General features: G+C 38.4%; 1 protein-coding gene and 1 non-coding gene across 2 annotated transcripts; both read right to left on the reverse strand.

Moving 5' to 3' along the window:
- Nucleotides 1-5,437: 5,437 nt before the first annotated feature.
- On the reverse strand, nucleotides 5,438-5,511 carry TRNAV-AAC (transfer RNA valine (anticodon AAC)). Its single transcript has one exon. It is a non-coding gene; the product is annotated as a tRNA-Val (tRNA).
- Nucleotides 5,512-29,760: 24,249 nt separating this feature from the next.
- On the reverse strand, nucleotides 29,761-32,403 carry LOC147609713 (elongation factor 1-alpha). Its single transcript, XM_086787118.1, has 4 exons — nucleotides 32,337-32,403; nucleotides 31,159-31,484; nucleotides 30,928-31,065; nucleotides 29,761-30,758 (listed from the first exon to the last, which is right to left on the reverse strand). Exons 2-4 carry the CDS (start codon nucleotides 31,480-31,482, stop codon nucleotides 29,877-29,879), a joined length of 1,344 nt encoding a protein of 447 aa, XP_086643244.1. The 5' UTR covers nucleotides 31,483-31,484; nucleotides 32,337-32,403; the 3' UTR covers nucleotides 29,761-29,876.
- Between the last annotated feature and the right edge of the window lie 39,686 nt (nucleotides 32,404-72,089).

Below are 72,089 nucleotides of genomic sequence, written 5' to 3' on the forward strand. Positions count from 1 at the left end.
AAAGACACAAAACAAGGTAAGTTTGGTGGTTTTGCTTGACATAATTGGAGTTTCTTTATTTTTTTTACCATACATTCTTAATTGCATGTTTTGTGGATATAGGTGCTATATTGTCAGCCCTACAATCCTCAAGCAAAGGAAGACAAGGACAAACCATTCATTCTTATTATTCAAGATACGTGGATGTTATAAATGGCACTTCGATTCTCCTTACATAGCTCATGGGCTATTGATAGTACTTTCAAGACAAATAAATTTGGCCTACCATTATATGCAGCTGTATTACCAAACCAACTTGGAGCTGGCATTCCAGTGTGGTGTATGATGTGCACTAATGACCGAGGCTCTCATCAAGAGACCATTGCCTTGGAGATTACCATGAAAATGGTTTTTCAACAATGGGAGATATTTGTCCTACAGCTCTAGTCATTGACAAGTGTCCACAAGAATTAGAGCCATTGCTTAAGGTGGTTGATGAAGATCCCCATTGTTGGGTTCAACAAGAGCAAGCAACTCCCCAACAAGTTGCATGGCATGTCATCCTGTGTTGGTTCCATGCTAAGAAAGCTTGGGTTGAGAATTTGCTACCACAAGTAAGAGATTGCAATATTTCATGGCATGATCCATATGTATTAAACTTTCATAAGGGGTACACTACAACAAGGCCTTAGCAAAACAATAAGATGTCTTAGACTATGAGGTAATCTAGGTTCTTGAAGTCTAATTGGTTCATTGCCTAGGACTATGTAATAGATTATGGGTATTCAGTAAAGTAGGACTGGATAGTAAACTAGGACTGTGTAGTAAACTAGCACTGTGTAGTAAAGTAGGATTGGATAGTAAACTAGGACATATGTAGTAAACTAGGACTAGATAGTAAACTAGGAATCTATCTATGTATGTAATTAACCAAGAATTTGTGGTGTTAACTAGGGTTATGTGACTAACTTTGTGTATGCAATTAACAAGGCATGTGCAATAAACTAGGGTTATGTGTCATTAACTAGAAATTTGTATTAAACTAGGACTTTGTAGTAAAATAGGACTACGTAATTGGGAGTAGCTTAGGATATTTGATTTAATCTGAGTTTTTTTATTATAATTTAGCCTCTAGCAAAAATGTGAAAAATGTAGGTTCCCAAACAAATACAAGATGAGATCTACACATCAATGTCAAATCTCATGTAGAAATGGAATTTGAATAGAAGTATCAACATTTCTTACAATGTGACAATGCATATGACAAAATCATTTGATATGTAAAAAATGGTTGGTGTTGGTCTACTTAAAGTGTATGGCGAAGGCGATGGCCGAAATTTGGCTAATTGTTTAATTATGGGAATGTTGATACTACTAACTTGGTGGAGCGCCTATGGTAGTACATAAAATACACTCTCTTGGATGCACAAATCATCACCCAGTTCACTCACTTGTTTACTATCATTAGTTGCATACAAAACCAGCTTTTATAATGATCCAGGATGAGCAACTAGTTTCCCTTTCGTGCTTCATCTCTATCATTGTAATCAGGTAGGTGTGACCAAAATTTTACAGCTAAATCACATTGGTTAGGTCAGCTATGCAGAGGTTTATTTGGAAGTTCATAAATCCATAATGCCTGGGTAAATGCTAACTAACATTTTACATCCATATATTATTAGAGTTCTTAAGTCACTTTCTTCAAGTTGCACACATGGACCGTTATTAAGAGTTCTTAAGTCACTTTCTTCAAGTTGCACACATGGACCATTATAAGAGTTTCTTGCATGCCCATCTAGTGGGTTTGAGTTGAAGTGTATAGAGGTGTGTGAAAAGTAATTTTGGCTTTCAATATTGTGTTCTTTTTATAGCATGATATATGGCATTTTTTAGATTGGATCGATTGAGACATATGTCGATCGATAAACATTGTAGGTGTCAAAATAACCAAATGCAACTGATTGTGGATTTTATGTAATGGCATTTATCAAGAAACTAATTGATGGGAGACTTATAGATACACCTCCCAAAGCATTGGGTATAGTCATGTTTAATTAAAAAGCTTCCATATGCAATCTCTTGCTATGTATGTACGTAATGTGATTTTGGTGTTCTAAACTCTAACATTGTTTTTTTTCTTGTGTAGCTATCAAAGAAGTGGTTCAACCATGGATATCGACCATAAATATGTCATGAAGTTGAAGGATGAATTCAGTTCTTGGCTCAACCATGTATTGGACGAGCATCTACCCTTAGCATCGTGACCTTCTTAGTTTGCTATGTTAGTTTTCTGGGCACTAGATTTGCAGACTTAGTCGATGGAAGGCTTATGCCATTTTATGATATATGACATTGTAAGTCTCCACAATAGTGAAGATAAGTCTTATTTTGGGATTTCATAGTTGGTACAAATTACGTTTCGAGATAAGTTGTACACTTCTTGAAAGGCTACACTTCCACGGAATGCCAAGACTTTTGCTTGTAAAGATTTTGTATTGAACGAGTTCAACACATGTGTCAATGTAGTTGTTATTTTTGGTATACTCCTTGGTTATTACTTTATGCAAAACTATGTTTTTTATTGATGCGAAGCTACGGCATCTAGAAGAAATAGGAGGAGAACATGAGAATATGAGTAGAACATGGGCTTAGAGATCTTAGAATTACGGATGGCCTGAAAAGAAATTATCAAGTTCCTCTTCAAATGGCCCCACCCACTGGCATCCATTAGAAATAGGAGGAGAATATGAGAATCTGAACAAGCTCATGGATATACCAATAGAGGAAGACATATGGGCCTATAACCCAATAGAGGAAGACATATTGGGTCTACAACCTACTAGAGGAAGACATATGGGTATACAACCTTGCTAAAGGAAGCCATACCTCTATAGCCACAAGAATTGGGCTACCTATTGTAATACACCTTGCTGATTCATTCATCCTCAATACATACTTGTACCACATCCAATGGTATAGGCAAGTGTATGCTTCTTCAAGCATACATGCATCTTTCTGAGGTATGTACCAAATAACTTCTCTAAGAATCCACCAAATAATTACATGGTCTTTGACCTGAACAAGGGCCCAAACATGACACAGGTGTAGGAATACAAGCTCTATTTTTTTCTTGCCTCATTACATTCTAAGATATGTTTAAGGTGCATTTTTGACCACCCATCCACTACTTCAAGCGAGAGAGCCTTATAGCCTTACATCTTTCTATGCCAGTGTTCTCTCTACTATAACTACTTCAACAAGGGGTTACTAGTCGATTTCAAGGATGTAATTCAAATCAAGAAGGGGGATAAAACTTGCTATGCCATTGTATTCTCTAGTACAACTATTTAAACAAGGGGATACTAGTCAATTTCAAGGATGGAATTCAAATCAAGAAGGGGGGTAAAACTTGCTATGCCATTGTATTCTCTAGTACAACTATTTAAACAAGGGGTTACTAGTCAATTTCAAGGACGGAATTCAAATCAGGAAGGGGAGCATGTTAACCACTATGGTTACCATAATCAGGAAGGGGAGCATGTTAACCACTATGGTTACCATAACCAACACTTTTGCATTCCATTTGGTGTTATGCCATATTTTTGTAGGTGTAATAGTAGGTAATTTTTGTAATTCTCTGCATCCAGTGCTTAATGTCGAGATAATGGAGATCTTGGCTATAATGCATAGATGTGTAAAGTAGCATTGTAATAGTAGTGTACATAGATCTATAAGTAGCTTTGGATAGTATAATAGTAATGTCAAGATAATGGAGATCTTGGCTATAATGCATAGATCTATAAACTAGCATTGTAATAGTAGTGTACATAGATCTATAAAGTAGCTTTAGACCACATGCATCCTCCTAGACACATTGGCTTGGGTAGTCACATGTAAAAAGGTGGCCATGTATATAAGATACATTTGCTAATGAGAAAGGACATGATCCCATTATTCAAACTAGAGTGCACTCTCTTGCTATGGTGGATGACACTCACATTCTAAGTTGGATGCCACCTAGTGTTGCCCATAAATAAAAAATCAACATCCTACATTGGGAGGAGCATGCATTGGGAGATGTGGGACGTGTGTGTCTATGGTGGTTGTGGTTAGCTCTTGTAGCATGAACAAATAAGTCTGGACTACATCAGGGCTTTGGCATCAACATCTACTTCAACATCATTATCTTTATTGACATGATTGGTCAATGGTGATGGTTGTGTGTGTCCTAGTTCGACACTAACTTAAGGAACATCACTTTAATCCAACATTTTGAATGTTAAGGATTTCTGGGGATACATATCCAGGGTGCTTTGCATATATTTTACTCAATTCTCATTTAAAATTGAGTGTCATCATCAGTGTGCATATGGGAAACATCGTTCATGTCTCCAAAGTGTTTGAGTTGAATAGATGCCCTACCTTGGTTGTGAGCTGCCTTAAAGGTTTGTAGTCAATTTCTTAAGTGTTCTTACTCCATCTTGAGGTGTGTCTTTTAGCTATGAGTGATAGTCATGGTTCAAGGGGTTGACATAAGGTCCTTGCTTGGTCTACTCATAACTATAAGGGGCTAAGTATAGGAGGAGGGAGATCTTATTCTCATATCTTAAGCATATGCCTTTTTCGCATAGGTTTCTAAAAGTGATGCTTGGCATGCTCATTGAACTACGTTAAACATTATATACTACAACTTGCACCAAAGCATGTGTAGAAGGGCTAATACCTAATCAACATTCCTTGCTTTAATGTGCAACATGACCTTAATCTAACACAAAATAGTTTTGGGCCAAATCTGTGTGATGTTGTGACACAAAGTTGGGGGGTTTCTACTTTGATCACTTGATAACATGAACTTGAGCTCAAGACAAATGATTTTGGGCCAAAGTTGCCTAGCATTATGACAGGTTTCTACTTTGGTTACTTGATTTCAAAATACTCCACGATAAAAGCACAAAGTTGGGGCTTTGTACTTTGGTCACTTGATTTCAAAACACACCATGATAAAAGCAAAAAGACATTTTGTACCCCCTCTCCTCCCTCCTTGTCTCTGAAGCTCGAATAAAGAATGGGAGTATGTGAATAAGCATATTCCCTAGCTTAACTCTAAAAGTTACATGCGTTACTACATGCAAGTAAGCAAGCATTGGGAAAAACAACCTAGTGGTAGAGTGTGAGCTCCAAATGTTGAGATCATGAGTTCAAAATTCACCCTTCCTGCCATTGGGTGGGTAAAAAGGGTACGTGAGTGAAAAATCATCGCATTTAAAAAAAATGATGCCAAAATGTGATATTCATTGAACATTTGAGTCTTAAATCTTTAGTATGAGGCCTCTTGAAGTCTCTTAGGTTGATTTGTATCATGTAGAGTTTAATACATTTTTCTATACATTGTGTTCTACGAATCCAGAGTATTTACTTAGTGATAAATATAAATTTACCGAAAATAACAAAAAGGTAATGGCTTCGCCCGGGTTCGAACCGGAGACCTTCAGTGTGTTAGACTGACGTGATAACCAACTACACCACGAAACCACTCGTTGTTATTACAGCCCCAAACTTAAAATTTGAAGTATTATGCTGTAGCTTCTATATGACCGGCACGAGTCCCGACGCTCTTCAGACACATGCTTTGGCACGTCTACTTTAATGGATTGTTTGGAAAAGTATGTTGCTTTCTCTTTGGCTTCTTCACCTCCCTCCCTCCCTCTCTCTAGGATCCACTTTGGCTGGCTGGCTGGCTGGCTGGCTGGCTGGCTCTACTCGATGAGACAAGGGTAGAGGAGGCAATAAACTCCACCTCGCTGACCCAATTTTTTTCACCCGCGGGGGCAAGACTCCCGTCCATGACTTTCGAGGCCTGTCCCATTACTTCCAAGCGGGGCATAATGCTTAAACTCCAAAATAAAAGGAAGGAGAATTAGATGACAAAGAAATGATGAGAAATTCTCTCATCATTGTCAAGCATCTTAAAGAAGAAGAAGAAGAAGCAGCTTTTGGAAATGGGAAGATGCTTTGGCAAATTTCTCATCATTTGTCAATCTTCTTCCTCCAAGTAATTTGCCAAACCCTATCATCATTACCAAGAATTTCCAAAAGTGCACAAGGCATGATGATGCTCTTAAATTCTTTTAGCATTTTGGATAACATGCACAGTGGTGTTAGATGACAATTTTCACAACATCCCTCTACATAGATGCTAAAAAAAAGGACTTCAAGTGTAGCATGTGTCTTGCAAGCGTGGATGGGGATTGATATAAAGATTTTTCAATCACAAATTGAGCATGGGATCACCTTCTGTTTTGCATGAAACCTTCATCATGTAGTGCTAGCTCTAGCCAAGTTTTCGGACCAACCTATCTTTCAATTGCAAGTAAATCAAAATAACGATAAGGTCAAGGATTTCATTGCCAATGTTTCTAGTATCATTGCTTAGTGCCAAGACACCATTGAGAAGCCATGAGATAGTAGTGGTCTAAAAAAGTTATTTCTTGTTAGACTAAAAGGGAAGGTCACAAAGGAAGTACAAGAATGAAAGAAGTAGAAGCAACTACAACCTTGGATGAGTGCTTCAAAATGGTCATGAACATACAAGGCATCTTGTGCTACTATGACAAGGATACACATTATTAGTATGCCTTCTTATCATCCAAGTCTACTAGTGGCAAGAACCACACCCAATAAAGGGATAAAAGCACATAAGATGTAGTGGAAAAGGTTGCAAAGAAGCTAGTAACATTAATGCACAAAAGTGGATAAACATAGGTGATGATCAATAACAAAGGTCCAATTCATCAAGATCATAATCACAAAATGTTTATGTGTTGTGTTCCATTGCAATGTTATAACCACAGTACCAATTGGTTTCCCCCCGAAGGATAATGAATACTATTTCTAGATCAACAATAGGGTAGGGAACCATGATACACATAATAACATCTACAATGTATATATAAAACACCGAGGAGGCAAATGGTAGTTCCAAACCAAAGGACCAACATTAGCCAATGGTATAAATCTAACATTCTTCACTTCAAGCCAATGAGAAATTTCCATGAGATATGTATCCAAATCCTCTAAGAGTTGAGATTCTTTCTCCTATTTTTCCTTCTCGAAAGAATATAGCACCATGAGTTAAGGTCCAAGGAGAGGACGATAAGGGCAAGTGTGAAGGGCACAATAAGGCTAGCAACAATGATAGAAGATGAAAGAAGTGATTCCATCCTTGCGTTTGCAACTACCTAGTATGTTATTGTTGTGGAGAAAACTACAAGGTGGCTAAGTGACCAAAGAAGGTGACCTATGCATAATTCTCAGCACCATGCATGGAATTTAGAGTAGACGCTTATTTATGAGGGCACCATGCATGGAATTATTGTATGAGAGCAACCATTTTTTATATCACTTCACAACAATCACGTGCACCCAAGATCATCTAGTATTATCAATTTGATAGTATACTTAATACAAAGACAGATGAGAACTGGGGGTTTGGTGTAATGACTTAAAGAAAAGAGAGGCATCTGCCTGGAAAGTGGTGGTGATGAGACGATAAAGCATTTAACAGTGTAGAGATGAAGAACCAACCCAAATGGTATCTCCACTACCTTCATAATCTAGATTGTTGGGCAACATACTATGCCACAACATGCCCATCAATCCAATGCATCAATACAATGTACATGCTATTTCACATGAGGTGGAAGGAGTTCAAGGCAAAGAAGAAGATCAACACTGTCCTCCTCAAATTTTGGAGAGTTTAAATCTCTGCCATTCAGCATAATCCAAACAAAAGAATGGATGTGTGGGTTGACGTACACTTTATTACTTTATATGAAGATGCCCCCAATGTCACAGTATCAAGTTCTTGGATACCATTCGGATCTACTTATAGGACTTCAAGGAAGAGAAGGGCTCCATGCAATGGCACAAATACGATGAATCACATGTGCAAACCTTGCCTTTGACATCAACCTCAGGCCCACTTTGGTAAATTTATGGGTTGTTTGCATGCATCTAGTTTTTGGAAACTTTCTGGATGGGAGCTTAACTAAAGACCTTTCATTGATAAATCCCGTCACTCATAACTTTCAAGGATAGAAGTAGGTCTAGGTGGGGGTTGTTAATTCTTTTCATACATCTAAAATCCCCACCTCTAGCCTAGGATTAGTTTATGTTATGTATGGTCGTGGACCCAATGATGTATCAAAATCCTACCATAAGCCTTATATATATCGGTAGAGATGAGTTGGGTAGCCGAGCAAAGCCCATTTATATATATACAACTATTGTTAATGTGAATGAAGGAATTCAATAATTTCTCAAGTGAAAAAAATTCTTCTTCTCTTGAGATCTTATCTTCTTGTTTGTTTGATTCTAGGATGCATGCTTATGTATGTGGATGAATGTGTTGAGTGTGCATGCTTGCTAGCTTGAGTGAGAGTGTGATTGAGAAAGAGTACAGAAGAGGGTAGTTCAAGTTTTCTAGCTTGACCATTTTCTTTTAGAAGGTTTACTTAGTAGATTGAGTGTAGAGAAAAAGCTTAAACAGGAGGGATCAACACACCTCTTGGCCTCTTTAGCCTCTCCAATAAGGACTTCCATGATCCAAGACAAGTGGTCTAACCACTAAAACTATGGTTCCTTGCTAGAGAGTAAGAAGGTTCATGAGATGAACACTCACACTAGCATATAATAGGTGTCTACTATCAGTCATGGGATCATCCCATGACCTATGGAATCTTTAAACCTCTTTGCCTTTTCTCACTGACACTAGTATATAGCAAGTGTATACTCACCATGGGATCATCCACGACCTATGGAATCTTTACACCTCTTTACCTTTTCTCACCCATGTAACTTTAACAAGAAAACCTTTAACCAAACCCATTTTGGCCTTTCATACTTGTGCAACCAAAGACAAGGACTATCACCACAATTTTAACATTTTTCCTTGATGCCTCTTTGTGTAGAAGAATCTTATGAGTTGCTACCAATATTGGACCTTTCTTAGACCTTGATCACCCTTAAGGACAATGGGACACCCCTATACTCAATGCAAGAAGAGACACTTTGACACACAGGTTAGAGCTATGCCTTTTGTAACTCACTCAATCATAACAAACCCAAAAGTACACACTTACTTTTCACACACAATATTACACATAATTTTTACTTCTAATTATGACCTATAGTCAAGATAGGGGCCTTGTGACATGTCTTTTATAACTCATCGAGTCATGACAAACCCGAAAGCACACACTTGCCTTTTCCCTTGACACACAATATGCTTTTTACTTCTAATTTTGACATATAGTCAAGACAAGGGCCTCATGAGTGAAAGATGCAACTTCCTATCAATAAGGAAGCTTGGTTGATTCATGATGTTCACATTTGTAAAAAAAAAATTGGTGAAAACAACTAGAGTTGGTGATACCCATGTTGATGTAGAATCTCATTATCGTCGAAGCCCATGTGTTAAGAGGAGCAAAGGGCTAGGGCAAATAGACAAAAGACAAAAGACAAAAGCCCATGTGTTAAGAGGAGCAAAGGGCTAGGGAAAATAGACAAAAATGGGGAGATAGACGAAAGAGAAAAAATGGGGGAGATAGACAAAAGAGTACAAAATGAGGGAGATAGACAAAAGAGTACAAAATGAGGGAGATAGAAAAAAGAAAAAAAATGGTTAACCTGTAGTTTTATCCTTAGTCATTTAATACTTACCCGCCGAATAGCTATGAGGATCTAACCGACATACTGAATGTATATGATGCTTTGTATCACACCTGTTAGCATTTTATCACACAAAGTGCACCGCTTACATATTCACTCATTCATTCATTCACAGAAGCAACAATATATACGCAGTCTCACTGATGGTTTACTGATTACCTATCTTTTCTTTATCTGTTTGTATTGTTATCTTTTGATGTTCTGTATGAGTAACTGTGTACGTTGGCTTTCCGCCAACACTTTAGTGATCCTGTTGTGTTTGATTTCCTTTTGATTCTCTTGGTTTTGACTAGTCGTTTTTAGCATGCTACTTTCTATGCATGGATCTAGCACTGGTTGAGGCATTACCTCTCCCAGCAAAGTGCATGATTGTTTCTAGCCTTTTGGAGACCAAAAATGTTGAAATCATCCATCGCAATGTGGTGTCGTCGAGTTCTATCCGTGTTTATGTCTGGATTATGGTTGTCGACGCCTACGCACTACGCACTATCATACGTTGATCAATGTCCCGCTGAATTCAATGCAATCCAATTAGCTAGTCATTGGGGTATTGTTGATCGCATTGAATTCAAAACCATTCATTTTTCCAATGGGTAGGGTTATTATTGCCATCAATTTTTACACTACATTTCTTGTGCCATGTGGTTTGATGATTTTTGTCAGTTTTTTCCTTTACTATTAAGTGGCATGCCTGTGCTCTTTGATCCGGATACTAAGTAGGAACTGGATGATCTGGAAACTCTCTTGAACAAGTAGTGGTATGATTCCTGATCACCACATGACCGACCATGAGCAACGTTATGCTACTTGCCAGGAGAGACTTTGCCTCACCATGGTGGGGCTGACGACAATCCCCTAGATGACACCAATCAATATAATTCGGATCCCAGAGATGCATGGGAGGAGAACTCCACTGACAAAGAATTTGGAAGTGAGCTTGAATGACCGGATGGCCTTGTTCATGCACAGAACTTATTAGTCTTTGGTCTCCTCCTCACAGGTCTTGGCATTGCCGCTTCTGCTTTGGTTCCGTTGGGCATTGGTACTGTCGCTCTTGTTTTGGTTCCGTTGGGCATTGGTACTGCCGCTTTTCCACCTGCCACAATGGCTTCGATTCTGTTGGGCCTTAGTACTGCTGCTTTGCCACTTGTCAAAATGGCTTATCGGGTCTATTGGGCCTTGGTACTGTCACTTTGCCACTTGTTAGAATGGCTCATCGGGTTTCCTTAAAGTATCTGAAGTTCAATGGCAAGAAAAAAGAAGATCCGATACCCATGTCACCAATTTTGAGAATATTTAGTGTGCTAATGGTATGCCACCCAGTGTTCCCACAGTTACGAAGCAGAATGCTTTCAGCAACACTTTTGATGGTGAAGCCACCAATTGGCATGCTCAATATGGTCCCAATCGTTTTCTTACCTTTGAGGCCCTTTGGGATGCTTTCCTTCATCCGTTTTTGAAAATACAAGACCTCTTCTCACGTACTGGATAAGCTCCATCAGTTGGAACAAAAGCGGTTGTCCATGGAGGATTATGCAACCTATTTTCGTACTCTTCGGATTTGGGTGGATCTTGCAGATTGGCTTACTGAAGCTTTGATGAGGGAATGGTTTGTTCATGGATTGCATGTAAGAAGCTGAAGCCTGCTATCGCTTTGATAAATCTTACGGTTGGGGGCTTTGATGCATTGGTGGAAACTGCCCGATGTGCCAAGTTTAGTTTGACAAGTTGCACTTCTAAGAAGGGAAAGCATAAGCACAACTCAGATGATTTGGGTGATGACCAGGAATTGGAGGAAAATTTGGATGTGGACTAAGATTCGGATTTAGATGTAGATTCCAAGCAACAGAAGCGGAAGCAGTGGAGCCAGAAGCCGAATAAGGAAGTCAATGAGAACGACTGTTGGCAGTATCGAAAAAGTTCATTAGAGGAAGTGCGGGAGGGGCTGGAACCAAATCTTATCCGGATTTTGGTGTGCCAAGTGCTCCAATGAAGGTCATACCAAGGAGGAGTGTAAGCTGACTCCATATTCTTCAATCTGCGTGACCAACACACATAGCACAGAAGCCTACCAATACAACAGTTGTGTTTATCATCCACCACACGAGCCACAAGGCTAGGGAAACCAAGTGTTTCCATCCAGCAAGTGGCGCTGGTCAATTCAGTAAATAATAATGCACCACCGTATCATCCCTATGGGCGTGGCAGATCTGGAGGAGTACTCGGAGGTAATTTTCACTATTACTATTGTAAAGCCCCAGGTCACCGTAAGTCTTAATATCCAGTCTAGAAGCGTCATCAAGGGGAGTTACAACAAAACCAGGCAAATGGGGTCTACTTCTCAAGCTCTGGTAATTAATATAGTCTAGATTGAGCCTATTCCGGTGGAAGACAATCCACCAATGGTGGTTGTACTGGTAGTGACAAGTTCATAAGAGTCAGTGAGACGAAAGAAAAGAATGCTTTGTTAAAAGCACACAAAAAACCCACAGATTGGGTGGACCAAAAGTGTGTCCATAGGACCAAGTTGCTAAGTTAGTGTAAGAAGCATAAGCAACGGTCCAGAATGATCAGAAGGTTCCTTCCCAGATTCCAGTGGCAAGTCCGGCTTTTCAGTCCAATGAAGCATAGTAAGGCAAGTACACTTGTCATTCCTTCTTCTAAAAAGCCTGACGAAGTCCAAATTAAGAAGCAATGGTGGATGGCATGGGAAGAATCCGACCTCCGAGAGGAACTGACAAAGGATGAAGAAGGTCAGAAAGTACCAGTATGGATGCATGAAAAAGTCCAGTTGGAGACGAAGGATGCCGGAAAGTGCAAGTTTGCACCACAGGATGTCGGAAAGTTGTCCAGTTCGACGATACTCCGCCGAAGAGGCGTGAATATAAGTCAAAAGAAGTGGAAAGATTCACCTAGATGGGGGAGCAAACCTCAATGAGACAATAAGTCAGTCAAAGCAAAATGATACCATCCAGCAATTTGGAAAGAAGAAACAATCCAGATGTGGAAAGATGGCAGCTTTAGAGTATGACCTCTGGGGAGATCTGAAGAATATGAAGCTGGATCAATTGTTGTCTCTCTAGTATCCAATTATCGGACACGTTAATCCGGAAGCTTATGGGAGAAGATTGTCTTGTTGAGGTTCCACCAACCACAGTTGTCCGTACTCTGTAAGACAAAGAGGATCAGTCTGCTTTCAAAGTCTAGACAGCTTAGATTGGGACGAGGTAGTTCTAGAAGAAGTGACAGTTCAGATATACAGGGGAAGACCATCAAGGTGTGGTTCTTGATGGCGGGTCTAGGGTAAATATTATCACGGATAAAACCCACCAGGAACTGGCCATCCTAGAGCAAGAATTAGAACCAGCTCCATTTCTCATTTGAATGGCAGATCAACGAAGAGTGAAGCCGCTTGGGTTAATCTGAAACTTCTAAATCTAAATAGTAGGATGTGACTTCCCAGTAGCTTTCATTGTGTTGAAGATGGAAGGAGTTTCCAAATCTTACCCCATGCTATTGGGAAGGCTAAGGTAAGAAACGATTAAACATAATTGGGAAACTGATCAGATTACAATATGGAACCGGAAGAAGAAAGTTCGTGTACAAGTGGCATCCCGTGAGATAAACAACAATCTATGCGCCCAATTTGTGCTGAAGCATTGAACTGGCTACTACTATGAATGAAGAAGAAGAAATCCTTAACCAGAATCCAGATTTAGTATCACTATTTGAAGTGGATGTGGATAAAATTATTTCCTATATAGGTCGACTCTGGCTATGGTCCATTCTCTAGTGTCCCAAAGCACTATCTTGGAGGATGCGGGTGTATCGAAGGAAGTTCAAGCAGAAGAAAATCATGAGAAAGCAATGATGCATAGCCAAAGGGTCATAGTAGTTGAGCTAGAAGACACAAATTTGAGTGATGTGGAGGATCCAAAGATGGTTTGAGTCAGTAGTAGTAAGCTTGATGCAAAATTTAAACAAAAACTCTAGAAATTATTAACACCATATGTGGATGTATTTGCTTGGAGTTATAAAGATATGAAGGGAGTTGATCCTTAGAAATTATTAACACCATATGTGGATGTATTTGCTTGGAGTTATAAAGATATGAAGGGAGTTGATCCTTAGTTTTATTAACATCATATCAATCTTAAGGAGGATGTCATCCCCTTCAAGCAACAATGGTACCAGATGAGCCTGAATTATGCAACGAAAGTTGAGGAGGAAATTGATAAAATCTTGAAAGTAGGGTTCATATATCAAGTGGATAAGGTGACCTGGCTATCGTGCCGCGATAATGATTGTACCAAAAAATAACAAAAAGCTTCACATATGTGTGGATTATTGGAAGCTCAATGCTGCAACACAAACTGATCCTTTTCCGCTTCCGTTTATAGATTCAGTGTTAGATGATGTCCGTTCGGCCATGAAATGTATTCTTTCTTGGATGGTTTTAGTGGATATAATCAAGTTCTGATGGCTCCAAATGATCGAGAAAAGATAACTTTTGTTACAAAATGGGGAGAATAATTTGCTTCCAATGTGATGACATTGGGTCTAAAGAACGCTCCAACAACATTTCAATGAATGGTTTAAGAATTTTCTATGATTACTTGGTCACATTTATGAAAGTATTCTTGGATGATTTTAGTGTCTTCAGCAAAATGCCAGAGCATCTTTTGTTTTTGGCACTCTGTCTAGAGAGGTGCCGGATAGCCCGTTTGAGTCTCAATTCGACTAAGTATGCATTCACGCAGTCACCAATGGAATCCTGTTAGGGCATGTAGTGTCAGCAGCAGAGCAGTAGGTAGCCGGAATTGCAGTAGATTACAAGAAGGTGGAAGTAATTAAAGCTTTATTGGCACCCCACAATATCAAGGAATTACAAAGATTTCTAGGTCAGATTAAATGGCATAATAGACTCTTGCGGTATTTGGCAAATATAGCTTATTCGATGTATCTTACGAAGAAAGATTTTTCGTATGTATGGTCAGAGGCCTGTTAGCAAGCTTTTTGGTATTTACAATTGATGTTGGCAGTTGAACCGATTATTCAACCACCAAATTGCTCTAGACCATTCCACGTCTTTGTTGATGCCTGTGATGTAGCAATTGGAAGTGTACTCATGCAATAATCTAAGGATGGATGGTTCTGACTAGTTTATTATGCTAGTTGGATGTTGTCCAGAGATGAAAAGAATTATTCTACTAATAACGGAGCGAGAAGCACTTAGAATGATTTATTAAGTGAAGAAGTTCCGGCATTATCTTTTGGGCAATAAGTTTACTTTTCATGTGGATTATCAAGCTTTGGTGTTTTTGTGTTGCCATATATATAGGCAGTGATGTGTGTGAACACACTTAGGACCGCCGGGGCACTTTTTCCCTCTTTAGGAGGTTTTTTCCCCGGCTTGTATATACGCCCATCATTCTAGGGCTAACTTATCTTTTGTACATTGACACAATCTAATACACTGTGTGTTGTGTGCATTCTTGCTTCTTCTTCTCCAAGCTTTGTGTGCTTTCCTGCAACCCTAATTCCAACAATTGGTATTAGAGCAGGCACCGGCTCCCAGGGCTACACCGCTAGCCTCCGACTCACGTTCTCCGATTGAGGTGAGCTTTCACAAGTGCTTGCAGGTCCCTATACTCTCCATCTTGAGGTCGTTTTGGGCTCCGTTTTTGCATTACAAGTTCTACACAAGTGTTTTCGTCATTTTGTGCAGAAATTTTGACAGTGCAGTTTTTTGCAAAATAGGCATACGTATTCTATTGTGGACCGTGCTACATAGCACGAGTTGTTATCTGTTCAGTCTTTGCTTCATTACAGGTAGCTTTTGTATCAGTTTAAGTCAGCGGCCACCATGGCTGATAACAGCAATGATATATTTCGCATGTTGTCTGTGTTGATGATGACAAATTGGATGGAGACAGCAACTACCCACTTTGGGCATACATGATACAGCATATTTTGGTTGAAAAAGGAGTGTGGAACATTGTGCAGGGTATGGATGTACGTCCAGGTTCTGTGGATATAGGATTTGTTGAGGATGTTGCAGGTTCTAGCAGCTCTACTATTGCTGCTGTTTTACCCACTGCTGAACAAGCTCGTTGGGATGGTAAAGATGCGCAGGTTCATGCCTTGATTGCACTTTCTATCAAACGTAACATCACCCCACATATTCATTCAGCTAAAACAGCAAAACAAGCTTAGGATATTCTAGCTGGTTTGTATGCAGGTCGTAACAGATTAAAGATCTCAAGGTTGATTTTTTAGCACATGTAGTACCGCTAAATGATGTGTCAAAATGCTTGGCATTCTACCTCAACCTTCCTGGTCAAGGTCTAACAATGGCCCCACTCCTAGAGGACTACTAAGCACCTGTGATTTTCTGCTTTCCATTCACTATAGCCACATTATTGTTTACATCAGCCTCTATGGAATCCTTCACTGGAGTATACCAGCTAATCATCTCATAAAAATAGCATCCCTGATCACTCATATCTCATGAGAGTAGTGGGATTATAGTATCTATACCTTTTGTGCTCAAGGGAGTATCTAATAAAGATACATTTTTTTGCCATGGGATCCAATTTTCTTCTCACTTCATCTGTCACATGTACATAGGCACATGTACATAGGCAATGTCGCCAAACACTCTCAAGTGTGCCAAACCTAGTTTTCTACTACTACATTGGGGGTTCTATTTATAATTTAAACTAAAGCAATTACTAGTGCTTTAGCCCAAAAATAATGAGGCATTCCTTTCTCATTCATCAATACATGGGCAACTTCTACAATACGCATAATCTTTCTTTCTTTCTATAACCCCATTTTGCTTGTTGAGTGTACCTGCATGTGAATCGTCCTTTTATCCCATGCTCTCTTTGATAATCATTGAATTAATTGGAGAGATATTCTTCCCCACCATCCGATCTTATACATTTTATGTGCATGCCTTTGTCTTTCTCAACTATAGACTTGAAGCCCTAAAAGTGCATAAACACTTCACCTTTCTCTTTCATGAAGTATACCCACACTTTCATAGTAAGATCATCAATAAAAGATACATAATAGTGGTATCCTTTAATTGATGCCATCTTTGTTGTCCCCAATCATGAGAATGCACCGCATCCATTAACATTTCTATCATGTGAAAATATATGCTTAGATTGTTTTCCCAATTGGCATGCTTCACATACTTTGTGCATTTGGTCTGCTTTGAACTTCAACAAAACTATAATAATGTTTTCGGCTTGCATATTTTTTAACCATTGAATATGTATACAACCAATACGCTTATGCCAAATGTTAATACAAAAATCACACCATACCATGTAAAAACATTATAACCTTCATCCCCAATTAAATTACTTCACATCGCACTAGACTTTACATTCCTCTCATTGTCTTTTTGTTGCACAACATCAACTAGCACACACTTTTGTTTCTACACTCTTGGTTTAGGTAAGAGTGAAAACATCATCTCTCTATATTCTTAGGCCTTGTCTATTGCATATGTGATAATTTGTTACAAGAGATAAGGGTTAGCCATAGATTTCTTGGGTTCCCCATAGTATGCTAGAAGGTCCTTGAAAATTTGATGTGCCTCACATCCTTCCATGCCCTGCGGCGCAACCATGTACTTGTAATGGTTTAGGATTAACTCTCTAATGCTTATCCACATACTTTAACTACATCAACATGCACTATAGTGGTCTAGGAGTAACTCTCTTATGCCTATCCACATACTTTACCTGCATTAGCATGCACTACACTTGACTAGCTCCCTTGTATCTATGATGTTTTTAAAGGGCACCCCCACATTGGACTTTTTCCAATTCTTCATAGATTTTCCCATGTCCATGATGTCCATAGTCATTTTGGCATAAGTTTGTGAGGTCTACAACTTGAATAACTCTGTTATTAGCTCCTTTGATAAGGCTACCTCCACCAAGGTTTCTCCTATCATCACCTTTCTAGATCTTCTATCTATGTCATAGGAATCAATGAATCTGACAATTTGGATGGGATCATAAAATCTATAACCGCATCTTGCTATAAGTTATGGCAAATTAACATAGAATGTAATAATGCAATATAAGCTCTATTATATTCTACATCTCTACATCATTGTTTGATGTTTTATGTTTGTGTTTTTATTTCATTTAATACGTAATGAATTTATCTGACATTTTCATCTTTAATTAGTTTTATGAAGCTCCATTTAGTTTCATGTTCATCTCTATGTAGTTTTATGTTCATCTCAGTTTGTGCACTGATGTATGTCGCATGCATAATGAGAGAACCCTCAGAATATTATCGAGAATGGAACACCCACAACACTAAGAAGTAATGTGCTTGCTAGCACCGCCATCAAAATACTAGACATGCTGATCTGTCTCACTAACATGCATACATCATGGATAGAAGGGTTATAACTATAGCGCATAATGAATTCCCAATCATCATGTGAATAGTTTGATGACTCCTTCTTTTCAGCAATTGGTGCTGATGCATTAACCACAACCATGATTGACTCTTTTTTCTTCTCCTTCACTAGCCTTTTTCTATATTCATTGGTATAATGGCTTGGCTTCTGATAATATTTGCATTTGGCATTCTTCTTAGGCTTCTCACCCTTCTTCTCAACATCCTTTCTAGAAGATTAGAATAATCCTACCTTTGGCTTTAAGCCACCTTGAGAGAAGGCTTTGCCTTTACCTTTTTGGAGTGCCTGCTTAGTGATAATGCACCTCAACGTGCTTTGTGCGAGCATGAAAAACTGGGTTTCTCGCAACTGCCAATGCGCTTTGACAGTCAGTGTGTAGATAGGGGTGGCAGACTCCTGTCCAACACCCAAGTCAGCCATAAGCCGTCTGAGCTACACACACTCAACCGTAGCTGTGAAAGCTGCCCTGTACTCAGCTTCACAACTAGAAGTGGCCACAGTAGGTTGCTTCTTGCTCAACCACGATATGCATGAGCTACCGAGCATGAACTGTACTCAGCTTCACAACTAAAAGTGGCCACAGTAGGTTGCTTCTTGCTCAACCAAGATATGTATGAGCTACCGAGCATGAAACAAAAACTTGTAGACACTCTTGTGTCATATCAACCAGCCCAATCTGAGTCCGAAAAAGCATGTAAATCTGGCGGCCAACTATCCCCCCCTTGGGATAAAACAACCCAAGGTGTATGGTGCCACTCTCAAGTAGCGAAAGATGCGTTTAACTGCCTTCCAATGCTGAGACCCTGGGCTATGCATAAACCTGCTCACCTGTGAGACTGCAAACTGAATGTGTGGCCTCATAATGCATACATAAATGAGGTAACCAACAGCTATCTGATAGAGTGTGACATCAAAGTGATCTCCAACATCATGAAGACTCAACTTCAAACCTGTCTCCATTGGAGTAGCAATAGGCTTGTAGTCTTCAAGGCCAAATCTCCGCAACAATGTCTCAATATACTTTGTCTGACACAAAGCAATACCTCCATCACACTGCTTAAATTGTATCCCCAAATAATGATGCAATGCCCCAAATCTGACATCTCAAAAGAGGCATTCAAATCAGTCTTAAAATCAGCAATATGACTCTCATTTGGTCCTGTGAGCAGCATGTCATCGACATAGAGAGCAATGATTAGATGTACATCATCCACACATTTAACATACAAGGTGCTTTCTGTTAGACTATTCTGAAAACCATGTGCAGTCAAATATGCATGTATCTTTTCATACCAAGCTCGTGGAGCTTACTTTAAACCATATAAAGCCTTTTTCAACTTGCACACTTTGTTTTCCTACCCTCTTTGAACAAAACCACGAGGCTGCGATACATACACCTCCTCATGCAAATCTCCATTCAAGAACGCAGTCTTTATGTCCAACTGATGTACATTCCAACCATTATGAGCTGCCAATACACAACTGCTATGAATGGTAGTCATACGACAAGTGGGAGCAAAGGTCTCATCAAAATCAATGCCCTTTTCTTGAGCATAACCCTTTGCAACAAGTCTAGCCTAATAGTGATCAACACTGCCATCTGGCTTTCGTTTCAACTTAAAAACCCACTTACATCCAATGGCCTTTTTACCAATAGGCAAACCACACAAAGACCATGTACCATTATTCATTATAGCATCATATTCACTTTGAATTGTAGCCAACCAATTTTTTGATTTTTGTGCCTCATCAAATGAAAGAGGTTCTTCCTCTTCACACATACTAGACACAGCCAAAGCATAACAATCTGATGCATAAGAGGCATGCTGAAAACCTGAACGAGTACGACTAGACATAGGTGCATCAATTTTACTATCACGCAAGTTTGCACCAGCCATTTAGGCATACCTCTAGCTTGCTCATTTTTAGCCCTATCTTCATAAATTACATCCTATAAATCTGCATCAGAAATAGGCTGATCTATGATGTCGTTTGAAATCTGCATAGGCTGAATATTTGCCTCATTATTAGGACTTACATTTGAATTCCCACCTGTAAACAGAGGCAACAACGTATCAAATATATCCTGTGAGCTTACACTTGTCTCTTTGGTACATGATAACAAAGGCTGCACCACATCTTCCACAAAAACAACATCTCGACTAATCAAGATACGCTTTGACTGAGCGGATGATACAATTTGTAACCCTTGCTCTCAGCACTATAACCAACAAAAATGTATTTGACAGCCTTATCATCCGATTTTCTACGTTGTTGCACAGGCACTAAAGCATAGGCCAAGCAACCAAAGACATGCAAGTGACCAATAGAAGGCTTCCTGCCATGCCAAGCTTCGTATGGAGTAACAGACTGCAAGGCCTTAGTGGGACACTTGTTGAGTACATATGCAGCACACATGACAGCCTCAAGCCAAAACGCATGTGGCAAAGCTTGGCTCTTGACCATACATCATGCCATCTCCATAAGTGACCCGTTTTTCCTCTCAGCAACACCATTTTGCTGAGGGGTATATACGGCACTGTACATTGGTGTTTTATCCCACGACTAGCTAGAAATGCATCAAACTCTTTAGACATACTCCCCCCCCTCGATCAGAACGGAGGGTGCCCACAGTACAATTGGATACATTTTCAACCATAAGTAAAAACTGTTTGAAGCACAAAAACACTTCGGACTTTGCCTTTAGTGGATATACCCATGCATGCCTTGAGTAATCATCAATGAAAGTCATGAAGTACAAGTGTTTACCAAATGACGGAGTTTGCATAGGCCCATATACATCACTATGTACAAGTTGCAATTTGCGAGTGGCCCGCATAGAACCATCCTTTGGAAACGCAGAACACTGCATTTTGCCCAAAATACAGCCTTCACAAACATGTTTCAATGGTGCCTCAAGAGGAGGCAATCAAGCAACCATATCAAATTTTTGCAAACGCAACGAACTAGCAAAGTTCAGATGACCAAAACGAGCATGCCATAGTTTTGCATCTGAAACTGCCTTTTCATCAAATTTCTGCAAACGCAGCAAACTAGCAAAGTTCAGATGACCAAAACGAGCATGCCATAGTTTTGCATCTGAAACTGCCTTTCCATTAGAAATTGCATTTGTTGAATCTTCCACACACTTGTCATAAGAATTGAGCCTATATAGCGCCCACGAAACAAGGTGCCAGATACAATTATCATATCACCAAAAGTCAAATCATGAACAGTACATCTGTCATCCACAAATTTGACTACAAGTCAGTCTAGCGAGTGCAGAGACAGACAATAGATTCTTCTTTATCCCTGGCACATACAAAGCATCTGAAAGTGTGAAAGCGCTGCCATTTGCAACAATAAGCATAATTTTACCAATGCCCTTCACTGGGTAAGAAGCATTAATGGCACATGTGACAATATTCCCATTAGGGACAGCCTCAAGACAAGTGAACATATCACGATACGAGGTAATGTGCTTTGTAGCACCACTGTCAAAATACCATATATCAGAGTCAACAGAAACTGCCAAATATGCATCATGTACAGATGGATCATACTAGCAATACACGCTAAACCATTCTGTATCCTCCTGCACAACATTTGCAGAATCTGCATTTGTAGAAGCATCCGCTATTGTGGCTGCATTTGACTCTTTCTTCTTTACCTCTTTAGCCTTTAGCTTAGGGCAATTCTTAATGACATGATCAGTTGCTTTACAATAGTTGAACACCTGATCTTTTTCTTGCCTTTATCAAGACCTTTCTCAGACCTATTGTTGCTACCTGTGGAAGGAGAAGAAGTTGCAGACCTATTAATAGGAGAAGAAACAGTGGAAGGGGCTGTCTTACCACTTCTTCTCTGCTGGGCAGCAACAAATGCCTGATTAACTACACGCTGCCTAGCCCTGTTTTGCCTGGACTGCGCTTCTTGCTTGCAAGAGCTTGTTGACTAAATTATCATACTTGACAACATCAGGTCTATCCTCAGTAATAAGTCTCCACGTGAAAGCAAAAGTCTGATACGACTCAGGTAAAGCATCAAGAACAGTCTACACAAGAGAATGATCAAGAATAATCTCACCTGCAGATCACATGTTTCACGTAAGGGAAAAGAGAAGGTGGATCAGCCTTTTATAATGCCTAGTGTTTCAGCAAGTTATTCATTTTATTGATGGGGATAGTGGCTTAGAACAAAGCCTTGTTGAGGAGTTTTGGATCCCGACTATTGTTACACTAGGTGTACAAAGAGCCAAAGAAGTGTTGAGAACACCACCTAGCAGTGATCCAAAAGTATGGGGATAGTGGCTTAGAACAAAGCCTTGCTGAGGAGTTTTGGATCCCGACTATTGTTACACTAGGTGTACAAAGAGCTAAAGAAGTGTTGAGAACACCACCTAGCAGTGATCCAAAAGTATGCGTCTATGAGGGTCAAATATCTAATGGATATATTGAGATATGGTGGATTGCATCCCATTATTATGCTTATATGGTCAAAGCAATACAAGATATAGAAGCCCACATGTTTTGACAAGGCACTTAGACAAACATTGAGGAGATGCCATGGATGAAGAGATGGTTACATTGGATGCAAATGAGACATGGGAGTTAGTGTCTTTGCTTAAGGAGATGATGCAAGTGGGTCTATAAAGTAAAATATAAGCTGGTACAACGAAAGATTGGTAGCTAAGGGATATGCACAGACCTCTGGGATTGACTATGAGAGGAGACTTTCGGTCCCCTCCTCCTTCCAGTTCCTAGGATGGCAACTGTGAGAGTAGTCATTGCATGGTTGCAGCTAAAAGGTGGTCTTTATATCAAATGGATGTAAATAATGCATTTCTACATGGTTATTTACATGACAAGGTATACATGGTGTAGCCACCAGGATATGAAAGAGGTTGCATAAAGCCTTGTATGGCTTGAAAGAGGCACCTAGAGCATGATCAAACAAGATAGGAGAGTATCTTATCACAATTAAATATTATATATCTATAGCATATTTTTCACTTTATATGAAAAAGACTGACATGGGTATTGTTCTAGTAGTCATCTCTTGACATTCATGAGGTGAAGATGCTCCTTAAAAGAAAGTTTTAAATGAAGGATTTGGGTGGGGCACAATATTTTGTGGGTATAGAGGTTATTAGATCACATGATGAGATTTGTCTTAAATTACAAAGGTAGTATGCTTTGGACACACTGTCCAAGCATGGAATGACACATTACCATTGGAGCATAACATTCTTAAATTACATAGGTAGTATGCTTTGGACACACTGTCCAAGCATGGAATGACACATTACCATTGGAGCATAACATAATATGGCTGCAGATACAAGTGATCTTTTGGAGGACCCTACAATGTACAAGTGCATTATAGAGAGATTGATTTATATGACTATCACTAAGCTAGATTTGAGCTATTATGTTGGGTTGGTGAGTCAGTTTATGCAAGCCCCAAGGAAGCCACACTTGGATGCAATTAGAATGATATTCACGTATATAAAGTCCAAAGCACACTATGGACTTTCCTATGAGGGTGGATTACAAGTACAAGTACATGGATATACAAATGTAGACTAGGCTATCTCAAACACGAAATCTACTAGTGGCTTTATATTTTATTTTGGGAGTATTATTGTTAGCTCAAGCAACCAAGAAGCCACCAACGGTTGCGTTGTCAAGTATAGAGGCTAAGTATAGGGGCTTTGTTATGGCACCATCATGTGAGGTAGCTTGGTTACATAAGCTACTTATAGATATGGGAGAACCTCCCATAGATAGGGATATTGTCATTTATTATGGCAACATGAGAGCAGCAACATACGATTGGCAAGTAACCCATTGTATCATGCTAGGATGAAGCACATTAAGGTGCATTATCACTTTGTGATGAGGGAGAAGGTTCTAGCAAGTGATGTAGATTTAATGTATGTCAGCACACAGAGGATCAAGCAGCTGACATTTTTACAAAGGCATTGGGTATAGAGAAGCTCCATAGGTTCACGAGCTTACTTGGAGTGCAGGGTATGGAGTTAAGCTCATTTAGGTGCATTTTTCATTAAGATATTTAATTTTATTTGCTAAATCATTCACAATGACATATTTTAAATCTAGCTATTGGATGAAAAAGGGAAACAATCTCTTTTAATGCATACATTTATTTCTTTCAAAATAGCACATATCCTTGTAGTGAAAATTAATAAGCCTAGATTCCCTCATTTATTACAAATATCCTATTATGTTTATATTTGCAATCAATAGGTATTTGATTTTATTTTCTAAATCATCCACAATGATACATCTTTCATCATTGGATGAAAAAGGAAAATAATCTCTTTTAATTCATACATTTATTTCCTTCAAAATAGCGCATATCCTCGATTCAAGTTCTCCTTATGCACAGTGATATTAAAAAAGGCCCAGCATAGAGAGTTAAAGCCTCTCTTGATGAATTGCACCAAATTTTCATTGATGAGGATAAAAGAAGAGAAGCCATCAGATTGAGAAAAGATGACCAAACTTTTTAAAAAAAAGAAAGAGGTAGGATTAATGGAGTGAGAAGAATAGCTACATTTGCCTTTAATTCTCTCAAGGTAGAAGGAATTACAGCTTAAGTTTTGGATATGTAGAATGGTAGAGGAAGACACACATCTAAGGCTAGCCTAGAGAGATTTGGTTTAAAGGAAGACACACATCTAAGGCTAGCCTAGAGAGATTTGGTTTAAAGGAAGACACACATCCAAGGCTAACCTACAGTGATTTGGTTTAAAGGTTAGAGAGGAGTTTACATAGTATGAAGCAAGCTCATAGATCATGGTGGTATGCAAGACTGTAGTCCACTACAAGGTCTATAAGAATGACACAATTTTAGTGTTGTCATATATAAACAATTTTATCTTTGATTAGCATTAATGAATTCATAATTGATGAAGTAACATAGACTTAACTGGAATTTGAAATAAAGGATTTGATTCCATTTCAATACATACTAAAGACTATAGTTTAGAAAAACAAAAACTTCAACATTTTTTAGTCCATTGTAATGCATTTTCTAAGACTATAGTTTAAAAAAACATTTCATTTCTTAACAAAATGCCTTGTTGAAATTTTGATAACATTTAACATGTCTGATTGCAAACATGTTAACACACCTAATGAGATTAATTTCAAGATTTCTAAGGATGAATGGGGATTTGATGCTTCTAAATATAGAAACACGATTGGTATACTAATTTATCTCACTATAACAAGGCCAAATATATGGTATAAAATAAACTCTTTAATCTAATTCATGTAGTTTGCCAAAATGTATGGTATAAAATAAAGAATTTAGTCCAATTCATGTCTCCCAAAATGTCCCAAAATGTCAAATATATGGTACGCAATAAACACTTTAGTCCAATTCATGTAGTCTCCCAAAATGTCTCAAATAGAATTCAAATAGTACAAGATATAAGGGTCTTCATCATGCTAGTAATTATTTCAATTTGCATAGTTTTTCATAACCAAATTATACTTTAAGTTTATGTGATTGCAAGTTCATTTCAACAATATATTTTCTTTTTGGGAGAAGGGGTCTTTAACTAATGTTGAGCATAAATCTTTCATAATCTTAGCTTTTTAACAATTTAGTTAAAAAGGTTTTAGGTGGTATGATAAATCCAAGCTACTTATACAATAGACAACTAAATTTATAGCAATAAGCCCAAAAAAAAAAAGCAGAGAGAAAGTTCATCGTGGAGAGGTGATGTTATGTGAGCATATCAAGCTCATTTTGGCATGCAAGAGCTCCCCCTTAAGGAGTAAAGGAAATATCCATTGTACATGTTTGATTTTAATGTGATGGATTTGGTAAGAGAAACTTAATAGAAGAGCTTGATAAATCAAAGTTTACACCATCTCTTGATGTGGTAAAATGGGAAAACACTCAAGGATGGAATTTATGGAAGAGAGAGCTCATTGTTCTAGCATGTTGGTTGGTTTTTAGGTGCATATTAGTTCATTTGTAATAGTAACGTGGTTAGGAACTAGACAAGCTAGCTAATTTATATGGACTAGTGTGAGAATAGAGAATTGAGCTAGTTGGTTGATAGGGTACTATAAATATCACTTTATCACTGTTAGGGTACTATATCATTGTTAGAGTACTATAAATATCACTTTATCATTGTTAAGGGTACTATAAATATCACTTTTGTTAGAGAATAGAGAATTGAGCTAGTTAGTTGATAGGGCACTATAAATATCACTTTATCACTATTAACCCATTTTGTTTGATAGGGTACTATAAATATCACTTTATCACTACTAATCCACTTTAAGGTTAATAGGAGTTGCCACTATAATTATATTGTATCAAATAGTAAAGATGAAGATACCAAAAGTATATATGATCAATATATGAAGCACAATAGTGTCCAAATCGACGGGCGCTCGAAAATGGTCTGATGAAATATTTATTGCGACTCTTCCGCTCCAAGAACGTGGTGAACTAGAATGGATTCCTTGTGAATATACTTCATACATGTATTGTGGCCTTGTATATAAGTCATTTTCTCTCACAATGCAACATACTCTCCCATTGTGTAATAGAGTCTTGCTCTTGGTAATTCTCTTGATAATTATCTTCTCTAATGCATGCTAATGAGTGTGTATAAGTTTGGGGTGAGAGGAAGGACGAGAACTTGTAGTCCAACAACACGATGGTGTCACAATGCTCGTGGGAGGAGACAGTGAGACAGAAACTACTATCCAAGAAGATGTGGAGCTTCTGAAGCAATGTGCTCAAGCTCGGCCATTCGAAAGCTCCCCACAACAGTTATGGCTTGCTAACGTAATCTCTTGTGAATGTGTTTCTAGGAGAGACCAAAGTGGCAATAACATTTTCGGCACCACTGTCGAGGGAGCAATTCTCTGGTTTTTTTCCTTATTTGTTCTCCAAATCTACGCATAACCCATTGCCCATTCTCTTAAGTAGTGGATTTCCACAAAAAAGAAGTGGTTTACATGGAGACTCGTGTGAGTTTTTGTGATTTTTTGCTCTCTTTTGGTGCATAAAAGAATGCTTGGTAACTTAATTTTTTGTTTGATTTGTTGTTTTGATTGCTTGTAGAGTAGTTTGTAATGTTCAAATAGCTTGTACATAGCATATGTTAGGTTTATTTGAATCATTTGCATCAAAATATGCATTAGAATGTATATTAATTGATTTTTTTCTCTCTTTGAAAGTTTAACATAGAGCTATTTTACTTAATTTTGGCTTGTTGTGATTTATAGTGTTCACATAGATCTAAGGTAGCTTAATCCACACTAATATTTTCAAAAAAACCCAAAAAGACTCTTGATTTTAACTAAGTTTTCTTAGAGAACTAGTTTTTTTATAAAGGGGATGATTAATGATTTTCAAGAAGCAAAAAAATGGGTTTTTCATGTCTAAATTGATCATATAGGTAGTCTAATTGATGTTTTTGAGTGTGTTTGAATGCATCAAAACATCCACATATGCCAATTACTCCATCAATTTGGAGATTCTTGCGCTCTTTTCTTCAGTGCATACAAGAGGAAAGAGCAATAAATTAAACCATATTAATCTTAGATTAGTAACTTGATTACACCTTAAACCATGCACATGGTTTAATAATCACGTAAGTAGTATGATGATGTGCTTGGTTGTGTTAATCAATTCATAATTAAAGATTAATTTGAATCCAAGGATTAGCCAAAACAGGAAAAAATTAGTAAAGAAAATAATTCTTAAGCACAATTTTTCATGAGTCATTAGAGTTAATTAAAGTGGGATTAGTTGGTCTTAATCCCCTGTTTGGAATGCAGTCATAGCATGTGTAAGAGGGAGGCCTTCGCTGCATGTGTAAGGGAAAAGGGAGAATGTGCCATACGCGGTGAAATGCATTGACGGTTCAAAAGGAGGTCTTCTTAGGACACTTTTTCTTCTTTTTGGGAAGCCCAAACAAGCGCTGGGTCGGCTTGAAAGCTACACTAAGACCTTTTGTCTTTGTGTATCACTTAATTAAAGGTGGTCGACTACCTGAGGTCTGACGTGCTACAACCGCCACTCAATCTCTATCTCTATATTTTGTGAACATGCAATCAAAGCTCCCATCAATCGAAGCACACAAGCAGAAGCCATATGTTGTAATCGTGTTTTTTACAACAACGATAAAGTTTTATTCTCCATCTCTTTCATTTGTAATTGTGCTAAGTTTTGTGGTGTGACAGACCTTGGATTTTGTGTTTGCACCCAAAAAAAAAACCTGTAATTTCTCACAATGCCTTGGTTATTTACTAGTTCAATTGGGCATCCAAACCTACCTAGCTAACATGGGAATTTTACGATTGAACTTGGAACCATTTGGTTGGTTGGTTGGTTGCATGAATTGTGGCCACTTGTATGTACTTATTTTTGGTAAGACGTGTAAATAGTTGCAAAGGCATTATTGCCTATTTGCTTTAATTTATGCCTCCAATGTTGGCACTTGTTCAACAACCACCCTTATCGGACAAGCTTCTCCTCTCATCCTTTGTACAACTTGCTTAAAAAGTTTGTTGTAGATTAAAAAAATAAGTACTTATCATGCCACTCCATATCCATGGTGTTTGGCGTTTTTAATTAAAAACTAAGTTCGTATGTAGATTTTTAATCAAATTTTTGAAGCAATGCATCAAGTCAATCTTTCCATCAGTGCTAGATTGTTGATAGTATACACCATGCCTTCTTTCACTAGCTTGTTGATAATAGATAAAAGCATGGCTTGTTGGTCTGGGCAAAGCCAAAACTTGTTTCCGCTGCCCAGGCTTTTGTACAGCACAAGTCTTTCAACAAATGTAAGCCTCGTTACTAGAGTCTGCTCGCTAGCAAGTCTAACAGGTAGGTGTAAAAGATAAAGTGGACAAATAGAGCTATCAAATAGCATGTATATGGATTAGACCTCAAGTTTCAACTTCACAGTTCACAGTAAAATGGACTGGACCTCAAGTTTCAACTTACAGGTCACTCGTAATCTTTTGCAAATTCCTATGCTATAGGTGTTGCTGTCAACGTTGGGTCCTGTCTATCTTCGCAAGGTGAATGTGTTGGTAGCTATGTCTGTAACATATGGAAAGTCTGTTGGTTATTTCTGTTTATGGGAGGCTTGTGAGCAGCAGCTAAACTTTTGATGATGATGAGTCTTGCTTTTCATTTGTTGCTCTTTTGTTAGGGAAACTGTTATGCTTCAACATGAGTTACTGGATGGTATGTTTCATCATGTGGAATCAACTCAACCACTGATATGGGATGAATGCAACCACTGAGAGTTGATAAAACGGAGGGCACTCAAGAGGGTCACCAATTGCCATTAGAAACAAGCACACACCTATGCCACGCAGTGACCACAAACTAAAGGCAAACTAAGTCTCATCACAAAGAAAAATAACTCTCATACAAAGCTTCCAGATAGACTCTGGAAAAACCTTCCCAGAAACAGAACAAAAAAACAGGCATCGGCATAGTACCGCAAAACTTGTGAAGTAGAGGAAAGAGCATCATGTGGCCTTGCCACCGCCTGTCCAACACCCAAGTCTTGCCACCGCCTGTCCAACACCCAAGTCTGCATGACCCTGGACAACATCATTCTTATCACCCACACACAGACAACAGACCACAGTATTATGCTACTACATACTAAGGTCCCAAGGGCCTGCACCATTCATTTCTTCTTGGCTGCAGACTTTGTCACCTTGGCTCCTGAGGGATCTTTCTTCTCCACAGCCTTGATAACACCAACAGCAACAGTCTGGCGCATGTCACGAACAGCAAAGCGGCCAAGCGGAGGATACTCAGCAAAGGTCTCCACAGTCATAGGTTTAGTGGGGATCATCTTCACAAATCCGGCATCACCATTCTTCAAGAACTTGGGCTCCTTCTCTAACTCTTTCCCAGATCGCCTATCAATCTTGGTAAGAATCTCAGCAAACTTGACAGCAATGTGGGAAGTGTGGCAGTCCAGTACAGGGGCATAACCATTTCCAATCTGACCAGGGTGATTCATAATGATAACCTGAGAAGTGAAGTTGGCTGCCTCCTTAGCTGGGTCGTTCTTAGAATCGGAGGCGACATAGCCACGCTTCAAATCCTTCACGGCAACATTCTTGACATTGAATCCAACATTGTCACCAGGCACGGCTTCCACCAGTGCTTCATGGTGCATTTCTACAGACTTCACCTCAGTCATCAAACCTGTAGGAGCGAAAGTCACAACCATTCCAGGCTTAATCACACCAGTCTCCACTCTGCCGACAGGGACAGTTCCAATGCCACCAATCTTGTAAACATCCTGAAGTGGAAGTCGGAGAGGTTTGTCAGACGGCCTCTTTGGTTCCTGAATCATGTCAAGAGCATCCAAAAGGGTGGGACCTTTGTACCAATCCAGATTGCTGGATCGCTCAATCATGTTATCACCCTCAAAACCAGAGATTGGAACAAAGGGGATTTTGTCAGGATTGTAGCCAACTTTCTTTAGATAGGCAGACACTTCCTTAGTGATTTCATCATAACGGGCCTTTGAATACTTAGGGGTAGTGGCATCCATCTGAATAACATTACCGATGTAATCAGTAGCAATAGACTTCGAATTCACAATACTGTGCTGGCTAACTAATGAGAAACAATCAACAGAGATAAAAAGCTTGACATGAGCAAGATTAGCAAGGTATCAGGGTGACACATACTGTCGGAATACCCACAAACAAAAAACATACCTTGTTGCAGCAGCAAATCATTTGCTTTACTCCAAGAGTGAATGCAAGAAGAGCATGCTCTCTAGTCTGCCCATCCTTAGAAATTCCAGCTTCAAAACCACCAGTCGTTGAATCAATAATGAGCACAGCACAGTCAGCCTGCAACAAGGACAATAGGAGTGAAATCAGTGACAATCTAACCAAATGGACAGAGCTAACTAGAGTAACCAGAAAGAGAATCAATCAACACACCTGTGACGTTCCAGTGATCATGTTTTTGATGAAGTCACGGTGACCAGGAGCATCAATGACAGTACAATAATACTTGGTGGTCTCGAATTTCCAGAGTGCAATATCAATGGTGATACCCCGCTCTCGCTCAGCCTTGAGCTTATCTAAGACCCAGGCATACTTGAAAGACCGCTTGTTCATCTCAGCAGCTTCTTTCTCAAACCGCTCAATCACACGCTTGTCAATACCACCCAGCTTGTAGATGAGGTGACCAGTGGTGGTGGACTTTCCAGAGTCAACATGGCCGATGACAACAATGTTTATATGAGTCTTCTCCTTCCCCATGCCTGAAGTGTACAGATAAATTAGAATGTCACCGGAAATGAAGACGTTTACAACGTGTAAATTCATTGCCAACTTCAGCAAAACACATGCACAATTACTGCTCAAAATCAATGTAAGCTGAAGAGCAACACTGCAAATTAGAAATCAGACGCTGGAGGCTTATACAAAGCGGACAGGGCGATATTAGCAGATGCAAAGACGTATACGGTTTAAATCACAAAATGGCAGCATCCGGCAGCGGCAAAAAGAAAGGCGGGCAGGCAACGGAAAAGAACAACAGCAAGACGCAATCAATAATGGTATGTACATCAGGTCGTGCGCAGATCCATAACATGCCAAAGACCAGCCGGATCAGATCTGTGGTATGTAAAGATCCGGATCATCATAGCTTCAAGAGCGGATCAGCATAAATCAACAAAAGCCCTACAGAGACTATCAAGGCGCAGTATCACCAAAAATCACAAAAGCCTAGAGAGACAAATGGAGACGCCGTAAAACAAACGGACAGACAATCGACAGCATACAAGTACGGACGACGTCAACAGACGGAAGCAGACAAGCGAGACGGAATGACGGCAGCAATAGACAGGAACAGCAGATTAGAGGGACGGACGGACGACAGCAAGAGACGGGCACAGCACACCACAGATGGACGTACGGATGGGAGCATTCGAATCGACGGACGACAACAAGAGACGGACACAGCAGACAATTATAGGAATGGACGGACGATAACAGGAGACGGACACAGCAGACCAGAGCAACGGACGGAGGCGATAGCAACAGCAGCATTTGAATCGACGTAGCAGACGGACGTAAGAGAACAGACAGAGGGAAGCGGAAAGCGGACGTACCTGGACGACGGATACGGTAGCCGGAGAGAGATTGGGAGTGACGATTGCTGCGTGATGAGGAGGTAGTGTGAAATGGGGTTTTATAGTGCTCCCCCCTTCAAGCCCTAATTTTTATCAAAGGCAACGGTCCAGATCCTCCACTGTGCACGGTCCGATGTTGAACGGTCTTCGGACATGCCTTTACCGAATTTCGAGAGTCCCATTGACTGAGACTCGGTAGAGTCCCTAGAAAACGTTTAACGCACGTATTGCATGTCAGTGTTGGATGGGTCTCCTTCTTTGTGTCCGAGCGGTTTGCACGTGTGGTTGCATGTGTCTCTCTCTATGTGTCACCTGATCATGCATGGCCAAAATCTTCTAGCCTTTGGGTGCAATGAACCTACAAAAACTTGCAAAGGCTAGTAGAAATGGCATTTAATTTACCATAATTATTGCCACAATGACACTCATTTTTTTGGCTTCTAGCAATGAAATTTGTTATTGTCCTTGCTTCATATCCAACATTTGAGCAAGGTGGCATCATGGTGACCATTGTGGCACACCCAAACCCTCAACTACTTACTATAGTGGCCAGAAATGTGAGAGCAAATCACCACTGCCTCTAACCACACATGAATAGCTAATGTGTGCTTTAAAGTGTAAGTCCTTTTCTTTGCATAAATTGAGTGTTACATATTTTAATTATCCATTGATGTATATTGTTCTTTTCATGTCTCTCTACTAGGATGGTAAAAAAAGCCAAACGGGTGGCTAGGTTGTGATGGTGGGTATATACATAGAAGTAAGGGGAGATGGTTGGAGGACTGAGGGTGGTGAAAGATGGATGAGCAAAAAGAAGTGGACGATGATGCTTTTAGGGTTTAAGCAAAAGGCGATGGCCTTGTTGTCATAGTCCTCAAAGGCCCACTTCCTCTACATACTACATTTTCCCTTGAAGAATGGTCATACAAGATAACAACCCCTCATGCACATATGCATAAAATTGGAGAACTTGAGAAATGTCCACGTGATCCTCCCCATTTTCTATACACATTGTTTTCAACTTTTTACTTTATAATAAGTCTAAAGCTTTTACCATATTTGTAAAAGTAAAAGTAGCTTATTTGCATTTCAAGTTACATCCCGCTCTATGTGGATGTTATTTCTTATTCGGCACTTCAAATCAATTTGCCTTTTAGTGAACAATTCTCCTTCTTAAAACTTTCCTTTTGAGGGTAATGGCAAAAGCATTTAACTTTCGGTTTACGAGGCCATCAAAGAATAAAGAAAAAAGGCACCAAATGCATTACACATTATAATAAGCACTAATATATATGATATATGCTTTATTAAGCTAGTAAGTGCACACACGTGCACATGAAAATTACAAGAGTGGCCCTTTGGTAGATGAAATGATTACGTACAAGATATGTGCCAAGCCCATTCGATATAATTTTTCTTCTCCTAAAGTTATTTCTAAGCAAACTTCGGTTGTACTTCTTGAAGTTTTTAATTTTATGTATTTTTTAGTGCAAGTGTGAGAGTTATACATGCAAGGATACATTAATTTTAGTATGCTTTATGTCATATAGATATTAACCTCAAACTCAAAAAGTATGTATACTGTATAAAGAAACTTTAATAGAAGGTAATTTGTTGGATGTAAGTGCACACTTGCTTTCTATTTTAGGTATTTAATCACCATGAAAACTCTTGTAGACAATTTGTTTTGTAAGAAAAAATTCCTACTTTTGAAATTATTATTGTAGAAACATCTCTTGGCATGACAAATTTATAGCCAAGTGTTATGAGTGGACCACATCACATGATAAAGCTAGAATTGGCATGATTTTAGGACGTACAACTTTCTTTTTGGAGGGCTAGGGGGAAAGAGTGACCAACCCACTAGCCTTCACTTTGGTTTGTTGTTTGTGCATTCATCTTCCTTGGCCATATATAAAGGCGTAATGGAAGCATCAATTCATGGAAGGATCACCAAGTTGCTTAAAGAAGGAAGAGATGCAGTGAATGTTAATAGGGGCCTTAGCAAATTGAGATGTGTACTCATTTGATAATGCAAACTCACTCTCTCATTTGCTTCAATCAATTGAAAGTTAGGAAAAGGTGAACAATTATAGAATAGAACGTATAGAGATGAAGCAAAAACACTTGGAACTTGTACTAAAGAAAGTAAAAATGAAATGATAGATAAATTTTGGTACAGTAACAACCTTATTCACAAGCGTGAGCGTATATAGCCTCATCATCTAAACCAAAACATAAGGTTATGAGTAATGTTCTTGCACTATAGTAACGACCTTATAAATTTTGGTACAATAACAACCTTATCATTTAACTTTGAAGATCCTAAAAAATATAAAAACATGACTGTAATGACCTTATGAATTTGTGTACAGTAACAACCTTATCATTCAACTTTGAAGATGACTAAAAATATAAAAGCATGATGGTATAGAGCCTCATTATCTAAACAAAAACATAAGGTTATCAATAATGTGCTTGCACTACACCAGATAGCTCTAATAGCTAAATTTACACATGCTGAGATGGTGCCCTTTGGCATTACGTCAGCGCTCAAGATTTGAATTACCACTAAGTCCACCACTTACATTGCTGCTGACTTTAAAGAACCATGACTCCTTTGCCAACATTTGGGGGATTGACCATGATGTGGGTTCATGAGTGGTTCTGAATTCAGGTGCTTTGGTTATTAGCTCCATTCTATTGATGTAGTAGTTATCATTGATCAATTTATTATCCCAAATCCAAGCACTAAGCAATGTGTCAACTTCCTTGTTAGATTTCCACTTTCTCAAGGGCTCTTCTTTTTTAAGAATTTCCTCATCAACTTGCTAAGATACCTTACCTTTAGTTGGAGATAAACCAATGTGATAGTAAATAGTATAAGGCATTTTTCATCATACATTCTCTGCACGTATACATTTTGCATTATACTCTCTATGACATATGAGGATGCAAGAGTAGAGAAAAACACTAGCTTAATTACATGAATGGAAAATTATATGTTACAAACACATGAGAAATTGGCTTTTATACTTTGTCCTCTTCTCAATAAGCTACCCAAAAGTAAGTGGCCTGAGGGCACCTATTATTAGTTAGAAGGATTTTACAAGAAAATGACCTTCTAGACTTGGGATCATCACTTACAACATAGAAAAAACGGAATTACAATAAAATGAATACAATCTTGAATAATAGATGAACATTGAAGACGCTCTTGAACAATAGTACAAAGATAGTTTGATAAAGATCCATCTTAGTACTAATCCTATACTAATTTAATATGATTAGAGTAAATTAATCTAAGGTGGATGTAATCTAAGCTTACTCATGATGATGAGTATGTGTAATCAATAGACTCAAGCACAATTAGGTTACAAGATTGAGACTTGAACTCATAAAGAGGCTTGAGATGTGTGCAAGTGATATGATTTCATTGCTTGAAATGGCTCCCTTTTACATGAGGAGGTACACCCTTGGGCTTGTATATCAATGTGAGATAAATCCCTTTGCTCATGTGGCTTCATGCTATGCTTTGCACTTCCTTGGCTTACTCAAAACACTCCCTACCTCTTCCTTATGCTCTTCGTCTCATCACCACATTTCTCAACACCCCCCCTTGGTGCCAAATCTTTGGGCTACTCAAGGTGGTCGTTACAACAATCAACTGGTTACTCTCAGGTGGTGAGGTAGATGAAATGATAAGATGGATGTCTACTCATATGGTGACCCCTCTTTTACAACAAATGGCTATGATAGTGGTGGTAGCTTCTTTGTTTCTATGACTTTGACTCCACTTTTTATTCTTCTTATCGATGACGTTACCTTCTTCACTTTGTTGGCTGCTTCTTGGCTCTTGGTCTTTGCTCTTTGGCTTTACTCTTGGCTCTTTGACAGCTCCTTTGGTGTGGACGTTGTTCTTCTTATTGCCACTTGATGCTTCCTTTAAATCTTTTAGTGTGGATGACATGCTGTGTGCTATGGTCATCTCATGCACTTGTGCTTTAGACATGCCTAGGATTGTGCTTTGTGCATTCATGCTTTGCTTTGTGTTATGCTTGATTTACCCGAGGATATGTGACCCTTCCCCAATGAACTTCCTAATGCTTAATGCCATGTTTGTGTTTGCCATTTAAGAAAGGTCGTACCTATTGATCTCTTTTTTAGTATCAATGGGTAGTGTCTACTGCTCTTACATTTTGGCAAATAGACTCAAATTTCAAGGTTAATGCAATGTGAATGATAAAATGCAAGACACATCCCGATTACAAAGTTTAGAGTTCGAATTTCTTGTTTGAACAGCTAATTAGCTATTAATAACCTTGATTAGTCTTGATCAAGTGATTAAGCGGTCAAGAGAGTGGAGCCTCAAATTGAACTCATTAAGAATTTCACTCAAGGGGCTTTTGTTGCAAGACTCTTGTCCTTGAAGAGAGACATTGGCTCACTACAAAACTCCAGCTCAAATCAAGTCTAGGAGCTCAGAATTTTGTTGGAAGTGGCGATTGGTTTTCTGCTTCGTGTGCTTCACTCGATTGAGGAAATACCACCAAATTCGAGCTGTGGGATAGCTTAGGAAATGTGCAATGTGTGGCTAAGAGAAATTAGCTCAATTCAAAGAAGACGACATGAATGGTGAGAAAAACCAATCTAGACACACAGCGACAATGATTTTGGACAGCAGCATGCATTTTTGCCTAATTTCTATGGTGGGATTGTAGAGCAATGTGAGGCCAATGTATGGCTCAAAAATCTCGCCCAATGGTGCCTTGAGTGAGGAGAATGAGCAACTCAAAGCTTGGCCATAAATGGGGGAGAAGAGATAAGTTATGGATTAGTGGCTTAATGAGAATGATTAGGGTTAATGAGATTGAAATCAAGTTGAGAAGGCTAAAACTAAGCTAATGGAGAAGCTTGTGAGAAGAGGGGAGGTTTTGATACCATGTTGAAATCCATGGATATTATGTGCATGAGCGAGATTATTAGTATTAATCTTATAATGTGATTAGAGTAAATTAATATAAGGTGGTTGTAATCTAAGCTAACTCATGATGATGAGTATGTGCAATAGACTCAAGCACAACTAGGCTACAAGATTAAGACTTGTACTCATAAAGAGGCTTGAGATGTGTGCAAGTGATATGATTTCATCGTATGTGAGTGCTCTTGTTGGAAGCGACTCAGTGAGTCCTTGGGCCACCCCCCTTCCTAGACTAGTCAGTATGTCCAAGGTGTGGGCATCTAGGAAAGGGTTGGTACTTATAGGACTAGCGGGAATGTTAGGCAAAGCCCGGTGGGATCGAAGTCATAGGGGTTGTAAAACCTGATGACACGCTTGTTATAGGCATGGCCAATCGCATTGGGAGATGAATTTGTGGCATAGATCTCAATAGCTTGAAGATGTCAACCATTGGTTTCAGTGCTTGTGTGATCCCTGGCACTCCCTCTATTGTGGCCATGTTAGAGTGCCTAAATGCTCCTTAATGAGCAATCACAAAAAAAATTTTGTTGCTTTTTATACTTTCCCACAGCCAGCCTCAAGAGACTTGGCATACTCTTCACTGGATCAAACGGGTGTCCATTTGCCCTAATTAGCTTAGGCGCTACACATGTGAACCTCTATTTTTCCAAAAAAAAATGTATGCTAGGAACTTCCTAGATGGAAGAGTAGGTCAAAAAACCTATTTTCCATCACTGTCTCAAGACGAAATATTTTTCCAAGAATTTTTCCCCTGTTTTGCAACACGTTTTTGAGGGTGTTCTAAAAGGAATTTTAAAAAACTATATATGAGGGAGTTGTAGTATTTTTGGAGTACTACAACTTTGTTTCCCTAAGTCATCCGTGATTTTATCATTTAGACTCTCAAAAAATAGCCTGAATATGGCTCATCGTTGTTTTTGTGTGCTTTTTTTTACGATTTTTCATGGTTTTTGGGCTGTTTTTTGCCTCGATTTTCGGGTTGAATTTTTTGAGGCTACTGGTCAGAGACCAAAATGGTCGATTTTGACTTCGGACGACCTAGTCCAAAGTCGAAGAGATCGATGTCAGCTTTCCGATGAGCCCTAGAGCGCCTTCATTGGATATACGGTTTAGGAGATACGGACCTCCAAACAGGGGTGGTTTCCAAAGTCCTCTTTTTTTTGAATTTTTTTTTCGCGTGAAACCTTAGGCTCACGCCGTGAAACGTTGAGTGTTTCACGCTGTGAATCGGACTTCACGAAATATCAAATTTGCTTTTTTTCGCGTGATATCTTAAGCTTTCATGCCGTGAAACGTTGAGTGTTTCATGCTATGAACCGGACTTCACGGAATATTAAATTCATTTTTTTCATGTGAACTTTCACAGCTTGTCTTTTCAGGGCCTGCACTTTCACGTACTGATCTTTTTCACGGCCTGGCTTTTCACGAAATATTAAATTCATTTTTTTTCGTGTGAACTTTCACGGCCTGGCTTTTCACGGCCTGCACTTTCACATACTGGTCTTTTTCATAGGCTAGCTTTTCACGGTCTGCACTTTCACGGCCGGACCTTTTCACAGCTTGGCTTTTCACTCACGGTCGGCGGATCTTTTCACGGCAGACCTTTTCATAACCTAGCTTTTCAACGGCCTACACTTTCATGGCCTGACCTTTTCACGTTTTTTTTTGTCTAGTGGAAAATACAAATTTTCCTTTTTGGGGGGGAATTTTTTTGAATTTAAAATGAATGGGCATTTTCTCAAAAATCATAAATGACTCCCAAAATGGACAATTTTGACAACTCATGAGCATCTACTCATTTTCACTAATCTTTCCCTCTTTTACATTAATCAAGGACTCTAATTAACCACTAATCTCTAATTAATTCACACAATTGAGCACATCATTGGATAGAGCAAGAGAATAGTAATCTTTGTGCATCAATAATTGTGTAAATTAATATAAAATAGGAGATTAATTAGACTCTTAATTATAGTCTCTTCTTTTAAGGTAAAATTAAGCAAAGAGAGTCAAATTTCTCCAATTGATGAAAAATTTGATGTGATTAGGTGTTTTGATGTCTCTAGATGCTCTCAAAACACTCAAAACCCCCAATTTCGACTACTCATATGATCCAATTAACACATTTTCTATTTTTTTAGCCTCTTGAATAAGATTAATCACCCTTAATGATAAAAACCAATCCATTAAGAGAAATTAGTCAAATTCAAGGGTTTTTTAATGGTTTTAAATTTTTTTTTGAAAGATTAAGCTACTCCTAATGCTTGCTAACACTCTAATCCAAATAATTTCAACAAAAAACACACAATTAAACTAAAATTAATGATCTTAGATCTATGTTTAAACTAAAGAGAGCTAACATTCACTAAGAATTGTATTTTCTTGCATTGGTTGATGCAATGGATGTAAACTAAGCCTAATACAAACTATGTGCAAGTCCTAAGAACATGAAAAACCATAAAAACAATAACAAAAACAACAAATTAATCTAAAAATTAAGCAAAAAAGCATTCTTTTCAAAAACAAAAAGGAGAGCTATTCTACACCAAATCTCACATAGATCACCATCAAATCCACATCTTTTTCATGGGAAACCATTAAAAAATCAAGATAATGGGCAATAGGTTATGCATAGATTAGAGGCAAAACGATGGAAAAAGCCAAGTGATGGCTCCCCGGTAGTAGTGCCAAAAATGTTATGGCTCACCCTAACCCAAAAGAGATTACCTGGTGAATGTTGAAATATACAAGTGAATAGGGTATGTGCAGGAATAAGCCCTTAGCAAGAGGCTATAAAAGAGAATTTGTAAATGAGTGAGAAGCTGTGAAAAGGTGAGAAGTATCTACTAGGAGAGAATAAAGGGTAACATGAGAAGATTTAGGAGGTGTGGAGATATTCTGGGAAGAGGTGGAGAGAATCAAGCAAAATAGGTGGAGTGAATCAAGGAGAGATCAGTGGGATTAGATGCTTGGATGTAAACTCTATAAATTGAGGCATTGGCCTAATGAGAATTTGCTGGTTTTTGATTATCCATGCCTACATTAAGCTATCAGTTAATTGGTCACTAATCACATCTTAATTATCATCTAATCTCTTTTCTAATGATATTGATTCTAGCATTTGATCCACCATAGCTCATCACACTGCTGCAAATTTAACATGGTATCAGAGCCTAGCTTAGAATCCATCAAATGTATGATCCCATTATCTTGCTAATCACCTAGCTAATCAAGATTAATAGATAATCAAGTTTTTTTTCCTCTTCTTTCAAAGAGCTTCTGTACCCCCAGCTGGTGGACAGGCTGAACAATAGGCTTCAAGCCTTTAGCCACACATAGCCATACCCCTTGTGCTCCAGCCCATCTAAACAAAACACCAAACCGCCATTGCATGTGCTGCCAATTTTCGCTAAAAAGCCAGCGCCATTTTTTTAAAGGGAAATGGAGATCTGCACCAGATACAATGGCTCTAATTCCTCTTGGCCCTAGGGGTTTTCAAGGGTGTTCTACAAGCTGGTGAAGACAGTTTTTTATTTCATCAAGTCTACAGCAGTGAGATCCAAGCTCTCCATCAAATCTACAGGTGACTAGTAAAAGTGACTGGTAAAACAGAGATTAAGCATTCAATGTTTAGTCAAATCTTGTGTTTCTTGGCTTAATCCTCTACTAGACTAATTGCTATTGATGGCCTTGAAAGTATTTGAGCTCATTTGAACTCTAAGGTCCCAGATCTGGACTCCCCGCATACTCTATTTTTGACACACAATACAGAGGATTATTTTACTAATCAATGATTAATCAACACTAATCACTATATTTTGGTACAATTGAGGGTTCAAGTTAACCATTGGGTATCTAATACAGATCCCTATAACTTCAAATTGTAATTCGGAGATGGTTTGATACTCCAACCATTCAGTACAGATTTGTTACCCTTAGTTTAATGTAATTTCTGGTGAATTTATGCTGATAAATCTGTTGTAATCATCACCTAAACACCAAATTGAGTTGTAAAAGGGTAGACACTGCCCTTGAATCTTGAAATTGGATCAAGAGGTAAGACCCCCTTCATATCATCATGAGCATGGCACAAGAGATAGCCAAATTTAATGGGGAGCAGTTTTATACATGGCAAAAAAACCATGTATTTGCTCATGAGGAAAAATCTGTGGGGGCTAGTTGAAGGAAGAGATGAATGCCCAGAGGTGAGTGGGAAAAATGAGTGGAAGAGCAGGATTGAGAAAGCATTAGGACTTATCGCACTCAGTTTAAATGATGAAATCATTCATCACATCACAGGGATACAATGGGCAAAAGATGCATGGGATGAACTCAATAAATTATTTGGCACTCAAGCAAAAAATTCAAAGATAAATCTGTTAATGCAATTCTACAAACTGGATATAAAGGAAAGTGAACCTTTAATCACACACTTGAACAAATATAAAAGCATTAAGCAACAACTGGTAGCCATTGGGCAAAAGGTAGAATATGATGAGGCACTAGCAGTGCTTCTGAAGAGTGTGGACAAAGGAGAATATGAAAACATTGTAGCAACATTAAAGAATGTACCTGAATTGAAGCTGCACGAGATAGAAGGAGCTCTTCTAGAGCAAGAGACCAAGGTTAAAGAGAAGAAATGGCTGGCCTCAACAGCTGAAGAAGAAAAAGCATTCTTCACCCGAGGAGGATTCTCTCGAGGACAAGGACGAGGAAGAGGCAAAGTAGGAGGAAGGACCTTCACTTGCCACAACTATGGAAAGCCAAGACACATGGCAAGAGACTGCTACAGCAAACCCAGTGGAGAAGGAACGACATCGGCAAACTTCATGGAGGCTCCTAAGGAAGTGGCATCAGATCATCTTTTCTGAGAGAGAGAGAGAGAGAGAGAGAGAGAGAGAGAGAGAGAAACCCCACAACCCAATGTAACCTGCCCCAATAGAGTAAAACCACCTCTGAGCCACCGATGATGTAGGCCATGTGGTAGATGTATGTGTGAGCACTTTAGTCAAGGTCACGGGCACTTGTAGCAGCCTTGGACACATAAAGAGAGAGAGTGTCAACAAGGACTATGAGTTTAGGGACTTGAGGTACTAGTCGCGGACTACCAAGTAAGAGGGAAACTTGGTATAAGGTCCAGGTGTGCTAGGATTATTCACTTGAGGGGAGGTGTTGAAATATACAAGTGAATAGGGTGTGTGTGGGAACAAGCCCTTAGCAAGAGGCTGTAAAAGAGAATCTGTAAATGAGTGCTAGGATTATTCACTTGAGGGGAGGTGTTGAAATATACAAGTGAATAGGGTGTGTGTGGGAACAAGCCCTTAGCAAGAGGCTGTAAAAGAGAAGCTATAAATGAGTGAGAAGCTGTGAAAAGGTGAGAAGTATCTACTGGGAGAGAATAAAGGGTAGCATGAGAAGATTTAGGAGGTGTGGAGATATTTTGGGAAGAGGTGGAGAGAATCAAACAAAAGAGGTGGAGTAAATCAAGGAGAGATCAGTGGGATTAGATGCTTGGATGTAAACTCTATAAATTGAGGCATTGGCCTAATAAGAATTTGTTGGTTTTTGATTATCCATGCCTACATTAAGCTATCAGTTAATTGGTCACTAATTATATCTTAATTATCATCTAATCTCTTTTCTAATGATGTTGATTCTAGCATTTGATCCACCATAGCTCATCACATTGCTGCAAATTTAACAGTGAACTACAACTGTCGTGAGGATATTTCCAATGGTTGAGCTTGTAACCCTTGAGGTCTCCAAGCTCTACAACTCCTTGAGAAGCAATTCCACCGCGTCTCCCGCGAGCGTTGTCACATCACCGTGTTGCACTAGGGGTCCTCGCCCCTCCTCTCACCTCACTTCACTCACACACACTCACTAGCATGCATTAGGGAGAAAGATTAGCAAGAGCAAGACTCAATTACACAATGGGAGAGTGTATTGTATTATAAGAGAAATTCACTTATATACATGGCCATAAGTGTTTACACTCACTTAAACTATAGCCGACCGGGCACTTTAGGCTCATACGAGGCCTAATGCTATTACAATGACTACTCTCATAATATATCCATGAAGTACATCACTTAGGACTTCATCCTAACTTGCTACCACATGCTCTTGAAGCGGGAATCGCCATAAATACTCCGTCACACCATTACGGGCACCCGTCCAAGTTGTAGCTTTGGACACTATTGCTTCATATCTTGAATGTATGACCCTTTGGTGTATCTACCATGACTCCTTGATGTAAGATAATGGTGGGTGCTCTTATTAATCTTAGAATTGGATTAACATGCTTTATCAAAAAATCCATCATGAGCGGTGAGAATCACACTATGGTGGCAGGTATGTTTCCATCAAATTGTATATTAATGGTGGGTGCTCTTATTAATCTTAGAATTGGATTAACATGCTTTATCAAAAAATCCATCATGAGCGGTGAGAATCACACTATGGTGGCAGGTATGTTTCCATCAAATTGTATATTCACTGATTTTTTGTTTTTTTTTAAGAACTAATGTATTAATACTTGATATAGATTTTATGAGTTTTTCAAGGCATCATACTTCGAGCGCTTTTCTTTATTCGACTTGAATCTTTGAGTCTCCCAAATCAACACTTCGATGTAGATATTGTATATTCTTTTATATGAAGCTTTGTAATTGAGATGCACATGCACACAATTTTTCTCTCCAAATTGTTTATTTAGTTAAAGTTTTACAATTTTATTAGCATATTATATATATATATATATATATATATATATATATATATATATATATATATATATATATATAGGCCATGTTTTCTGGTTCTAGTCCTTTTGCAGGTGTATCCTCATTGTACCCCTCCCACCTACCCTATAAGCTTCTTCTCAAACCTTTCACTTCCTTACCTCACTCCCTTTACCTCGTCAAATTTATGCAACACTACAAAAATCATAGAATCCGATGTCATGGCTCAACACTCGACTTTCAAACAAGATTTCCCTTTCTATGGTATTATTTCTTCAATATCGATAGTGTTCACTGCATTGCAATTCTAGAACATGCTAGGGACACACACACCTTGCCTTGATCGACTTATCTCACAAAAATTTCATTTAATTTTGCATTTGGTGTAAGGGCTAATGCATGCGTGTGAAGGTCACCGAGTTGAGGTATCACACGAATTTCTTGATGCATTTGTGTAAGGGTAACAGTTGAGGTGTTACCAATGCATCCATGTGAGGGCATCGATGAAGGTCTCACATGATTAAAATTTATACTTTTTCCGTACAGAGGTCACCGAGTTGAGGTATTGCACAAGGTTTGATATCATATAGTTGAATTTATTATATGCAAAGGTCACCGAATTGAGGTATTGCATGAGGTATGATATTTTACAGTTGAATTTATTCCATGCAAAGGTCACCAAGTTGAGGTATTGCACAAGGTTTTAAGAAATGAAAAGGATGGAAATGCTAGCATTATTGATGAATTATTAATGGATTATCATGCATGAGCAAGCTTGATCACCTCTAACTCGATGCATTTATGAGTTGTTTCATAGGAAACAGTTGATCTCACTGGCAAAGTTAGTGTGTGCATAGTGTGTATGTGTCAGGACTATGGTCCTACGGAAGTCGAACCCTAGCATAAGTTAATAGCTTTCGGAGTCTCGAGAGTATTATTAGTGCTAGCGGGGTTCAGGGGTTAATGGGCGTTAGGGTTTGGTCGATGTGTGTACACATCTAAGTTAGCACGGCTCTTAAGTAAGATGGGCGGCCGGGCTAGGAGGTGTGGACACAAGCTAGGGTTTTGGTATAAAACCCAACGAGAAACCCTAACTCGTCATTATATGGTTGGGAGGTGAACCGACTTCCACCCTCTCTTCTTCTCCACGCCTAGGCTATGGCGGCTTGAGGAAGACGCAGCCGTAGAGCGGAGGCGTTACACTGGTATCAGAGCCAGCGGCGCGGGCGTGACCTGCACGAGAAACCGCTCGACGCTGCAGCAAAAGAAGCGAGCGCGGTCGCCTACGCGCTGCGCGGACAGCACATAGCGAGCGCCGCCGGGTACCCGCCGGTCGCAGCGCCTGTGTGAACAGCCACACCCGCCTATCCACCACCTGCAGCGACCACGACAGCGGACGCCTAAGGCGGCGACCAAGGCAGTCCGGCAGTCCTACAAGGCGATCGGTGAGCGATCGTGGCGAGCGCGCGAGAATTCTCCCTTACTTAAGTGGCACAAGGGGGAGGCTTCACCATCCAAGGAGTGGGGTTTTGAACCCACCACCTCAAGCTCCAAGGCAAGTGTGCTAGCCACTTCACCTTTTCACTTGTGTTGTTCTTCTCTTCAAAAGAACTCTACTTATTCTTTCAAGGGAGGACACAAACTACAAGGAAAGTGACACAAACTACAAGGAAAGTGACCTTTTCATCTTCAACTTTCCTTCTTTCAATTTGTGAGAGGAGTTTTCTATGCTCCAAGTTTGGAAGTTTTTGGTGGATCTTCAACGACATGCTACATGCAACACACTTTTTTGCATGCATGTGTTGATTGACGACTCAAGTGGTGATTTCTTCTCGATTTTCGTGCATGCAAGAGGAATTCTTCTACGACGCTTCAATTGGAGTTCGCTTTTGAAGGTAATCCGTTCTCTATTTGTAAGCACGTGCATACCATGGCCTCAGCGGAACCGTCTCATGTTCACTTCGATTTTGAGAATGATATGCCTGATGTTAGTGAGGCACGCCCTTTGGGTGGGGGTGTGGGTGATTCGCGACAAGCCGTTGCGCCTGATTGGAATGCCAACATGACCGATGCCGAAGGGGATGCGAGTCCACTAGATGATTATAGTTTGGTAGACACGTTAGAGTTTGGGCGTCTCACTTCAAGGGTAGTTGCACTTGAGCGCACTATAACAAATGTCAATACCAATCTCACAAACATGAGCACGCTTTTTACTGAATTTATGGCACGTTTTGCAAGTGGATCGGCGGCAAGTGGAGGGCCTATTCCGATAGTTATGCCTCCTCTTGTTCCAAATCCTACAGTAGAATCTATTGCACCCTCTGCAACGCAAGAAGGGGCTATGTTGAAAAACGTGAAGCCGCCTGTGTTTAAGGGAGAGGAGCGCGATCGTAACAAGGATGTGGTCCATACATTTTTACACAAGTGGACGGACTTGCATCGCTTACGCCACACTCCCGCTGCTGTTATGGTCACTAAGATGAGTCTCACACTTGAAGGTAAAGCCTACAAGTGGTGGATGAGTCTACCTATTGAAACTCGCCCTAAGACTTGGGAGGAGTTTGCGGCAGCTTTTAAAAAGGAGTTCTTATCGCAAAACGAGAAAGATCGGAGTTGGACAGCCTGGGACAAGTGCAAGATGGAAGGTCTTACACTTAATCAGTATGTGTCCAAATACCGTGAAGTCATTCTCAAGCTAGACGGTTTAGATGACTTTCAAAAGATTCGTGGGTTTGTTAGAGGCCTTGATAAAGAATATCAGGCAAAGGTTAAAACCTAGTATCCTAAAACTTTGGAAGCGGCTATCCAAAGTGCCCTTATCTTTGATGACACCATGGATAAGAAGGGCATGGATAGACCGGCCAAATTCAATGGCTCGCAATTTAATGCTAATAAGCGTAAACTTGCCAGTAATTCTACTGAAAACACAAAGAAGTCTAAAGGGTCAAGTGGTCCGTTGTCTCCACAAGACTATGAACGGGCCAAGAAGGAGAAACTATGTTATCATTGCTTAGGTAGTGATCATGAGAAGAAAAATTGTCCACAGTTGCCTCGCAAGAATAAGGATAAGGTCAAGGAGAAGGCTGTACACATGGTGCAAACGCTTCCCTTGGATGCTGATCCTAAGTATTGCGGTAGAGGTTTCGCACACTGCCGAGATGCATGAGTGTAATCTCACTGCATCTATGTGGCAAGAGACAGTTGGACCACATGATTTGGTCCGTATGCATGGCTCCATTTATGGTCATCGAGTACGTATTCTCATTGATGATGGTGTCACGCACAATTTCTTGAACTATGCATTAGTTAAGAAATTAAAGTTGCCGGAGACAAAGAGTTCTCATCGTTATGTGGTGTCCACCATTCAGGGGGATGATCACGATGTGTGGGATACTCTAGTAAGGCAAGTGCCTGTGTTTGTGCAAGAACACACTATGGTTCTTGACTTCCAAGTGATGAATATGTCTCGTGCGGATGTCATCTTAGGACGGGAGTGGTTGTATGGGTTAGGGTCATCACTCAAAAGGAGTTATGAACATAATACGTTTACGTTTGAGGCCAATGGTAAGCATGTTTTACTTATTGGGGAACGTGATGTACCCCCAACACCACTCATATGTAATGCCGAACTCTCTTTTTTGGAGCATAGTAATCAAATAGAAGAAGTCTATTTTTGTTATTGTGTGTCTCAAACTAGTGGGTTTGATGTGCATGATGTTTCTTCTTCAAATGAATCTTCCTCAGCGATGCCTTCTTTCTCTTTACCTTCTTCTAAAATCTCTTTAAATAATCTTAAGCAACCAGTTAATGCTTTGTCTTTGCAACAACTGTTACAAGAATTTAAAGATATTTTTCCTAATGATTTACCAGAGGGTTTGCCACCCGAACGAGCTTTGCCTCATCGCATTGATGTCGTTCCGGGCACCAAACCAATTAGTACGCCGTCGTACAGGCTTAGTGCGACTGAAGCAGCTGAGGTGGAACGTCAGCTTGCTGATTACCTTAGTAAGGGCTTCATTCGCCATAGTGCTTCACCATGGGCATCGCCCATTCTTTTGGTGAAGAAAAAGGATGGATCCATGCGCATGTGTGTGGATTATCGCTCCTTGAATGCGGTAACAATTAAGAACAAATACCCGCTACCTAAGATAGATGAGTTGTTTGATCAACTCAAAGGTGCGAAGTATTTTTCTAAAATTGATTTACGTTCAGGATATCATCAAGTGCGTATTAACGCTGATGATATAACCAAGACTGCGTTCCGGACTCGCTTTGGACACTATGAGTTTTTGGTTATGCCGTTTGGGCTTACTAATGCCCCGGCAACGTTTATGATGCTTATGGATAGCGTACTAAGGCCGTACTTAGGCAAATTTGTCATTGTCTTTCTTGATGACATTTTGGTCTATAGTTCGACTTTAGAAGAGCATTTGGAACACTTACGAAAAGTTTTTCAGTTACTACGCGAGAATGCACTTTACGCGAAAGCAAGTAAAGTAAAGTGCGAATTTCTCAAGGATAGCATACAATACCTAGGTCATGTAATTTCTGCAGATGGAATTGCTATGGATGCTAGTAAGGTTGATGCTATTATGCGATGGCCAACACCTCGAAGTAAGGAAGAACTTCAAATCTTCTTGGGAATGGCAGGATTTTATCGCAAATATGTGAATGGTTATGCAAAGATTGCCGCTCCCATGACTGATCAATTGAAAGGTGCGGCAATTACCTTTCAATGGTGTCAGGAGCAACAACGTAGCTTTGATAAGCTTAAAGTTGCTTTGGCTACGGCTCCCATCTTGGCAATTGTGGATCCTCAAAAACCATTTGTGATTGAAACGGATGCCAGTGCTAAGGCAGTGGGTGCGGTTCTCATTCAAGATGGTCATCATGTTGCCTATGAGAGCAAGAAGCTCAATCGTGCTCAACAAAACTACTCAGCTTACGAGCATGAGCTCTTTGCCATCATATATGCCTTACGAAAATGGCAACATTACTTATATGGTGCGCAATTCGAGCTTGTTTTTTATCACGAAAGCATAAAGTGGTTTATGAACTAAACAGATTTGCAGGGTCGAAAGGCCAGATGGGCTGAGATCCTTCAGGAGTATGATTGCAAGCTACGCTATCGCAAAGGACGTTACAATATTGTAGCTGATGCTTTGAGTCGTATGCCGAAGATTAATTCGCTGCTATTCACAGAGTTGAAAAGCAAATTGTTAGAATCTTTACGAGGCAAATGCAAGCAGGATTCAACATACTCAAAGGTGTGGAATCATGTTCAAATGAGGGGTCCCTCCTCTCACTCAAACGGTAGTGTTCAAATGAGGGGTCCCTCTCACTCAAACGGTAGTGTTCCCAGTTCTTCCACACATGGTTCTTAAATGTCAGGACTATGGTCCTACGAAAGTCGAACCCTAGCATAAGTTAATAGCTTTTGGAGTCTCGAGAGTATTATTAGTGCTAGCGGGGTTCAGGGGTTAATGGGCGTTAGGGTTTGGTCGATGTGTGTACACATCTAAGTTAGCACGGCTCTTAAGTAAGATGGGCGGCCGAGCTAGGAGGTGTGGACATAGGCAAGGGTTTTGGTATAAAACCCAACGAGAAACCCTAACTCGTCATTATATGGTTGGGAGGTGAACCGACTTCCACCCTCTCTTCTTCTCCACGCCTAGGCTATGGCGGCTTGAGGAAGATGCAGCCGTAGCGGAGGCGTTACAACGCCACCAAGTTCGGAAACAAGCTCTTATCAAGTGGAAGGACCGTCCAGAGGAAGGCTCCACTTGGGAAAACATTAGTGTGATGAGGAAACGTTTCCCCACTTTTGTTTTCGAGGACGAAAACTCTTTTCGAAGGGGGGAGTAATGTCAGGACTATGGTCCTATGGAAGTCGAACCCTAGCATAAGTTAATAGCTTTCAGAGTCTCGAGAGTATTATTAGTGCTAGCGGGGTTCAGGGGTTAATAGGCGTTAGGGTTTGGTCGATGTGTGTACACATCTAAGTTAGCACGGCTCTTAAGTAAGATGGGCTGCCGGAGGTGTGGACACAGGCCTGGGTTTTGGTATAAAACCCAACGAGAAACCCTAACTCGTCATTATATGGTTGGGAGGTGAACCGACTTCCACCCTCTCTTCTTCTCCATGCCTAGGCTGTGGCGGCTTGAGGAAGACGCAGCCGTATAGCGGAGGCGTTACAGTATGGGCCATTGAATTTCTTTATGAGTTGTTTCGTAGGAAACAGTTGATCACTAGCAAAGTTAGTGTGTGCATAGTGTGTATGGGCCATTGAATTTCTTTAAAGCAATATGTATTTTGATTTTACTTTTTATTTAACAATCTACTTTCTAGTTTTACTTCTCTATGAGTACAGGTCATACGTCACAAGTGAAATGTTTCGACCGACTCTTTATACAACGGAGGATAGTTGCATTTTCAATGGAAAGAATGTTGGAATCGGCAATGTGAACACTCTCAACCATAAAGATTTATATAGACACCCTATATTCATGTATGTGTCATTGGACCCTTTTGTACTTCTTGAAGAAATAATTAAAAACTCACAAAATACATCAAAAATTAAAACAAAGACTTGAATTAAATTGATATCAAATAACATAGCATAACATAAGGCAAGAGAAATAGAATAACATCACACCATCAAGACAAGATTGGGTGCAATCTCCCCCCCCCCCCATGCTGTGTAGCTCCACTTCCACGACATGAGTAATTAGAGAATTTTATTCATAAAAATAGCCCAAGGAGCTAATAATAGATGTGCGTACAAATTGGGCTTGCTTTTTCCCACTTTTGGGTATTGCTTTACATATTATTAACCATATGAAGACTCCTAAGGTTTGTACATATAAAAACCTTTACCCAAATATAATTGCTAATGGGCCTTGTTACATAAAATAACTTTGTGCATATTTACACATATAATAATCTTGTGCATATTTGCACATTCCATTAAGCTGATTCCTACACAAATTAAATTAAGAATATTTTTCTATGATTAACAGTCCTCCCGTTTGAGGAAGCAACTGTCCTCAGTTGTGTAAGAGAAAAATGTTGAGAGAACAAGATTATGCTCGTAAAGGTATTGATGTCATAACCTGCAAGGTAAACTGAGAGGTCTGAACATGGCTCAGAGGTTCTTGCGGACATGGAATACCAACAAGAAAACTCATGCGACACCTAAATTAGTAATCGTCACATTGATCATCAAATCAAAAATAATATGTACAAAATAATCCATCAACATGAGATGACATAAAATTCTAATACATGATTCACAAAAAATGATCTTCGTCTTCACATCACCCCTCAATCCACCAGCCATACGACACCTCAATCAGTACCCTCGTATAGTATGACACCTCAATTGGTACCCTCGCATATCTCATGCAGTGCGACACCTCAATCAGTACCCTCGCACTTCTCGTTGACTATACTCATAGACATTGTCCACATTAGTTAAACAATTAATTGAACACGTCAATTAATCCCAATGTCGTCTTGAGATATAGACTACTCGCAAGCATTCAAATAATAGCCACACACATGTTTACTAGGTGTAAGTAACCCGAGAATTATCCTTTCATACAAACCAACTGAAACAAACAATGGAGGCCCACAAGCATGCTATATACGGGCGTCCTCGATATACAGTTGTATAAACACATGAGAGGATGGTTTCATGATTGGTGTGAAAGACTAGATCTACACATAATGCATATACAATGAACTAATTAAATGAATGTATGTAAGACGAGTCTAAGTGTCCCATACCACATAGGCGCGTTGCACATACACACATAGGATGGTAAAAGATAGAAGACATAAATGTGTTTGGAGTAAGTATATGAAACCAATCTGATGTCCCATACCACCAGATTAATCCCATACATCACTTCCTTCAGAATATAAGTTTGAGGCGGAGTGGCCAGCTCCCTTTGAAACTTAAATTTTGACACAAATTTTCTCTATCTAGAAATTTTATTTAATTTACTGAACTTGAACTAATCTTAATGTTAAATCTATGGTTTATTAATTAGGTTCTCAGGTTAGAAAAATATTATAGAAATACTTATGAAAAAGTTGTATAAAAGGAAGTGAATATATACATACCTCCATCGTTGTGGTGTCATTGAAATTATCTGTCAAAAAGAATTTTGACGCTCCACAGAGACGTGAATTGTTAAACAAAATTCATGAGAAGCTTAACATTATAAAAGATAACTTGATTATGGAGATATGAATAGGAAATACTAAACTTGAGTTGAGAAGCTATTTGAGAGGGTGTGAGATTGTAAATGAAGAATAGATAAGATTGATTTTTAAATACATCAAAAGTTTACGCAAATATATAAATATGAATGACTAGTAGCAATTCTAACAATCTTAATTAAGTAAACAAGTCTAGATGATGAAAGATTAATTTGTAGTTGAAGTTGAAATAAACTTGGAATTTAGTGATCATAAGGTTGAGTTAAGCGTAAGAGAGTCTTAACTTTCATATATTCGATTTGCCATGATGTTTTACATTGAGAAAAATGAGAAAGCAATGTGAATGGATTGAAATATAATTATTCTTCCAAACCTAACTAGGGCTATATTAAGTTATGACCTTATAAGAAATAAAACTTATAATAATATGGTTTGAAGTTCTATTAATAAATATTTAAGCATGATCACTTTTGTAAGGTTAGAAATGAGAAGCTTACTTGGGAAGTGTTCGAAACACTATCTGAAAGATAAAAGAATTATTTATTAAGTTAGGGAGGATAGCAACTTACTTGCAAGTGTCAGATAGCTTTGCTACAAAATACATCATTAAAATGACACAAATATCACAAGCATATGTGATGTTTTAATTTACTGTGATGATTAAAATTATGGAAAATGGAGAAACTTACTTGGATTGGACTGCAAAATATCAGTTAGAAGAAAACAAATCAACAAATAACAATTTTTATTTTATGCAAATAATCAATTTAGACAAGGTGAATACTTAACTAATAAATCATCGAAGATTTTGCATATAATAATCTGCAAGTTAGTTTCAATATAATATTAAACTTGAATTGTTAATTTATAAAATTTAGAAAGTGTAGTTATTACTTAACTTTCACCCACAATTTGTAAGAAGTCAAAAGTTCGTATATCGAAGAATAAGTGGGAAGAGTTATACTTGTTAAAGTTGAAAAATCAAATAATAACCATGGATCAAAATATTGATGATGTAGAAGATATCTCTTTAACACGGAAATAAATCCAAGTATTAACTCGTTGAAGAGGTCGTTTAAAAGAGTTAAAAATTTGTGGAAGAAGATAACCAAGGTAATAATTTTCTTGATGCCTTGATTATCATCGATCATCTTTATTCCAATGTAATATACTTTGATTTTTCAAGAGGCTTAGGCATACCTGGATTCTCATAAATACCTTGATGTTGAGAATTACTGTGAGATCCCTGTTCCCACCGAGCAACGAATTCAGGATACTGGCAGCGGAAGTAGCACTTCTCGCGCGGGAAAGGGGTCCCACATTCGGGGCCTCGTCCACGGATATCCGGACAAAAGACTAATCCGTCGGTTTTTCCAAAACCAGACCCGGAAAAACTTCCCTTATCCGGAAAGCATGGGCGATTCCACCAGGATAATTTTTACTCTAACGTAGTCAAAACCCTTACTGATCAAACAGATCCGACTGCATCTATAAAGATACTTGGTCAGATCAAGGAAGAAACTTGCACTTGGATCATTAGGATCAACGCTTTTTTCCCCACCAAGGAGGCACAGCCGTTGATTCCTATCCATAGAACAATTACTATCCGGGATTTACTTTATCTATCGTAATAACAGAAATTGAGTCTCGATTTACGGATCCATCAGTCCAGCCTAACCCCATCCGATCCCATGGGTTAGCCAACCGCCCAACCACTGTAGTGATGGGATCCAATTTGGAATTTGGTTAGGTTTTGTCCCGGGTACCAAGGAAAAGAGTTCCAAGGCCCCCTAGCCGGAATTTCATGCAAACATAAAACTAGCCACACCACTTACACACCCAATATGAAAATTGCCTTTTTTCTTAGCATCAGCTAACTTTAAAACAATCCTTTAATGAAACCATAGTACCACTGATCACAATCTTCCAATTTATCCAGTTGATTCATAATTTCCCATCATTCCTTCATCAGAGTATCTATGGCATCATTGGCAACTAGAACGCTCACCACCTGTCCACACAGGGGCCGTTTCAATAGTTCCTAGCCCATAATACTCAACAATATAATCACTTATCAAGATGGACTCTCGTTGAAGATCAGCAAGATCAACCAACAGATCCATATAAAAGAGCCATGGACTCATCCGTTGAGGACCAGCAAGGTCAGTCAACCAGATCCATGCCCGGTTCTAGAAAACAACTCTTACTCCTTGTTCCAATATCTTCCTCGACCAACTCTTACTCCTTGTTCCAATATCTTCCTCGACGCACGCGTGGGTATCCTGGGCGACCCAGAGCCCGAGCACCGTATGGTCAGCACCCTCTAGGATCCTTCGCAGGTGACCTAGCGCTTCACTCATAGGCCGCTTCCTTGGTCCCTCATCCACCGTACCGGAAGCTCACCATTTTAATCGAACCGAGGCTGGTCAAGACCTCGGTCGACCTTGCTACGCGAGACGTCCTCCATTGACTCTCCGTCAGCAGTTGCAACTTTAACAGTTAGGTCTTCATGACCTTAATCCACAAGATGGTCAAAATGCTTCTCCAGCATTCTTGACATAAAACAGTCATTTACAAACAGTCACAAAATACAGTTTCTAGATTAACTCTCATTTTTCCACATTATCCCTCATTAATCCACATTACTTATTCCACATTCCATGTATATGTGTACTCATCCAATCACCTCCTTTTCCATCTCTTCACTTCAGATTCCTTCACATCACATATCATATATTCACATCCATATCCACATCCATACATCCACATCCACATCCACATTCACATCCATACATCCACATCTACATGCTTATCTCCATTTTTCACATCCTCATTTATACATCCACATCCCATATCCACATTCATACATACACATCCATATATCCACATCTACATCCACATACATACATACATCCACATCCACATTCCACATTCACATCTATACATCCACATCTACATTCACATTCACATACATCCACATCCACATTCCCATACATCCACATCTATACATCCACATTCCACATTCACATCTACATTCACATTCACATACATGCATCCACATCTACATGCTTACCTCCATTTTCACATCCTCATTTATACATCCACATTCCATATCCACATTCATACATACACATCCATACATCCACATCTACATCCACATACATACATACATCCACATCCACATTCCACATTCACATCTATACATCCACATCTACATTCACATTCACATACATCCACATCCACATTTCCATACATCCACATTCCACATTCACATCTACATCCACAGCTACATCCACATTTACATCTATGCATATACATCTTCATGCATATATCCATTTTCATGTTCATACATCCACACTCCCATCTCCATATCCACACATCCACATACATACATCCATTTTCACATTCCCATTTATATAACCCCATATACTTTCACATCTAATCTTTTACATCACATCCATTCTCGCCCTATCACAACCCATATACAGCTTATCCTATCACATACACTTCTTACCTCATCCCCCCATACACATCTTAATTCATCTTATCACATCCTAACTTATTTCATAAGCATCTTATCACCTCTTATCACACCTCTTATCACATCCTATCACTTTCCATACGCATCTTATCAATTCTTATCACATCTCATACACCTCTTATCACATCTTATCACATTTCATATCTTTTTTTTTTTTTAAGAGAATTCTTTTATTTGATATAAGATTTCTCTACACATTTATTTATACATAAATTCCATTTAAGGAGACTAACACTTTCGAAATTAAAATCAATCTTTTATGCATCTTCTTATGCATGATTTCAATTTGGTAGGGAATTATACTTTTAGAATAAAAGAATTTCTCTTATGCATCTAAGTTAAGCATAAAATCCATTTATGAGGAAAATCATACTTTTAGTATAAAAAGAATATCTTTTATGCATACCTATATGCATGAAAATAAAAATGATAAAAGTAACACTTTTGATATAAAAATTTATCCATTATGCATACTTTTATGTATGAAATAAAAATGATAAAAGTAACACTTTTGATATAAAAATTTATCCATTATGCATACTTCTATGCATGAAAATAAAAATGGTAAAAATAACACTTTTGATATAAAAATTTATCCTTTATGCATAATATTAAAATTCAATTTCTCCATGATTATAATGAAATTCTTTCAATTAATCTAGGATGATGATTCCTAGAATATGGTAGGAAGTCCTCTTTTTATGCTTTGAATGAAAATTTTTTTTATGCATAATTTTTATAAAAATTTTGCCATAGCTCCGCTGCTATGACTGATAAATCTCAATTTTTCTAAGGGATAAAGCTTATCATTAAGGAAATAATTAAAATGATTCTCTAATTGGATCCTTAATCCATAATGGATTGAATCATCAATATACATAAACTAAAAGCATAAGAAAAAGCCATTAATTTGGCCTCAAGCATAGCTTTATCTTGGGTTAAGGAAAAGCTTTATGAAAAGCTTGATTTGGATTGAGAATGGGTCATGAGTATGACCATTTCTTGAGTGAGAGAGAGAATTTACATAAGAATCATTAGAATTCAAACATAAATGAAAATTAACTTCAATAGCATTTATTAAATTATGTAACTCTTCACTACTATTCAAACTTCAATAGCATTTAAAAAAAAACCATACCAATTAAACTTCTCAAGCTTGAGAGGGGTTGAGAAGAGAGAAACATTGAGAAATTATAGAAAGATCAATATTCACTAATTACCTTACAACTTGCTTGATTCTTTGTTCACGGTAGAGGCCCCCAACCAATCAATTGGTTAAGTATGTTGATGGAGCCACTAATGGGGATTGAAGAAAGAGGGAAGCTCCAAAAACTAGTGAATTATTAAATGAATTCACAGTTCTTGGCTTAGGTGGATTAGAGTAACGATGCATAAACACTATATATTTTTCAACAAGGGTGAGGCTTCTATTTATAGGAAAAATTGAGCTCCTAACCAAACAAACTGATTCTAGAATTTTCTAAATCAGTTTGGTCAATATTTGACCATTTTTAGGTTAGTTAAGCTAACTTTTTGGAACTAGACTTGAATGAGGAGAGAGGAGAGATGAAATATCTCAATTTTTATGAGTTTAAAACTCATTCAAGCATGTGAAATATGCACCTCCTTTAAAGAACTCCCCTTCCTTACATATGTCATATTTTTAATATTGCTCATAGTTTTTTACTAATAAACCTTGTACATTTTCAACTCTTCATCTTATGTGAAATATGCACCTCCTTTAAAGAACTCCCCTTCCTTACATATGTCATACTTTTAATATTGCTCATAATTTTTTATTAATAAACCTTGTACATTTTCAACTCTTCATCTTATGTGAAATATGCACCTCCTTTAAAGAACTCCCCTTCCTTACATATGTGTCATAATGGAATCATTTTAATATTGCTCATAGTTTTTTACTAATAAACCTTGTACATTTTCAACTCTTCATCTTATGTGAGCATTTAAGGGACTCCCCTTCCTTACATATGTGTCATAATAAAATCATTATTCCCAAAATATCTCATATTTTTAATATTGCTCATAGTTTTTTACTAATAAACCTTGTACATTTTCAACTCTTCACCTTATGTGAGCATTTACTCATTTTTGGGTATCTTCTTTTTTACAAATTGGATTTATCTACTCCCTACACATGGATTGATGCTATTGGCCCATAGGAACCTTAATTGGACCATAGTCTAAAGATTTCTGAAAATCTAGACCCTTAGACTAAGGTTCTTTATACCTATTTCCAATTAATTCCAATTGCACATTGGAAAATTCTTTTTGAATTTCTGTTTCAGGGGAACTCATCTGAATTATAAGAGATATTTTTCTATCCAAAAATATTCAAAATCTGAATATTCTCTCTCTAGAATATTTTCTCTCTCTAGGCTAAAATAGTTAGAAACAAGGTCTTTATATTTCTGAAGAGGGGTTGATTACAGGGGAAGATACTAGACATCAAAAAGGGGTTGGGAGAGGAATCTTACATTCTACCCCACTTAAAAAACGCGAGATGTCCTCATCTCGCAGGTGGAGTATGATTTCTTTTATCACATCTTCTTCTTCTTCAATCACATTCAACTTTACGCCTTGGAAGTGGACGGTCGATTTTTCTCTGGTATTCTGCTGGAGTATGGATGACTTGAGAACTGTCTGTTAAGTCCTTGGTTTTTCAATTGCAGTAAAGATCTGCCCTTCTTTCCTCTTCTACTTCTTCTGAAATTGTGACTGCTCTGGCTGCTGCAGTCTGAGGTGGAATTCTTTCTCTTTGGTTGCCCCTGTTCTGGAAAGGAGTTCTAAGGTTATTCTGGGTAGAGGTAGATGGTTGATTTGGAGTTCTTCTGGGGTTACCCTGGCTTGGGTGAGACAGACCCTGATTAGACTGGTATGAAGGAATTGGTCTCTGAATTCGGGGTCCTAGACTTCCCTGTCCCCTTGACATGGCAGGAGTTGGGCAGTCTTTTAACTGATGACCAAAACCTTGGCATCCAAAACACCGGTTCTCACTTCTGGGTTCATTGTTCTGCATCCTTAAAATAGATGGTCCTCCTGAGAAAGTATTTTGGGGGAAGGATCTTCCTTCACTTTGGAATCTTCCTGCATCTTGATTCTGAAACGGTCCTTGCTGCCTCTTTGGAGGTGGAAAGTTTGAAGTACCTTCCTGGGATTGGAATCTTTTAAAGTTAGAGGGTGCAGGTTTTGGCGGGATCTTTACTACAAAGGCTTTGGCAAAATCCTTTGCCATTTTTACTGCTTCAGCCATGGACACTGGTTTGGCATTTTTGACCAGTGTGTCCAAAGGTTCGTTCATTGCCCGAATGAACCTGGCCATGAGCTGTTCTTCATCTAGAGGTGGTGAGTATTTGAGTAGAAGAGCAAAGGCTTGGTGATATTCTTCAATGGTTTTGTTCTCCTGCTTTAGTTCTAAAAATTCATTCATTTTGGTTTCCAAAAATCCAGGGGGACAGAATCTCTTTCTCAAATAGGTTTTTAGGTCATTCCAAGATTGGGTATTTCTATTTAGACGGTTGGTGTCACAGTGGTTCCTCCATGCTACCCTGGCTGTTTCCACTATTTTCAACCGGCCAAGAGCTATTTTGCTCAGCTCATTATAACCTGTGACGTCAAAATACTCTTCCATGGCTTCCACCCATTTCTCCACAGTCTCACCTAGGTTCTCCCCTTCTCCTTTGAAGGGTCCTGGTTGAGTCCTATGAAGAGCCTTGCGAACATCAGGATCAAGTTCGTTATCTTCAGTGAGAGGGTCTGGCTGCTGACGGCTACGATTTCCTCGTCTCATGATTCTGTCAAAAATTTATGTATTAGAGAGAGAATAGTTATAAGATTAGAGAGGAGATTCTTATTTTTGAATACCTCAAAAACTGGGGAGAATTCTTACATTCTACCCCACTTAAAAAAAAGCGCGAGATGTTCTCATCTCGTAGGAAGAGAACAACTCTTTTTCTTAAGATCCAATTTTATTCTGGGGTTCCTTATATTCTGGTCAACCCAACAAAATACTAGGATAAATATCCCTTAGAACTTATCAACAATTCATTCAGATCATATCATTCATATCTTTAACATGATAATGGTCCATTAGACCGAAAAATTTTCTTCTGAACATTCCTCTACGGGAATTTTAGTCAAGTAAGTTCTCAATTTGTCATCCCTTAACTTGATCTAACGGTCAAGTATTAATAGTAGCAATCTGACAGCACAATCCACTAATCTCATAGTGATTTGCTGAAATCATTATCATCATTCCAGTTATGAATATCATCACAGGGACTCGTCCCATTCATCCTCATTGAGGTTTCGCTCAGCTTATTACATTTCAACCAAATTTCAAGGATCATCATTTTTCAATCAGAATCCAATTCAATTCATCAATTCTCAAATAGAATTAAAAATCATATCAACCACATTCGAAATCATCCTCTGGATAGCATTAACGCTTATAATTTCAAGTCTTAGATTTACTCGTATATACTGTCAGTAAAGAGCTGCAGTATACTCTCGGTATATACGGGTAGTCACGGCCCTTGGAATTATAAGGTAAATACCATCATGTCTAGGCCTCAAGCAAGTCAGGGATTCTATATAATTGTGGTACTTCCATCTGAAGACCCAATTACCAAATTACGAATTTTAGTTTGAATATCAAATTGTATGACTTATATCACACAATTACAACCTTTTTTTTTTGTTTCTTGATAAATTTTTGACATATTTGTCTTCTCAGTTGATCTTTATTAACCAAATGCTCTGATACCAACTGTGAGATCCCTGTTCCTACCGAGCAACGAATTCAGGATACTGGCAGCGGAAGTAGCACTTCTCGCGCGGGAAAGGGGTCCCACATTCGGGGCCTCGTCCATGGATATCCGGACAAAAGACTAATCCGTCGGTTTTTCCAAAACCAGACCCGGAAAAACTTCCCTTATCCGGAAAGCATGGGCGATTCCACCAGGATAATTTTTACTCTAACGTAGTCAAAACCCTTACTGATCAAACAGATCCGACTGCATCTATAAAGATACTTGGTCAGATCAAGGAAGAAACTTGCACTTGGATCATTAGGATCAACGCTTTTTTCCCCACCAAGGAGGCACAGCCGTTGATTCCTATCCATAGAACAATTACTATCCGGGATTTACTTTATCTATCGTAATAACAGAAATTGAGTCTCGATTTACGGATCCATCAGTCCAGCCTAACCCCATCCGATCCCATGGGTTAGCCAACCGCCCAACCACTGTAGTGATGGGATCCAATTTGGAATTTGGTTAGGTTTTGTCCCGGGTACCAAGGAAAAGAGTTCCAAGGCCCCCTAGCCGGAATTTCATGCAAACATAAAACTAGCCACACCACTTACACACCCAATATGAAAATTACCTTTTTTCTTAGCATCAGCTAACTTTAAAACAATCCTTTAATGAAACCATAGTACCACTGATCACAATCTTCCAATTTATCCAGTTGATTCATAATTTCCCATCATTCCTTCATCAGAGTATCTATGGCATCATTGGCAACTAGAACGCTCACCACCTGTCCACACAGGGGCCGTTTCAATAGTTCCTAGCCCATAATACTCAACAATATAATCACTTATCAAGATGGACTCTCGTTGAAGATCAGCAAGATCAACCAACAGATCCATATAAAAGAGCCATGGACTCATCCGTTGAGGACCAGCAAGGTCAGTCAACCAGATCCATGCCCGGTTCTAGAAAACAACTCTTACTCCTTGTTCCAATATCTTCCTCGACGCACGCGTGGGTATCCTGGGCGACCCAGAGCCCGAGCACCGTATGGTCAGCACCCTCTAGGATCCTTCGCAGGTGACCTAGCGCTTCACTCATAGGCCGCTTCCTTGGTCCCTCATCCACCGTACCGGAAGCTCACCATTTTAATCGAACCGAGGCTGGTCAAGACCTCGGTCGACCTTGCTACGCGAGACGTCCTCCATTGACTCTCCGTCAGCAGTTGCAACTTTAACAGTTAGGTCTTCATGACCTTAATCCACAAGATGGTCAAAATGCTTCTCCAGCATTCTTGACATAAAACAGTCATTTACAAACAGTCACAAAATACAGTTTCTAGATTAACTCTCATTTTTCCACATTATCCCTCATTAATCCACATTACTTATTCCACATTCCATGTATATGTGTACTCATCCAATCACCTCCTTTTCCATCTCTTCACTTCAGATTCCTTCACATCACATATCATATATTCACATCCATATCCACATCCATACATCCACATCCACATCTACATTCACATCCATACATCCACATCTACATGCTTATCTCCATTTTTCACATCCTCATTTATACATCCACATCCCATATCCACATTCATACATACACATCCATATATCCACATCTACATCCACATACATACATACATCCACATCCACATTCCACATTCACATCTATACATCCACATCTACATTCACATTCACATACATCCACATCCACATTCCCATACATCCACATCTATACATCCACATTCCACATTCACATCTACATTCACATTCACATACATGCATCCACATCTACATGCTTACCTCCATTTTCACATCCTCATTTATACATCCACATTCCATATCCACATTCATACATACACATCCATACATCCACATCTACATCCACATACATACATACATCCACATCCACATTCCACATTCACATCTATACATCCACATCTACATTCACATTCACATACATCCACATCCACATTCCCATACATCCACATCTATACATCCACATTCCACATTCACATCTACATCCACAGCTTCATCCACATTTACATCTATGCATATACATCTTCATGCATATATCCATTTTCATGTTCATACATCCAACTCCCATCTCCATATCCACACATCCACATACATACATCCATTTTCACATTCCCATTTATATAACCCCATATACTTTCACATCTAATCTTTTACATCACATCCATTCTCGCCCTATCACAACCCATATACAGCTTATCCTATCACATACACTTCTTACCTCATCCCCCCATACACATCTTAATTCATCTTATCACATCCTAACTTATTTCATAAGCATCTTATCACCTCTTATCACACCTCTTATCACATCCTATCACTTTCCATACGCATCTTATCAATTCTTATCACATCTCATACACCTCTTATCACATCTTATCACATTTCATATCTTTTTTTTTTTTAAAGAGAATTCTTTTATTTGATATAAGATTTCTCTACACATTTATTTATACATAAATTCCATTTAAGGAGACTAACACTTTCGAAATTAAAATCAATCTTTTATGCATCTTCTTATGCATGATTTCAATTTGGTAGGGAATTATACTTTTAGAATAAAAGAATTTCTCTTATGCATCTAAGTTAAGCATAAAATCCATTTATGAGGAAAATCATACTTTTAGTATAAAAAGAATATCTTTTATGCATACCTATATGCATGAAAATAAAAATGATAAAAGTAACACTTTTGATATAAAAATTTATCCATTATGCATACTTTTATGTATGAAATAAAAATGATAAAAGTAACACTTTTGATATAAAAATTTATCCATTATGCATACTTCTATGCATGAAAATAAAAATGGTAAAAATAACACTTTTGATATAAAAATTTATCCTTTATGCATAATATTAAAATTCAATTTCTCCATGATTATAATGAAATTCTTTCAATTAATCTAGGATGATGATTCCTAGAATATCGTAGGAAGTCCTCTTTTTATGCTTTGAATGAAAATTTTTTTTATGCATAATTTTTATAAAAATTTTGCCATAGCTCCGCTGCTATGACTGATAAATCTCAATTTTTCTAAGGGATAAAGCTTATCATTAAGGAAATAATTAAAATGATTCTCTAATTGGATCCTTAATCCATAATGGATTGAATCATCAATATACATAAACTAAAAGCATAAGAAAAAGCCATTAATTTGGCCTCAAGCATAGCTTTATCTTGGGTTAAGGAAAAGCTTTATGAAAAGCTTGATTTGGATTGAGAATGGGTCATGAGTATGACCATTTCTTGAGTGAGAGAGAGAATTTACATAAGAATCATTAGAATTCAAACATAAATGAAAATTAACTTCAATAGCATTTATTAAATTATGTAACTCTTCACTACTATTCAAACTTCAATAGCATTTAAAAAAAAACCATACCAATTAAACTTCTCAAGCTTGAGAGGGGTTGAGAAGAGAGAAACATTGAGAAATTATAGAAAGATCAATATTCACTAATTACCTTACAACTTGCTTGATTCTTTGTTCACGGTAGAGGCCCCCAACCAATCAATTGGTTAAGTATGTTGATGGAGCCACTAATGGGGATTGAAGAAAGAGGGAAGCTCCAAAAACTAGTGAATTATTAAATGAATTCACAGTTCTTGGCTTAGGTGGATTAGAGTAACGATGCATAAACACTATATATTTTTCAACAAGGGTGAGGCTTCTATTTATAGGAAAAATTGAGCTCCTAACCAAACAAACTGATTCTAGAATTTTCTAAATCAGTTTGGTCAATATTTGACCATTTTTAGGTTAGTTAAGCTAACTTTTTGGAACTAGACTTGAATGAGGAGAGAGGAGAGATGAAATATCTCAATTTTTATGAGTTTAAAACTCATTCAAGCATGTGAAATATGCACCTCCTTTAAAGAACTCCCCTTCCTTACATATGTCATATTTTTAATATTGCTCATAGTTTTTTACTAATAAACCTTGTACATTTTCAACTCTTCATCTTATGTGAAATATGCACCTCCTTTAAAGAACTCCCCTTCCTTACATATGTCATACTTTTAATATTGCTCATAATTTTTTATTAATAAACCTTGTACATTTTCAACTCTTCATCTTATGTGAAATATGCACCTCCTTTAAAGAACTCCCCTTCCTTACATATGTGTCATAATGGAATCATTTTAATATTGCTCATAGTTTTTTACTAATAAACCTTGTACATTTTCAACTCTTCATCTTATGTGAGCATTTAAGGGACTCCCCTTCCTTACATATGTGTCATAATAAAATCATTATTCCCAAAATATCTCATATTTTTAATATTGCTCATAGTTTTTTACTAATAAACCTTGTACATTTTCAACTCTTCACCTTATGTGAGCATTTACTCATTTTTGGGTATCTTCTTTTTTACAAATTGGATTTATCTACTCCCTACACATGGATTGATGCTATTGGCCCATAGGAACCTTAATTGGACCATAGTCTAAAGATTTCTGAAAATCTAGACCCTTAGACTAAGGTTCTTTATACCTATTTCCAATTAATTCCAATTGCACATTGGAAAATTCTTTTTGAATTTCTGTTTCAGGGGAACTCATCTGAATTATAAGAGATATTTTTCTATCCAAAAATATTCAAAATCTGAATATTCTCTCTCTAGAATATTTTCTCTCTCTAGGCTAAAATAGTTAGAAACAAGGTCTTTATATTTCTGAAGAGGGGTTGATTACAGGGGAAGATACTAGACATCAAAAAGGGGTTGGGAGAGGAATCTTACATTCTACCCCACTTAAAAAACGCGAGATGTCCTCATCTCGCAGGTGGAGTATGATTTCTTTTATCACATCTTCTTCTTCTTCAATCACATTCAACTTTACGCCTTGGAAGTGGACGGTCGATTTTTCTCTGGTATTCTGCTGGAGTATGGATGACTTGAGAACTGTCTGTTAAGTCCTTGGTTTTTCAATTGCAGTAAAGATCTGCCCTTCTTTCCTCTTCTACTTCTTCTGAAATTGTGACTGCTCTGGCTGCTGCAGTCTGAGGTGGAATTCTTTCTCTTTGGTTGCCCCTGTTCTGGAAAGGAGTTCTAAGGTTATTCTGGGTAGAGGTAGATGGTTGATTTGGAGTTCTTCTGGGGTTACCCTGGCTTGGGTGAGACAGACCCTGATTAGACTGGTATGAAGGAATTGGTCTCTGAATTCGGGGTCCTAGACTTCCCTGTCCCCTTGACATGGCAGGAGTTGGGCAGTCTTTTAACTGATGACCAAAACCTTGGCATCCAAAACACCGGTTCTCACTTCTGGGTTCATTGTTCTGCATCCTTAAAATAGATGGTCCTCCTGAGAAAGTATTTTGGGGGAAGGATCTTCCTTCACTTTGGAATCTTCCTGCATCTTGATTCTGAAACGGTCCTTGCTGCCTCTTTGGAGGTGGAAAGTTTGAAGTACCTTCCTGGGATTGGAATCTTTTAAAGTTAGAGGGTGCAGGTTTTGGCGGGATCTTTACTACAAAGGCTTTGGCAAAATCCTTTGCCATTTTTACTGCTTCAGCCATGGACACTGGTTTGGCATTTTTGACCAGTGTGTCCAAAGGTTCGTTCATTGCCCGAATGAACCTGGCCATGAGCTGTTCTTCATCTAGAGGTGGTGAGTATTTGAGTAGAAGAGCAAAGGCTTGGTGATATTCTTCAATGGTTTTGTTCTCCTGCTTTAGTTCTAAAAATTCATTCATTTTGGTTTCCAAAAATCCAGGGGGACAGAATCTCTTTCTCAAATAGGTTTTTAGGTCATTCCAAGATTGGGTATTTCTATTTAGACGGTTGGTGTCACAGTGGTTCCTCCATGCTACCCTGGCTGTTTCCACTATTTTCAACCGGCCAAGAGCTATTTTGCTCAGCTCATTATAACCTGTGACGTCAAAATACTCTTCCATGGCTTCCACCCATTTCTCCACAGTCTCACCTAGGTTCTCCCCTTCTCCTTTGAAGGGTCCTGGTTGAGTCCTATGAAGAGCCTTGCGAACATCAGGATCAAGTTCGTTATCTTCAGTGAGAGGGTCTGGCTGCTGACGGCTACGATTTCCTCGTCTCATGATTCTGTCAAAAATTTATGTATTAGAGAGAGAATAGTTATAAGATTAGAGAGGAGATTCTTATTTTTGAATACCTCAAAAACTGGGGAGAATTCTTACATTCTACCCCACTTAAAAAAAAGCGCGAGATGTTCTCATCTCGTAGGAAGAGAACAACTCTTTTTCTTAAGATCCAATTTTATTCTGGGGTTCCTTATATTCTGGTCAACCCAACAAAATACTAGGATAAATATCCCTTAGAACTTATCAACAATTCATTCAGATCATATCATTCATATCTTTAACATGATAATGGTCCATTAGACCGAAAAATTTTCTTCTGAACATTCCTCTACGGGAATTTTAGTCAAGTAAGTTCTCAATTTGTCATCCCTTAACTTGATCTAACGGTCAAGTATTAATAGTAGCAATCTGACAGCACAATCCACTAATCTCATAGTGATTTGCTGAAATCATTATCATCATTCCAGTTATGAATATCATCACAGGGACTCGTCCCATTCATCCTCATTGAGGTTTCGCTCAGCTTATTACATTTCAACCAAATTTCAAGGATCATCATTTTTCAATCAGAATCCAATTCAATTCATCAATTCTCAAATAGAATTAAAAATCATATCAACCACATTCGAAATCATCCTCTGGATAGCATTAACGCTTATAATTTCAAGTCTTAGATTTACTCGTATATACTGTCAGTAAAGAGCTGCAGTATACTCTCGGTATATACGGGTAGTCACGGCCCTTGGAATTATAAGGTAAATACCATCATGTCTAGGCCTCAAGCAAGTCAGGGATTCTATATAATTGTGGTACTTCCATCTGAAGACCCAATTACCAAATTACGAATTTTAGTTTGAATATCAAATTGTATGACTTATATCACACAATTACAACCTTTTTTTTTTGTTTCTTGATAAATTTTTGACATATTTGTCTTCTCAGTTGATCTTTATTAACCAAATGCTCTGATACCAACTGTGAGATCCCTGTTCCCACCGAGCAACGAATTCAGGATACTGGCAGCGGAAGTAGCACTTCTCGCGCGGGAAAGGGGTCCCACATTCGGGGCCTCGTCCACGGATATCCGGACAAAAGACTAATCCGTCGGTTTTTCCAAAACCAGACCCGGAAAAACTTCCCTTATCCGGAAAGCATGGGCGATTCCACCAGGATAATTTTTACTCTAACGTAGTCAAAACCCTTACTGATCAAACAGATCCGACTGCATCTATAAAGATACTTGGTCAGATCAAGGAAGAAACTTGCACTTGGATCATTAGGATCAACGCTTTTTTCCCCACCAAGGAGGCACAGCCGTTGATTCCTATCCATAGAACAATTACTATCCGGGATTTACTTTATCTATCGTAATAACAGAAATTGAGTCTCGATTTACGGATCCATCAGTCCAGCCTAACCCCATCCGATCCCATGGGTTAGCCAACCGCCCAACCACTGTAGTGATGGGATCCAATTTGGAATTTGGTTAGGTTTTGTCCCGGGTACCAAGGAAAAGAGTTCCAAGGCCCCCTAGCCGGAATTTCATGCAAACATAAAACTAGCCACACCACTTACACACCCAATATGAAAATTGCCTTTTTTCTTAGCATCAGCTAACTTTAAAACAATCCTTTAATGAAACCATAGTACCACTGATCACAATCTTCCAATTTATCCAGTTGATTCATAATTTCCCATCATTCCTTCATCAGAGTATCTATGGCATCATTGGCAACTAGAACGCTCACCACCTGTCCACACAGGGGCCGTTTCAATAGTTCCTAGCCCATAATACTCAACAATATAATCACTTATCAAGATGGACTCTCGTTGAAGATCAGCAAGATCAACCAACAGATCCATATAAAAGAGCCATGGACTCATCCGTTGAGGACCAGCAAGGTCAGTCAACCAGATCCATGCCCGGTTCTAGAAAACAACTCTTACTCCTTGTTCCAATATCTTCCTCGACGCACGCGTGGGTATCCTGGGCGACCCAGAGCCCGAGCACCGTATGGTCAGCACCCTCTAGGATCCTTCGCAGGTGACCTAGCGCTTCACTCATAGGCCGCTTCCTTGGTCCCTCATCCACCGTACCAGAAGCTCACCATTTTAATCGAACCGAGGCTGGTCAAGACCTCGGTCGACCTTGCTACGCGAGACGTCCTCCATTGACTCTCCGTCAGCAGTTGCAACTTTAACAGTTAGGTCTTCATGACCTTAATCCACAAGATGGTCAAAATGCTTCTCCAGCATTCTTGACATAAAACAGTCATTTACAAACAGTCACAAAATACAGTTTCTAGATTAACTCTCATTTTTCCACATTATCCCTCATTAATCCACATTACTTATTCCACATTCCATGTATATGTGTACTCATCCAATCACCTCCTTTTCCATCTCTTCACTTCAGATTCCTTCACATCACATATCATATATTCACATCCATATCCACATCCATACATCCACATCCACATCCACATTCACATCCATACATCCACATCTACATGCTTATCTCCATTTTTCACATCCTCATTTATACATCCACATCCCATATCCACATTCATACATACACATCCATATATCCACATCTACATCCACATACATACATACATCCACATCCACATTCCACATTCACATCTATACATCCACATCTACATTCACATTCACATACATCCACATCCACATTCCCATACATCCACATCTATACATCCACATTCCACATTCACATCTACATTCACATTCACATACATGCATCCACATCTACATGCTTACCTCCATTTTCACATCCTCATTTATACATCCACATTCCATATCCACATTCATACATACACATCCATACATCCACATCTACATCCACATACATACATACATCCACATCCACATTCCACATTCACATCTATACATCCACATCTACATTCACATTCACATACATCCACATCCACATTCCCATACATCCACATCTATACATCCACATTCCACATTCACATCTACATCCACAGCTACATCCACATTTACATCTATGCATATACATCTTCATGCATATATCCATTTTCATGTTCATACATCCACACTCCCATCTCCATATCCACACATCCACATACATACATCCATTTTCACATTCCCATTTATATAACCCCATATACTTTCACATCTAATCTTTTACATCACATCCATTCTCGCCCTATCACAACCCATATACAGCTTATCCTATCACATACACTTCTTACCTCATCCCCCCATACACATCTTAATTCATCTTATCACATCCTAACTTATTTCATAAGCATCTTATCACCTCTTATCACACCTCTTATCACATCCTATCACTTTCCATACGCATCTTATCAATTCTTATCACATCTCATACACCTCTTATCACATCTTATCACATTTCATATCTTTTTTTTTTTTAAAGAGAATTCTTTTATTTGATATAAGATTTCTCTACACATTTATTTATACATAAATTCCATTTAAGGAGACTAACACTTTCGAAATTAAAATCAATCTTTTATGCATCTTCTTATGCATGATTTCAATTTGGTAGGGAATTATACTTTTAGAATAAAAGAATTTCTCTTATGCATCTAAGTTAAGCATAAAATCCATTTATGAGGAAAATCATACTTTTAGTATAAAAAGAATATCTTTTATGCATACCTATATGCATGAAAATAAAAATGATAAAAGTAACACTTTTTATATAAAAATTTATCCATTATGCATACTTTTATGTATGAAATAAAAATGATAAAAGTAACACTTTTGATATAAAAATTTATCCATTATGCATACTTCTATGCATGAAAATAAAAATGGTAAAAATAACACTTTTGATATAAAAATTTATCCTTTATGCATAATATTAAAATTCAATTTCTCCATGATTATAATGAAATTCTTTCAATTAATCTAGGATGATGATTCCTAGAATATGGTAGGAAGTCCTCTTTTTATGCTTTGAAATAAAATTTTTTTTATGCATAATTTTTATAAAAATTTTGCCATAGCTCCGCTGCTATGACTGATAAATCTCAATTTTTCTAAGGGATAAAGCTTATCATTAAGGAAATAATTAAAATGATTCTCTAATTGGATCCTTAATCCATAATGGATTGAATCATCAATATACATAAACTAAAAGCATAAGAAAAAGCCATTAATTTGGCCTCAAGCATAGCTTTATCTTGGGTTAAGGAAAAGCTTTATGAAAAGCTTGATTTGGATTGAGAATGGGTCATGAGTATGACCATTTCTTGAGTGAGAGAGAGAATTTACATAAGAATCATTAGAATTTAAACATAAATGAAAATTAACTTCAATAGCATTTATTAAATTATGTAACTCTTCACTACTATTCAAACTTCAATAGCATTTAAAAAAAACCATACCAATTAAACTTCTCAAGCTTGAGAGGGGTTGAGAAGAGAGAAACATTGAGAAATTATAGAAAGATCAATATTCACTAATTACCTTACAACTTGCTTGATTCTTTGTTCACGGTAGAGGCCCCCAACCAATCAATTGGTTAAGTATGTTGATGGAGCCACTAATGGGGATTGAAGAAAGAGGGAAGCTCCAAAAACTAGTGAATTATTAAATGAATTCACAGTTCTTGGCTTAGGTGGATTAGAGTAACGATGCATAAACACTATATATTTTTCAACAAGGGTGAGGCTTCTATTTATAGGAAAAATTGAGCTCCTAACCAAACAAACTGATTCTAGAATTTTCTAAATCAGTTTGGTCAATATTTGACCATTTTTAGGTTAGTTAAGCTAACTTTTTGGAACTAGACTTGAATGAGGAGAGAGGAGAGATGAAATATCTCAATTTTTATGAGTTTAAAACTCATTCAAGCATGTGAAATATGCACCTCCTTTAAAGAACTCCCCTTCCTTACATATGTCATATTTTTAATATTGCTCATAGTTTTTTACTAATAAACCTTGTACATTTTCAACTCTTCATCTTATGTGAAATATGCACCTCCTTTAAAGAACTCCCCTTCCTTACATATGTCATACTTTTAATATTGCTCATAATTTTTTATTAATAAACCTTGTACATTTTCAACTCTTCATCTTATGTGAAATATGCACCTCCTTTAAAGAACTCCCCTTCCTTACATATGTGTCATAATGGAATCATTTTAATATTGCTCATAGTTTTTTACTAATAAACCTTGTACATTTTCAACTCTTCATCTTATGTGAGCATTTAAGGGACTCCCCTTCCTTACATATGTGTCATAATAAAATCATTATTCCCAAAATATCTCATATTTTTAATATTGCTCATAGTTTTTTTACTAATAAACCTTGTACATTTCAACTCTTCACCTTATG

Source organism: Cibotium barometz, chromosome 50 (assembly GCF_041138505.1).
Source record: "Cibotium barometz isolate CiBa-2024 chromosome 50, ASM4113850v1, whole genome shotgun sequence".
NCBI classification, from domain to species: Eukaryota; Viridiplantae; Streptophyta; class Polypodiopsida; order Cyatheales; family Cibotiaceae; genus Cibotium; species Cibotium barometz.

Coding starts and splice junctions, on each gene's coding strand:
- LOC147609713 (XM_086787118.1), bottom strand. CDS start 31,482: ATGGGGAAGGAGAAGACTCATATAAACATTGTTGTCATCGGCCATGTT. Junction 31,066..31,158: donor TGATCACTGGAACGTCACAG/GTGTGTTGATTG, acceptor TCCTTGTTGCAG/GCTGACTGTGCTGTGCTCAT. Junction 30,759..30,927: donor TGATTTGCTGCTGCAACAAG/GTATGTTTTTTG, acceptor AATGTTATTCAG/ATGGATGCCACTACCCCTAA.